This window comes from Homalodisca vitripennis, unplaced genomic scaffold (assembly GCF_021130785.1).
Source record: "Homalodisca vitripennis isolate AUS2020 unplaced genomic scaffold, UT_GWSS_2.1 ScUCBcl_839;HRSCAF=3661, whole genome shotgun sequence".
Lineage (NCBI taxonomy): Eukaryota > Metazoa > Arthropoda > Insecta > Hemiptera > Cicadellidae > Homalodisca > Homalodisca vitripennis.
The window spans coordinates 7,555-79,643 of NW_025776954.1; the positions used below are offsets into that span (position 1 = coordinate 7,555).

At 32.2% G+C, this 72,089-nt stretch overlaps 1 protein-coding gene across 1 annotated transcript; it reads right to left on the reverse strand.

Moving 5' to 3' along the window:
* Window positions 1–15,005: 15,005 nt before the first annotated feature.
* LOC124371024 (radial spoke head protein 3 homolog B-like) lies at window positions 15,006–50,779 on the reverse strand. Its single transcript, XM_046829334.1, is given in 13 exon segments — window positions 15,006–15,138; window positions 16,872–17,009; window positions 18,687–18,773; window positions 19,496–19,658; window positions 20,948–21,026; window positions 22,045–22,169; window positions 23,394–23,417; window positions 23,419–23,523; window positions 26,866–27,036; window positions 34,019–34,106; window positions 50,125–50,438; window positions 50,440–50,460; window positions 50,462–50,779. Coding segments are annotated over 13 exon segments (1,734 nt in total). The 3' UTR covers window positions 15,006–15,037.
* Between the last annotated feature and the right edge of the window lie 21,310 nt (window positions 50,780–72,089).

Consider the following 72,089-nt stretch of genomic DNA (forward strand, 5'->3'; position numbering starts at 1 on the left):
AATAAGAATACCAAAGATGGATTAATACTATTATTGTAAGGATTGTCATAAAAAATATGCAAGAGAATTATACGATAAATTAGAAAAATTAACGTTAGAAGAGAAAAAAATGTTGCGTTTGTAAAAGAAATTTAAGGATATTTTCCAAATTTTACGATTGGCATTATAGTAAAGATAACAAGAAGGCTTTTTTGTAGAGATTGTGCTAGAAGAATTAAACGAGAAAGTCAAAAGAAACCGACTCTTTGCGAGTGTGGACGAATCATTCAATGGTTACCTTATCTTCAAAAAACATTTTACAAACAAAATATCATAATTCGAGAGTTTTAATAAAAATTTATTAACATTTTCATCGTGTAATTTTAGATATTCTATAAATCAGTCGAGATTCAGTCATATTTGTAGTAAAATGATTTCCGTTGTATAAAATATTCAAAGATTCTTTCATTTGGTTGTAGAGATTTATACTATTTTGGATCTCCAATGTCTTAATAAAAATTTCCATTTCTGGGTAATCAATTTCAAGTTCTTTCAATCTTTTCGGTATTTCTCTCTTTTGAGCTCTGATAAACGTAATAAGGATATTCCCACATGTGATTCTTCTTAATTAATACAAAAAACATGGTGTTTTTTCTTAGCCAAAATCTTTACAAACAAGTCTGGTTTCATTAAGTCAATTTTTACACGTTTGTTTTTGCGATTATTTCCGTTTTTATTTCATCTTTAATTTGCAAGTGCTTAACTTTGTCCTCTAAATATTTAATCTTGTTTTCAAGTTTGTACACACCAAATTTACGAATGCTTGGTAAAACATCTCTCGTAACTTATTGTTGAAAGCTTTTTGCTTCTATTTTATGAGATCTTAAAATTAACGAATAAAGTCCTGATTCATTAATGAAAATAGTATCTTTGTGAATATTTGCGAGGTGGCCCTCGAGGGCTACCTTATCTTTTAGATAAAAGTATTGAGATTTGTCACCTTCATCGACATTATTTCTAATCGCTTTTTCTGTAATTGTTATATTCCAATATTTCTGCAACATCTTTTAGCCTTAAACCAAAATTCATTATTTTCGTCAACAATTGTTAAAATTTCTTTATTATTGAATTTTTAGTTGATTATTTCTTAGATCTATGACTGACTCCATTTAGATAGAAAAAAATTTAACAAGCAATTTTTATTTTGAGAGACCTGGTTCATTAATAAAAAACAGTACAGGGATGAAGATTTGTTAAGGGGCCATTCGAATAGACCCTTGTTTTTTAAGTAAAAATATTGAATTTTTGTCATCATCATCAACGTTTAATATGATTGCTTGTCTAGTGTTTTCATATTCTAATATTTCTGCAACATCTTTAGCCTTAAACCAGATCACATTGTTTTCGTCTACAATCGTTAAGATATTCGTGTTATCGAATGTAAGTTGATTATTTCTTAGATCTATGACTGACTCCCTTTACATAGAAAAAAAAATTTAACAAGCAATTATTTTGAGTTTAAAGGTCCAAAAATAGTGTCTGGATGTAATTTTTGTAAGAGTCGCGATTCGATTACCCTTGAAAATGTATATCTTCTAGTCTTTTCTTGAAAGTTTAAAGGTAGTCTATTCAATAGACCCCCTTGATTCATGTCCGTTGCTTCAACAATCTTAAGTAAATTGTAGTTTTACTCTCATTTTTCAATAAATTTCCTTCAGAGTCTTGAACAGTTAAGGACGATTTTTTGAATTCTTTTCATATTTTTTCTAATTGGAATATAATCGATTTCATTCGGTTTTTTCACTGATTTTTGATCCATAAGCAACATTTGGGAAAAATGTTGTACAAAATTTCAGAATTCTTTGTGTAAATGTTCGGTATGATTTTCAAAACTAGGTTCAACGAGATTGCAGTGCACTTCAATTACATCGAACGGTCTAAATTTTGGCGTTTTATTTCCTAAATATACCTGATTTGGCTCAATAGTTTCTTGAACAAACCCTAACAAATCTACAATAATTGCTGAAAACATTATTCTTACTGGTGATTTTATTTGAATTTTATTAGAGAGATAATTTTTTTTGCATTTCAAAACTTGTTTTCGTCAAAGTTTAAAGATTTATCTGATTGTTTGAATGTTTTTAGATAAATTTTTAAGGGAATTTTTTATTTGATCGAAGGTATAATATCCTTTGTTTAAACCATAATATTTTTGTTATGTTCTTCTCACTAAATCCTATACAATAAGGAGAACTTTCACTAATATTTATTACAAAATTGTCAGAATAAAAGCCGCTTAAACCGATAAAAATAATTTGATTCTTCCTCTAAGTGTATAGGATTGTTCCAAGTTTAAAACTAATTTAGAGCTTTCTGAAGTCAACTTGAACAGCTTCATTTTTAGCTATTTAAATGGAGAAATTTTTAAAGCAAAAAGATCAGATAAAACTTCAAACGTTTGAAGAAAAATAAGAAAGATCAACCAATCAGATTGTTAATTGTTGGTTCAAGTGGATGTGGAAAAAAAACAACTTTATTATTGAATTTTATCTACAATAGGTTGATTCCTTATTCCAATTTGTACGTCTTTAGCAAGTCTTTGGAACAAGACGCCTATTAAAAAATTACAAGAAAGATTTGAAAACATTGAGAAGAACTTAAGTAAGAAAATATCACATTTTTATAATGCTTCTGAGGACATAGTTCCGTTAAGCGAATGTAAACCGAATTCTTTAATCGTTTATTGATGATTGTATTTTGGAAAATCAAGACGTTATCAAGGAATATTTTCGTAATGTCTCGTCACAAAAATATCTCTTGTATCTATCTTTCTCAATGCTTTTCAAAGGTTGATAAACAAGTTATAAGAAATAATTTGAATATGTTTGTGTGTTTTTTTAAGCAAGACGATCACTATTCGAGAAAAATTTACAACAATTATGTGGGATCTGATATGAGTTTTAAACCACTTTTAATGAATTATGTGATAAAATTTGGAAAGAAGACTACGGATTTTTAACTATTAATCTAACTTTGAAGCCTAAAAATGGTAAATATTTGAATAAATTTTCCAATATAAACGTGTGATAATCTAGTTTGTTTTCATGTTTTTACGTTCACGTTTACGTTTCGTGTTCTCGTTTTTACGTTCCATCCACGTTCACGTTTCCACGTTCACGTTCATGTTTTCACGTTCATGTTTCACGTTCGTGTTTACGTTTCACGTTCATGTTTTACGTTCGTGTTTTCACGTTCGTGTTTCACGTTCGTGTTTCACGTTCATGTTTCACGTTCATGTTTCACGTTCATGTTTTACGTTCGTGTTTTCACATTCGTGTTTCACGTTCGTGTTTCACGTTCCACGTTCGTGTTTCACGTTCCACGTTCACGTTTTTACGTTCCGTGTTCACGTTTCGTGTTCACGTTTTACGTTCCACGTTTAAAATTTTCCTAAATAAATGGCGAACGTAACTTCAGAAGAAGCAAAAAAACTTGAATCAAATAGAAAAGAAATTAATCAAAGAATTTAAAGAACAGATTCGAATTGATGAAAAAGAACAAGAATTTATTCAAAAAATTAATCAACCTGTAACATCTGCAATAAAAAATGTTGAGGGCAAAATTGAAAATGTTTTTTAAGCGATAATCAAAATTTGATGAATTTGGTTCCAGTTGTACGACAATTTGCTGATATTTCGATACCAGAATCTGAGTTTGAATTGCCAAAATTACCATCTTCAACACCATTTAGACCTCGAATCATTGAAGACTCTACCATAGTTGAACCAATAAGTCCTGGAACAACGGATATAATAATTGGTGAAATTGGTAAAAAATTTCTTCCTAGAGCAAAGGATGATAAATTTGGTTTGTATTGGGACAGAAAAAAGAAAAGTTTTTATGATTGGAAATTTGCCCGTGAATTTTGAGCATAATGATATCATTATTAATGAAAAAAACATATGAAGGAACTCAAGGTTTATGGAGATTATTAACAGGCACTGATGTTCCAAAAGACGGTTTATATTCTGAAGAAGACTTGAAAAAGTATACTGAAATTTTATGGAAATCTGATTCAATTTACAAAAATAATGATCCATCAACTAAGAAACCAAAGTCAAGTAAAGGTAAAAAATATCTCAATTTGATTTAAACCAATTTGGGAAAAAAGAATCGAAGGATCAGGTGTGAGAAAATACAGTGATAATAAGATTGAATACAGATATATCGACGATTTGACAAAACTCGATGGAATTATTAATTATATTTATGCTCAAGAAAAGGCTGGAAACAACAATTTTTTGAACGAAAAGAAAGCGATTAAAGATTTTATTTCGAACAAACTTGATGAAATGATTGAAAAACCTGATGGAATTAAATATTTAAAACGAGTTTTGCCGGCAATAAGTTCATCTATGATTGAGGGTAGCGGACTTTTTGAATGATTTTATCATCAACAATTTACCTTTTGAATTACACGTACCAACTTATCAGTATCTGGGGCCTGGCACAAAACTCGAAAAAAGACTAAAAAGAGGAGATACTGGTATAAATAAATTAGATCAAGCTGCTATGGAACACGATATTTTTTATGCAAAACATAGAGACACAAATTCCAGACATATCGCAGATAAAGTTTTGCAAGATAAGGCAATGGATAGATTTTTTATCAAAAGATGCTAGTTTAGGTGAAAGATTTGTTGCGCTTCCAACAGCTGGAGCAATGTTTTTGAAGAGAAAACTAGGAATGGGAATCGAAGAGAACTTGAAATTTTAACTATATAAATGGAGGTGAACGTAAACTTCAGCAAAAATCAGAAAGAAAAAATAAAATCCGCTTTAAGAAGAAAATACCCGTTAGTATTCAATTTAAAATAGATCAACTAAAAAATGGCGAAGATAAGATATTTTTAACAAATAGACAATACAATAAACTCGAAAAACATAAGAAAAACAATAAAGGAACCAGAATAGAATTTTCTTATAATCAGTTGAAAGAACTCAAAAATGGTGGACTTTTGAAAGATTTATTAGATTTTGGAGAAAATATTCCAGTTGTTAAAAATGTTGTTCCTTATGTTCGTAAAGCTGCTCCAATCGTTAAAAAGGATGTGATTCCTATTGTTCGAAACATTTTAAATTGGTTAGATAAAGAGTTGGAAGATGTTACAGGATCTGGATTAGATGAAAAAACTTTGAATTACGTGAAATCAAACATTGAAAACAAAATTTAAACCTTTAACATTCGGGGAATTGGAAGAAATCTGCAAAAATATTAAACATTTTAGAGGAATCTTCATGAGAGATACATTACCTGAAAAAGTTAAGAAATTTGAATGTGGAATTGTGAATTTAGACTCGATTATGGGAAGTTGGAACGCATTGGATTTGTTATTATAAAAATGATAAGAATGCATGTTATTTTGATTCGTATGGAAGAATTGAGGACAAACCACCTATAGAATTGATTAAATATTTGAAAAAATCAAGCGTCTACTACAATGATTCTCAGAATTCAAGACTATAAAGATCCCCCAATTTGTGGTCATTTATGTGTTTTTGTTTTGAATGAACTGAGTACTGGTAAAGATTTTAAAGAAGTTGTTAACAAATTATTGCTTAATAAATATGGATTCACAAAATATTTTTGATGTATTTGGAACACAAATTATTCAAAATGTAGATAATAGTTTTGAATTTTGATAGTTTGAGAAATGAGTTTGATAACAAGTTAGAAAATGTATTACAAAACCTTCCAGATTCAGATATGTTTGCTGTCGAGATTGAAGATTTTAAAGCAGAATATGATAACAAACTTGCAAATTTCATGAGTTCAAATGAAGTTGCTGATAAAATAAAAACATTGGAAAAAGAAGTTGATGATGGTGTAAAAAAATTATTTACCAATTTAATGTCTCATATCGATAAAGCTGATAAAATTACTGAAGCGATCAAAGTTGAAAAGAATTATGTTAGTTTGGCTAATAAAAAAAGAATTGTCGGTGTTCGACCTGGTATTGACAAACATGATGTTGTTGTTAAAGAACAAATTTTAAAACCTCTAAAATTATCAGAAAACATCGATATTGTTGATTTACATGATCCGAATGTTAAAAATGCCTTAGATTTTAAAGGAAAAAGAATTAGCAATGTTAGTAAAAGGAATTAATCCATTTGATGTTGTTGTAATGATTCAATTAGAAGATCCTATTAAAATGTTTAATGAACTAAAACAAAATTATGAGAATCATAAACAGCATGTTTAAAGATTTTACAACAGAAGTCTATGAAAAACTTGATGAAAGAAGTAAAAGATCAGTAGACGATGTTGGTGAAATTAATGAAAAACTTACTAAATTTAAAGAGTCTTTTGATAAGTTTAGTTTAGATGCTACGAAAACTTTTGAGAATATTGGTCATAAATTTGTTGAATACAATGATTCTTATGCTGTCGAAATTTCAAAAATTAGAAGAAAACTTTAATAAATTTAAAGAAGATGTTGTTATAAGTTTTAGAGCCATCGACATCAGATTTAATGGATTAGGCGGCTATGATGACAAAATTTCTCCTTTATAAATGGCGCTCATATATTGTGTGAGGTGTAAGGCAAAAAACTGAAACAAATGATATAAAATATTACGCAAATATCAATGGAGTTAAAAGAATTTCTGGAAAATGTGCTGAATGTAACGCAAAAAAGAGCCAATTTATAAAAACTTGAAATTTTTTCTTAATAAATAGAGATGGCGGGACATTACAGTGCTTTCGATCTTTTTATAATGCAACACGAAAGAGATTTGAAAAAAGAACATTGGGATGATATTTCTCAAAAATATGAATTATCCGAAGATATGATGAGATTATACGTAAACAAATTGAATTGGTATAACATTGCTAAATATCAAACTTTATCATCAGAGTTCATTCAAGAAAATATACATTATCAATTAAAAGATCATATGTCTGTTCTTTGTCTCTATCAACACTTGAGTATAAAGTTTTTGGATGAAAATAAAGATACAGTTGATTGGAATAATATTATAGATAGCGGTTACTATCCTGTGCAAATTTTATTGAAATATGTGACCGAGATCGCAAAATTTAAGGAAGAGAATCCTGAATATGACGAAGTAGATCATTAAAAATGACTCTAATCTTTTTAATTATTTTACTAAAATTTATATCTTTTCTTATAAAAACGTACATTAGATCGATGAAAAAATGATACACGATGTTTAAAATTTCTAAATTTTCTCTTATTAAATGGCGGACTACAGAAAATATGCTAGTGATATTGAAAGGGCGGAGTTTAAAAATTTCTATCCAATTAGTAAACAACATTTGAATGAACCGAATAAAAGAACTGAGTTTAATATTGATTTTGGAGATAACTTTTGCTCGTCTAACTTCCAGTTTTATATTTCTGGAACTTTAACAAAACAAGATGGTCAAGCATATCTTGGAACTGATAATGTTAGATTAATCGATAATTTTATACCGTTTTTATTTTCTAAGATTGAAGTAAGAAAACACAATAAATTGATAGAAGAAGTCGAAAACTGTGGCCAATTAAGCACAATTAAAGGAACTATTTCGTATTCAAAAAGTGATGTATTTTCAAACAGTTTTGAATCAACTTTTAAATTTGGACAATTTTGAAGCGGTCGGTGATTTAGCACATTTCGGCTTAGGATTTTTTGAAAATGTAAATTTTCCAATCTATAAAGGTGGAATTTTACATTAGTTTCATAAGAGCTGAAGACGATGATGTGATTCTGAAGACTGCAACTGGAAATGTTATGCCTGTTGATGGCAAAATTACAATTAACGAGTTTTTCATTAGAGTTCCGATGATTGATTACAAAACCACGAGTAAAATTCAGTTGATTGATGAAATTATAAAATCTCAAAACATCACGTTTAATTTTCTAGATTGGCAATGTATTGAGCAAAAAGGTATTTCCGGAACAACTTATTCGTTCGATATCACAAATATTTATAGAAATATCTTCAATCCCAAGTTCGTTATCATCGGTTTTTCAAACAGATAGACAGAATAATCAAGAAAAAAAATCCTTCAAAGTTTGATAGTTTGGATGTAAAAAATATCAGAGTAAAATTGAACGGTTCTTATTATCCAGATGAATTACAAAATTTAAACATTTCCGGAGGTCTTTTCAGAATCATGTATCAGATGTATCAAGATTTTAAGAAAGTTTACTACAAAAATATGGAAATGTATTACAACCCCAAAGAATTTATAGCAAATAGACCCATTTATGTCATTGATACAACAAAGAGTTTGACAAATATTTCTAGTTCAAAGAACGATATAATTATCAATATGGATTTTCAAAAAGCTGTTACAAACGCGATTTGTTATGTTGTTGTGGTTTCTGAGAGAAATTTTTAGCCTATGATGTGATTAAGAACGATATTAGAGAAATTCAGTAAAAATCGTCTTATTTTCTGTTGAGCGAATGTTAGCAAATTTCATTATTTCCGTTTATAGATTTTTCATTGAGATTTCTGGATTTTTTCATTAAAACAGCTTATAAATTAGAAGCCTACAATGAACAGTAAAACAGCTATAGATTCGGTTAATTTTTCATTCGTGAGTTACAGATTAGTTTATTGTCCTTTAAACAGTATTTTACGTTGATTTTCTGACTGTCCCAAAAGTGAGCCAGAACCCTCACATTCATATCTACTAATACCAATATATATGTGTAAAATAATCTGGAGGTGTGCTTAACAATTGACCAGTTTCCGTTAAAATCTGGTATATATGTATATGTGATTTTTGTTTTTGTTAAAAAAACACGTTTTCTTAAACAAAGTTTTTACGGTTATATTAAAAAATCAATTTTAAAACCATATTGAAAACGTGTAAAAATGGTGCTAATCGCACATCTGTCTGAAATATGTTGACGCAAAATTTAGAAAATCTTCCCATCTTTAACGAATGTTAAGAGATTTTTAAACTTGATAATAATAGTTTTATTTATTTTCCATAAAAATATATTTTATGTCCTTGAATAGTGCTCACAAAGATGATAATATTAAGTTAATTTCTTTTTACTTTTTATAACATATTTAAATCACTACCCTTTGTAACGATAACACATATTTGACGATTCCAAGAGTATAGCAGGCATGTCAAGTAATAATTAAGGCCATCGTGAAATCGAACACACTGAACAAACGGACCTGGTTGAACGCTATGGTGCAAAATGTTTACGACATTATAAAATATAGTTACATGTTTGTTAATATAAAGATAGTGCCTTAAATAAATTTAATCAAAGATTTTCTTGACTGAAGATGTAAACATTTCTTGTATACTTTCAGTTAAATACTTATTAACAGTTGCTATTGTTTACATGTTTCATTATCCTTGCGTTATATCCATTAAAAGCTAGATGTTAAATTTTTCAATTAGATTTAGCAATGCTATTTTTCTTTTTTTAAACTTTCGTAATATTATTAGTTTTTACGGTGTTTTATAAACCTCAACCATCCGCTATCTTGAAACGTATTATGATCATATAAAACAGATTTTTATCTTGATTTGAGACTACAAGAATAGTAATTATGCCAAATTTGAGTTTTTATCTTTATTGTTTTCTGAAATAAAAAATAAACTCTAAAAACGCATGCATACAGACAGACAGTAAAATAAGCAATTCTGACCTACGTTTTACAAATTTCTCTTGTTTGTCTTTTGTAGGACAAATTCCCAAAATATTTTTTCCGGAGAGTTCGTAAACATTCTGTACATTGGTGATATAGGTCCCTGCTTGGAAGTGATTGTTTTGTTCAGGAAATGTTTCTCATTTTTGTAATAGAATAAGTAGGGTTGCAACCGCCTGTTATACGACGCATGTCGTGTTTTCTAAAGTTAATAATACCTAAGCATCTTTTTCTCAGGAATGGAATAAGATATTTTAGAGCATTGCCTTATTAAGCAGAATTGAAATATAGTTTAATATATTGAACAGATCTTTTCTCAGTGAAATAAAACCAGTTGCTAGTCTTTTAAATACAAATGTTGTAAACCAACCTCAATACAAACATTATTGTATGAACATTTTTTATTACAGTTGTGTCTAAAACTATTATTTAAAAGATGGAAATACATATCAGTGGATTATATTTAGGATTATTATTAAGGATAAATTATCACTTTAGTTAAATATAATTGAAGAAAATTGTATTTTTTCAATCCAATTTAATTTAAGAAAATCAAATTGCATTTCCATCCAATTTCACATAAAAATTGTGAAAACACCGCAACCTTTTCTTAAACAGTTTTTATTTGATCCTGATCTTATGATAATGCTAAATACTACTTCAGATCTCAAAAATTTGTGGAAAAGTCAAAAAAGTGTTGGATTTTTTCCTTTTATAGAAAAGGTAACTTATTTTAAGAATTATTACTTTTAAAACATCCCAACACAACACCGATTACTTCATATTAAGTGGGAATTGACATTTCCAGGTTTCCTAAAATGGTTTACATACAGTATTTTCTGCAGTCAGGATAAAATTATGGTTTGTTGAATTAGCAATATTTATAAATTTGTTTTCATAGGTGTGTGTGTGTGTGTGTGTGTGTGTGTGTGTGTGTGTGTGTGTGTGTGTGTGTGTGTGTGTGTGTGTGTGTGTGTTGTGTGTGTGTGTGTGTGTGTGTGTGTGTGTGTGTGTGTGTGTGTGTGTGTGTGTGTGTGTGTGTGTGTGTGCCATAATTGATGTACCGTATGAGATTAACGCCACTCCACGTGGCTTGCGTGCCTGGATCTATGCTAGTTAGATTTAAAAAGATAGCTTCCTTGCTTATCAAATGAGACCGTCTACACTGCAGGCCACGGCCACGCGATATCGTAAGGACAATTGAGACTTTTTGTAGTGGTGTCTTTTTTTCTTATGTCACTGATTTCTTCATGACCTCGTTAATCTTTCTACGATTAATCCTGAAATAAGTACTGAATCTTCCATTATCAGCACATCAAGGTTACACATCAAGTAATGGTGTTCCATTGCCTGGATGCACCCTCTCGTTTCTTGATGTTTAATTCTACAACGAAACTAGCTCATTATCACTACTGCTGCTGCTGCCATCTAGATTCACACCATTGTCACTGATATCCTGGCTGAGTGAATTAGATTGTAAAGAAATTGCTGTTATAACCATCGCAACAATCCTGGCTAGCGTGGCAGGCATGGCATACATTCATACACTCAGGCCACGTGCAGTGTTGGTAAATCGGTAAACTTCCTACAGGGCCAACACTTGTTTGTCGATGTCCTCCCCCTCCCACCATGCACCCGCCAGTGGCCACAGATGCATGTACCAGGGCTGCGGAGATGGTGTCGCCTGCAAGATGGCGGCCAGGCCGTGTCGGATGGGATTGCCGCGAGGGTAACACGTGCTCTGAGTCATCACCAGCCGGCGCCGGGGTTCCGCAATACGTAATCCTAAATTGATTGTTATTGTGTGTGTTACATCGCCACATATTATGATAAGAACCGGCAGTAGGAAACAACATCGAATTTTTTTTAGTTGTTTTTAATTTTTTAATACAAAACAATGTATTAAATAAGAGTTCAAAATTTTGTTTTATTGAAAAAATGTTGAACCCTATTTGAGTTGACGTTTTAATTTAGTAACATTGTCAAAAAAGTTGAAAGCGTGTGGATACGTATTAGTCATGTTTTAAAAATTAATCTTTGATAATTAAACGACCAATACTTGCTTGAAAGTTTTCTTGTTTAAAAAATGTTCTTAAGGGCTGATAAAATGTAAGTATGGCAACTAATAACAGTAACTTAAAAAAGTACCGAAATAATAAATCTACTTTTCATACTACAGTATTTTGAAATACAAAATTGGATTGGACTAATTTTTGAATATATGTAGTTACTTTATAAAACATCAAATAATATATACATTTTTATTACTAGAAGTAGACTACATGTACCAGTCGTCCCAAAAATCCCACTTCCCCCTTAACTTTCAAACGGGGGAGGATTCTCAAGTATCATCAGGGAATTTATATACTATATATCATCTGAGAATTTTTTAAATGGATTTCAGAATAACTTAGCTTTCTTTGATTTGGTTGAAGTGTAACTCAAAACTGAAATGACACGTTCGGAAATGTCCCAAATTGAAGATTTTGGTGAGATAAAACCCTACGAACTCCCATTTTAGTCTCTTCCACCAAAATACTTAATTTTAAACATTGTTTTTATCATAACTCACTCCATAGTTAAAGAGGCCCACCCTCTTTGGTGGAATCATATTGGTTGTATACTTCATGGACACCTACTTCGAATACTAACCTACTCAATTAACTGTCTTCTTTCAAAATCGGTATTTATCACCAAACAAAGTCAGCAATTAGTAAACAAAAACTAAATAAGTCAGCAAGTGTTTCTTTTACAATTATTTAAGATATTTTTGGAAATCTAATAGTAATACTCGTAAATTAACTATAATAATGATATTATTTTTTAATTGAAAACGGTTCTCTACAACCAGGTCAAAAAATAGTTCAGGAGTTTAATTGTGTGACCGAAGAAGAATTGTTCAACACGTTGTGTACGAGAGACTAATATGTTATAGATGTATTTGTGTCGTAACTGAAACTAGTAACTAGGTTATGTCTTATCAGAATCAGGGTTCTTAAATAATGTATTCTGACCTGTTCACTCTACTACACGCCATAGTAACACCCTTTGACCGCGATGTCCCGGGCGTTTTGCTGGTAACTTTACAAGTAACTAACTAATGCTGGTATTTAAATTTCATAACGATGAGTAGGATACTTAGCTTTTCAAAACTCACTGTTCATTAAAATATTTAAAAAAACAATTGGTCTGGTATTTTGTGAGACAATCTCAAAGACTCAAAAACTGTTATGTTTACAATGTAAGACGAGTGTAGCACACGCTGTACTACTACTCAAGTATTCAACAGTTATTATAACAAAGATTCATAACAGTCTTAATAGTTATTTAATAATACAAGGTAAAAGTACGGTACACAATGTACCGTAACTGGCTTAGTTAAGGTTGCATGCAAAATAAAAAAAATTAACACGTTTCATTTTCGATATGTCCTGCGATAGGTATATACTCGTACATAGTACATACAAACAATGATACAAAAAAAGTTGACACAAAAATGCCACACCGTAAGACTCATTTTTTAAATAAAATGTTATGCAAAATTTAAAGTCAAGATATGAAATCTTTCTCTACATATCCTGCCACATGATACATTCATATTTGTTTTAGTAAATCGGGTTTCTAAAAAGGTCTACACACCAAGTCACTGTAAAATGATCTATGTGTTGAGATAGTTAGGCTACCTGTATGTCAATTTGAATCTCTTGTGGATGTATTGAGTTTGCTTAGAAATGTATGTAATTAGTTATTTTTTCATTACAATCATGATACCCATAAGACGAATCTAAAAACATTCGCTAATCCTTTTGTACCGTTTTACTGGCACATGAGAGGTTAGCTTTGAAATTTAAAATAAACTTTTGTGAAGGTTTAAAAATAAAAGTAAATCTTCTGAAATAAATAAAGTTCAAACTAAAATAAAACTTCTTATTAAAAATAATTACTGGAATAAAAATAAAAATAAAAATAAAAACTTCTTGATGACTTTTAAATTATTCAAACTTGTAATATATTCTTCACTCCCAAAAATGCACAAAGTTCTTACAGCTTGTCTTTTATTCAAATTTCAAAATTCAAACATTCACACTCTAATCTGATCTGGCAATTCTTCACTTTAAATTATCTTCAAAATTAAATTTTTATTTTGTTACTAATTTTTCTTTACTTTACCGTACTTAAAAAAATTATTCTTCAGTGTTAGACACTTAAAAATTCTTCAGTATTAGAGATTTAATAAATCAAAAAATTCTTCAGTGTTAGAGATGTAATAAATCAAAAATTCTTCAGTGTTAGAGATTTAAAAATAAAAAAATTCTACAGTGTTAGAGATTTAATAAATCAAAAAATTGCTGAAAGCATCCGCAGGTTCGATGACGATTAGCAAAAAGATTTACTCTAAGCACTTTCAACTCTACTCGTTACAATCACTTCCGATTAACTGAGACGGGGGTACGGCACGTCTACCTCACCCCACCTCTCAATTTCGTTATCAAACACTGCGCGCCTCGCCGATAGCAGCCTCTTTTGTTATAGTCCAGTCCTTATCATTCATCTGGGCCTACTCCTTCCACCGGTAATCCAGTTACCCCAGAATTATTATTTAATACAATCGGTACACTTTCTCAGCTATACTATGGAATGACATGCACCATCATCGAACTCAGAGTTCCTCATATTAAGATGAAGCTTTAATGCACAATTTTGAAGTCTATAGTTCAGTTCGTATTCCAGATATTGTGCGGACAAACATACAAACAGACAGGCAGGTGATCCAATAAACAAAAGTAAAATTGTTAAAGAAGCCCCACTTGTGATAATAGGCTTTGTTAAAGTTTAGCTAATTACAACCTTGATCTCAAAATATGTAATTATTTATTTATATCCCTAGAGAGTGCGATAATTATTTTTCGCTGGTTATGTATCGTGAATGACAACATAGAAATAAGTTATTTCATGTATTTTTAGTACCCATAAATAAGATCATGTTATTGTTAGGGTTTGCTAATTAATAGGTCATATAACTGATTTTGAATAAGTAGCAGAGTCAAGTAATTTAAGAATAACTATATCGCCCCAACTTGTGCATGCCTAAATATAGAAGTCGTCTTTCCATTTTTTGTTTCAGCATTCTAAGTAGCGAATAGCTTAAGAATAATTACAGAAAAAAATATTTGTTAGACGCAATCACACATGTATGTACAACATTATTAACAAAATTCCATGGAAGGTTACACGTTGCAGGCAGATTCGTAGTTATACAAGGAATAATGAAATATCAATCCTGTTATTTTTGTTTAAAACTATTCAAATATTCGGAAGATAATAACTTTATTTGAACTATACTTCATGCAGAAAACTTACATTTTAGCTTTCAGCTGTCGGTTCGTCGTCTCCTGCAGATTGCCTAACTTCAGTCTCTTCTTTAGGTTTGGTTTCACCTGTTTCATCAGTCTCTTCAGTGTTTTCTAGAACCATCATGAACATTATTAACAAAATATGTACATTATAAATAATATAATATATGCCACTGACAAGTAAAAAAACAACATGCATTTTATAATGCGTTTAAAATAGAATTCAATATAATTGTCGCCGAGAGTTGAGACGAAATAAAATTAATTTGTAACAAATTCCGTTACATAATGAATAACTAACAAAAATCGCATTTAATCTTAGTTCTTATACTTAAGTGACCTTTTTCAGCTATTAGCTAAGTTTTCCGGGTCATATCGTTTTGAAACGTTTAATAAAGTTAAATTCTTGAAAATTTCCAATTCTCTCTATCTGAATTAGCCCAACTGTACAAGTGATAAATCGAAGTCCACTTATAAAAGCAGGGGGGGGGGGCTTAGAGCTGTACTGCGATTGGTTGAGCTATCATTATGAATAATCAGCAATCAAATCAACTTCAACGTTCCCCGTAATGCCAATTGTTTGCCAGGCGACACTTTCGGACAAACTACCAATACTACAGCACCATCATAAGGTTAATGAGAACTGGAAATTAATGATGTTCTACCAATGATTTCTTCGGCTCATCCATGGAAGTCTTTAAAAAGAATTATGCAGTGTTGTCATTGCACTATTAAGTGACTTGTTATAGTAATCTCTGTTTTTTCACTATTGCACGGCATCTTCCCAGTGCAGATTGTTTTTATTATTGTTATATTTATAATATTGTTATATTATTTTCATGTTGTTATATTCATACAGCGTAATTAATAGTTACTTATGCCTGGGCTGTTTCTTTGGTAATATTTTGGTTACCATGTAAGCTTTTTTATTTACGAGTATATTGTTCTTGTTTGAGGTTTATTTGTGTTTTCTTAATATTTTTGTTGTTGTTAGAGTTTTATTTTTGCTTTTTCCTCTTACACACATATGTATGTTGTTTGAAGTGTAACATTATTATTAATTTTGTTTTTTACTGATATTAGAGGAATATATTGTTATTTTCTATCTTGGTTTACTATCAATAACTTGTTATTAATATTTTAACATTTGCATACTGGCATAGTTGTTGCATTTTATAATATATTAATCTATGTTTCATATTATCACAAACAGCTGAGACATGTATTGTTTTTTGTAAAATGGTGCATAGCCGTGTATATAAATAAATCAATATCGTTTCTTTATTTGGATACAAAACAAAAGTGCACTTTCTGAAATTACTTTGTATCATCCGAGAATATAAGAGAATTAGAATTAATCTTCGATTAAGAAAAAAAGGACGTTAACAAAAGAAAACAGCATAAGCTTATGAACGAACTGGCAGGCTTTGATACAGAAGACGTTTGGTTCAAAACTGATTTTCTGATTGTTTGAAATTTTACTGATAAGAAAAATAACTTCGCCCCTTCTCGTTAAGCATCAAACAATTGGAATATAACTCTGTACTCCTCCAACTACCTTTATAGGCAGATTTGTATTAATGGTTCTGCCAGTTTCTGCTTAGCATCTGTAGATTGGAGATGGGTTCATAGCGTATCCAAAATATCTCAAGATTGTGTACTAAAATGTTCGACTCAGTGTGAACGGGGAAATGTTGACGATAAACAAGAGAACAATGATACAAGTAAACATTCACTCTTAAATCAAACAAAACACAATTAATTACAATCGAAAATAAATATTTAATTAGAAATAAATTATTACTAATGAAAATGATGAATGTAAGTAGTTGAAATATGGTTACCATCCTTGTGCAGCACGACGGACGAGACGCCCGGCAGCGGAGTGGAAGTGGGCTCCTCGTCACTGCCAGGACCTGGCTTGTCCGTGGCCATGGCGCGGTACACCTCCGCCCTCGTTTCCAGGATCTCCCGCACTATTTCTGCACAATAACATTGTTTGATTTTATAGTGTTCCTGACGATGATATTTCGAGCAAATGTTGTAGACATACAACGGGAAATAAAACATGCGATATTGGGATAGCATGAAATTCATGATGAATTCTCATCGCCCAAAACAATTACAATGAAAGAGCCCGTCTACGCCACCTTTATACGACCTTTATAGGCGACCACGTGTAGAGTTATCGGCTTCGCTGTTGTATGCAAAAGAGTATACGACAGATTTCAATCTCTATCTGTCCTCTAGACAATTAAACAGACAATCATACAAAAAAAGCAATTTTTACATCCCCAAGCCGATAAAAGAGAAATTGTGTTAGCCTACTGAGCGAAGGACTACACTGACGCTCAACCACATTCCATAGTTGGATATACACCATCATAGACCCCATTCTTGTCAATGTATAAATGAAGTTTCATGCAAATTTTCATGTCTACAGATAAAAAGTTTCTGAAAATTTCTTCGTATATGATACATTCAGATTAAATTTGTGTTAGTGTCTCAATAAGTAAAGCCCCGGTGAACTAGGGAGGGTACTAAAACGCAAGAGTTCGCTAAAATATCACTGACTTTTAATACTGTTTTTTTTCACTCTATTATTTATTTAATTTTACTCTAGGAAAAAGTTTACTCTCATAGTCACCAGAAGTATTAAATGTGTTGGGATAGTGTACTAATATGTGTAATATTTCACAAGTCAAAGTCTTGTATGATTATACTACTCTGTTTACAAATGTACCTGTATTAATTATTTTGTTGTTATCGTTGTCAACATGGTTACCCATAAGACAAAAGTAGAAATATTCTTTAATGCTCCGCCAAATTCTATGTAATGACATACAAAAATGTCCAATCCTCCAAATTATAGCTTCGCTAATGCTCAGCCAATAATATAACGGTAGCTGTAAATGAGATAAATGAAAGTTACTAGGTAAGAAGAATAATCAAAAGTAAACAAGAAATACAGATCTAGTTTCACCATCAAATCAGATTCAATAAAGTATTGAGAAACAAATAGATTAATTATAATTAACTCTATAAACGCGTTTTAATTCCAAAAATACGTGCTGATGATATCTGGTTATCGCCGAATGAGTTACTGCTATAAATAAGCATCTAGTATTGATTTTGGGCTTGAATACTTACATTCAGTTCTTGTTTTAATTCTATTGCTATAAACTTAAACACATGTTGGTAAAATTTAAACACTACGTTCCATTTCCGCAGTAAAAATATAAATGAATATTTCAATAGATCTTGATGTAGGCCTATTATGTAGTAAAAGTAGTTTAGAAGATGTTTTTCAGTGTGATATCTTCAAAAACTGTTGGGGGAAGTTTAAGAAGATTTTACAAGTGTTGGAAAATCACCCGCACCAGTGGGTGCTTCGATGTTTCTAACACTGCCAAAAAAATGTCTGTCCGAATAACCACTGTAAATTACAAAAATCTTCATTGGATGACACTTAGATCGATAGAGTTCTATGGAACGGGTCAAGTTATTTCTCGTCTCACATACATTTGTTACTTTATAAGATTTTTTAAATTTAAAGTGACAATATGGAAAGTTAAAATAATTATTTGCTACATTAGAAGACACAGTATAGACCAACCAATACAGAGACACATAACTACAAACAAGACCTTAGAACGTACCCGAGAGCAGATCCCTGTTGTCGACCATACGCTGCATCTCCTGCCTTACTTCACCCATCAACCACGACATGAAGTTTTCTTCCACGTCTGTAAACATCACAATACATGAAGTTATCTGTCGAAACAAGTAGCTTTTATAAACCAGTCAATAAATAGAGAGCAACAGTTTTATCACTTCAATTACAGATAACGAACTATGACGCTTTTCAAATCTTTAACTGAGGTATTGAACAACTGGACATTGAACTTAATTTAATGATTTTGAGGTGCTTTAAGTTATATTTAATAATTTCATATCTACGGGTCTCTAAAAATACACTCTCTGAGCCAGGGAAATAGCAAAAGATTTCCTAATTTTTAATCAAATTAAAGAATAAACGGCTGGATGTATATATTTAAAAATCCTCGGTATTTTATGAATAATGACAAAAAATAATGTTTATTTAATGGTAGTGCTTTAAGTAAATAATATCTTTTTTATACAAAAACAGTTTCATTCCCTTCGATCGGATTTTATATAAATATCTAAGATCGTTAAATCCTTATCTTCAACGGGTTTTCCAGTAGGCTTCATTTACAAATGGCCACAAATAATAACCATATTTGCAATTAATATTTGTAGGAATGAGTACAATTCTTTGTGGAGAAACAGCAAATATTTAAAATTTTTCCTGACCTTTAAGTGGAGACCAGTTACTTAAAGCGTTCTGATTATAAAAATAATACTATATTGGGGAACAATACAAAAACTAGAATGATTCATTGTTAAATTTAGTTACAAAACAGCTTATACGAAGTTTTCTGCTGACCTTCTCTGATGTCATCGATGAAGTACCCTGCCTCCTTGAGCCCCTCGAGCACAGAAGGCAGCAGGTCTGTGAGGTACCCCTGGGTCAGCACCGCTGCAGACACGCGATCTTCCGTCTCCAACCGGATACGGTTCGTCAGCTCCAACTCCTCCACGCGCTTCGCCTGCAACACATTATTGGTCATTCGTAGAAACTAGAAAAGGTCATTATATCTCTTCGATTATGTAGCCGAAAACGAACATGCAATAACGAACATGGTAGGTCTGAGTGAATAGTCTGTAAGAGGGCTTGATTAGTCGACTACTAAATCTATTATTCGGTTGGGAATGCTCTCAAAAAAATAAATACAACAATTCTTTGTTTAAAGTTTGTTATTGACAATGGAAGGTTAGGGAGGATAACAGGATTTTAGACATTTGCCATTGTTGCAGGTTACAAAAGGTGTAGCACAGCGTTTTGAGGATTGCAATCCATCCTCTTCATCAGTTGGGGAGAGTACCAATACATAAAAAAAGAACAGGAAGGAGAAAAGAAGGGAAAGAAAATGGTTCAAATATACCCATAAACTGATTGGAGTCCAGTCCAGGCGTTTTCTCATGGTTTATCTTTATATACAACTAATCTCTTGAGGATAAAATTACAAACAACAATTATCCTGTTTTTGATTGAGGAATCGTACGAGGTTTAACAGGGCGGAACCTGGCCGGTCCTTAACCTCTGCACTTGTGTGTGAAACTGCCTGTTTCCAGCCGCAGTCCTTATTTGTTAATACCTATAATACTCGGTCACCTGTCCGAGACGGATGTAACTGCGGCCTTCGTATGTTGTTCAACAAAAACAACAATAAACCGCCATAACTATAAAAAGATTCAGTTATAAATTCCAAGGCATTTAAATGCGTTTTAGTCTTGAAATATTTTCCAAAATGTGACGACGAAAAATAAGACGCAAAACGTTTCTATGGTGCAAAAATCAACGCTGTATCAATACAGTTGACTCTCGATCTATTGCAATCTGCCTAGCTGAAATTCTTTTGGCCATTACATGTAAGAGAGTGCTTTATAATCCTAGTTCTACCTTACTACCTAAAACCTCCTTCAGTTGAAGTTACTTTTACATAGGGAGAACATCAAGTGATGAATTGACAAAAAGATGGAGTATAAAATGGTTTTAAAGGAAACAAATGTGTCTTCCTTTCTAGTAGCTAATAATGGAGGAAATCCCATTAAACGCTTTTGTGGTAGAAAGGTCCGCATTTTACAATAAAGCTTTCTCTTCATGAGAACAAAGTAACAATAAACCCATATTAAGGCAGCCATCGTTAAAATTATCACCTGGAGACTGATGCAATAAACCAAAGATCTAAATATATAATAAATTTATACATTTAAATCATGGAACTTGTGAAAAAGTTCACTATAACTTATCTTTAATTATAATTTTAACTCTTACCGCTTCTTCACGCCTTCTTCTTTCCTGTTCTTCCAGTCTTTGTTCCTCAGCCTTTTCTGCAGCTCGGATTTCTTTGTACCTGAAAAGAAACAAAAATAAGGAACCTGTCATAGCTTAGGCTGAACATAAAGCAGTCTAGAACTTAGATAAAAAATAGCTATGAAAAGAAGTAAAAATAATGGAAGAAGAGTGAAATTTCTTCTAACATAGATTTTTATGACCTCTATAATTATGTAGGAATTTCAGAAATGTGAAAAAACATTAGAAGACTATTATTAGAAAATTAGAAAGAGTTTCCAGAAATAAGAAGATATAGTAACAGTGTCTTGCATAGGTTAACAATTGTCACATATCGAAATAATGAGATGAGCTGTGTTTGTTTAGAACGAAATGCGGTTATCTAAAATTTTTGTTACAATTTAAGGTCAAATAGAAAGTTTACATCCTTTTTCTTGGTACGAAGTTTTTGAATTTAATAAACTTTTGATCCACTGGTCCTTTGTTTATTATTATTATTTATCCTTTGAATAATGACATCTTTGTGTTGAATTTTGATCAGCTCTCTCAGACGTCTAAAATGATACGATGATAAAATGACGCTTCAACATTAGATTCCGTGCCTAGGCTTTTGTGACTTTGTTGACATTACTAATTGCAAGACTTATTTTCTTACCAATAGAACTTTTTTAAACTCATGCTCATTCAACTAATTTTACATCTTAAAATGTCTACTTAATTATGCATAATTTTTATTGAGTTTCCGTTAGGTTTTGAGGAAAAAGTGTGGCTTTCATGAGCAGTGTAAAGATATTGTCAGAGCAGAACGTTTGATAGACGGGGCGAGGTAGCGAATAAAACCTCAAGTGAAAAGTAAGGGTTCGTTTAGGGGCTTTCATACTGTATGCGCGCACTCATAATCATGGTAAAAGATACCTTCAATCTGTTGTCGCCAAAATAAAAAAGTCACAAGTGAATAACCTTGTTATTTATGAGGTATGATCTAGTCATACATAATGATCAGAGTTAATAATCAATTTGACCACCCATGAGTACAAAACTACCAAATTTAATATAAAATTAATCCTGTTCCTGCTGACCTTCGCTGTTGCTCGCGGATAGCCGCCAGCTCGTCCTCCTCCATCACCTCCACCAGCGCCTGTTCCACGGTCTTCCCCACCAGCACCTCCAGGATGGGTTGAACTTCGGTGTCGAAGTGGAACAGCTACAACAATATTTTTGGAAAGCATGTTTTAATCTCTCTAGGATTCACAACAAAACTATACCATTTATATTTACCATTACAACACAACCCCGTTTTGAGATATTTTAAAGAATACATAAGTTTGCCATGAGAGTGGTACATTTATTTTAGCAACTAAAAGACCAGTTCGAATTTTTCAAAAGCTTTATAACGCAGGCATTTTTATTCATGAGGAAATGAATAAATGAACATGATGGAACATAAATGTCTGTGCATTTTAAATATTCATAATTTACATAGATTAGGCCTACAGCATTTTATAACTGGAAGTGGCCAGTGGGGTAGAGACCAAAATTTGGACAGGAGATCATATTATCCCAGTCTGCGAACATGCTCAGGTAGTCTGAATATCTGAGAAAATATGTATATATTTTAATTGTTTCTGGACTAGAATATTTGATGAATCTTTTGAAAACTTGAATTATTTTATTTATATGATTTTTATTCTTTATTTTCAGAGACAGGAATGCTTTAGTAATTTGGGAAGGTGTTCAAAATGGTGTGCTTGTGCTAACGCTGATATTGAATAGTGCGCCAGAGTGGCGAACAAGTCGTACATCACAACACAATCGATGTTAAGTAAGAGAGACATCACAAGATACTGCGATATCACAGAGATGTAACGGCGACAGTTGTGTCTTTGTCACGTCTACAGACTTCGTACCGGTACTTCCAGCGCGCAGTCTTTCTATTCTCATCAGTATAGTAGGTCAGCGCATTCCATTGAAAAGTGTAGTAATTAATCCTATTATTTTATTTTACATAAAATAATTATAAACTATATTAGAATACACATTTATTTATAAAGTTGACTACTTTGACTTCTCAAACAAATCGGTGATTTATCAGTGTTTTATTTTATTCTTAACGACTATTATTAACATAATATCATTAACACTATCAGTCATTTATGAAATTACATTGTTGCTTTTTGGACGGCCAAGATATTAATTAGTCATCATCTTCAAAAAGTAATAATTTTCTATATTAATAAAATAAATCCCTATTATTAATAGACTATTATTACAAGTATTTACAAAACATTTATTAATATACTCATTTTAAAATACCCTATTTATAATGTGTTTATATAATAAAACAATTAATTATAGTCTCTATGTAAATAATTCATTTTTACCAACATTTCAGAATGTAAATAAACTATTATTACGCCCGGACGCTCACCTCTCCAGGATAAATCTGGGTCCTCGGCATCTCTGCCAGTCTTGGAGGGCACGTAGATGGGGGTCTCAGGACGGTCCAAGAAGAAGTCGGTCTGACACGACACCGTCGCTCCTGGAGGATGGTCGAACAGCTGGGAAAAATATAAAACGTGAAGCACAAATATTTTATTTTTCACGTTAATCGACATGTTTATTTTGATTCGCTTTTGTACAGACCATAGTTATGGTTTGTTATAAAATTTGATTAAAGAATTATTTTACAGTACGTAAACAATTATATACTATACATTGATCGCCATTGTTTTAATAGATAAGATACAATCTGTTAACCCAATTACACTATGAAAATATTAGTTACTTTTCGATTAATCAGAACATTTTTTTTCCTAATATTTGTCTAAAACTTGTAATAAAAATAATCTCTTATAAAAACTTGTTGAATCAAATTTAAAAAAAAGCAAACTACCGTATATAGGTAGATATATGGTTTTTATTTCGAAAGACACGATTAATTAAGTCAATCATTATTTTTGTCATAGGAAAGTTAAGTGATCACTATGAGATTGTTGTAATGGGCGTTCAGTGGACATTTTTTATTTTTAAAACTGTTATTATTGTTTAAGTAGTATTTAAAAAGATTTTATAAACATACGAGACCGTTAAAGATAAGGATATTAATTTGTTCATCTTAATGTAATGTAATTGGGATGAAGTGTATAGTACAAATAACGTAGATAGGGCTGTGGATGTGTTTTATAAAACAATTTTTACCGTTTTTGATCAATGTGTACCTAAGAAAAACCATTAATCTTTAAAAGTAAATATCCGTGTTGGTTTACAAAGGATATTATTAATTCCATAAAGATAAAGCACAAATGTGCTAAGAGACGGAAATTCTCTAAGTTCCATGAAAGTTTGTTTAGGGATCTCAGGAGAGGTTTTAAATTAAAAATACATTTGGCTTATCAAGAATATATACGAAACATTTAGTATTGCATTAATGTAGACTCTAAGTTTTTCTGGAGTTTTATAAAGTCCAGACGCTCTTCTTCTAATTTAGATTTGGGCTTTTTTGAAATGAAATTTAGAGACAAAGTGGTTCCAGTTGAGCACATTTCCGATTCGTTTGCAGATCTTTTTTTCTTCAGTTTTCTCGGTTAACTCCGGAAGTAAACCTATGAATATAAGTACTGAAAACGTATATAGGGAAAACAGCCAAGGGGTTTTGTTTACAGTTCTAGATGTGTTAGCAGCGATCAAAAAATTGAAATCAAAGAAATCTTCTGGACCTGACTGTATTTCTACATTTATATAGTAAAGGGTTTGTGCTGAGGTAGGCTATTATGAGATCCTTTGTGCTATTTGTTCAATCTGTCTTTAAAAACCCGTATTTTCCTGGAGAAATGGAAGGAAGCTAAGGTGGTTCCCATTTTTAAATCAGGAAACATTGAAAAATTACCGTCCGATTTCATTGTTAAATACATTCGCTAAGATATTTGAATCACTTCTCTATAACTATATTTTTTATAACGTAAAATCTGAAATTTCTCCCCAGCAGCATGGCTTTCTTCCTTGTAAATCAACAGTCTCCAATCTAATGGAACTTTCTTTGACGTAGCATCTGAATTGGATAGTGGTGGCAGGGTTGATGTAGTGTATACAGATTTTTCTAAGGCGTTTGATAAAGTAGATCACGATATTTTGTTAAGTAAATTATCTTGTTTTAACTTATCCCCGTCATTTATTAGTTTTATTGAGACTTATTTAAAGCTTCGCAGTCAGTTTGTTATGGTCTCTAACATTATATCTAAAAAGTAAATTAGCACTTCGGGTGTTCCCCAGAGATCTAACTTAGGCCCATTACTATTTTTGATATATATTAATGATCTTCCTAATTATTTAACACGGTCTAAATGCCTTTTGTATGCCGATGATTTGAAACTATATAGAAAATTCGAGACAGTCACGACGTTGCTGAACTGTAATCAACGCTAAATTTACTTAGCCTTTGGCGCTTAGACAACAACCAACTTTTAAATGTAAAGAAGTGTTTTGCGATGACATATACTAGGAAACATTTTTTAACTCTACCAGAATACTCTATTAATGGCATTAAGCTACTATTAGTGACTCATGTTAAAGATTTTGGCGTAATTTTTTACTCGGCTTTTACGTTTGACAATCACCTTAATTATATCATAAATGGATGCCATATGATTTTGGGTTTTATAATTAGAAACACAATGTTTTTTAATTCAATTAATTTCTATCATTAAACTATATAATGCATTCGTAAGAAGTAGGCTGGAGTATTGTGCAATAATTTGGACCTCTTATTCGTTACATAGCATTGCTTCTCTGGAGCGAATTCAAAACAAGTTTCTAAGGTATTTATATTATTTTAAAAGATTTAATGTTTCTTGTGAACGAAACCTGTCAACAACTGTCTTAAGAAGTATTTGTTCTTTTGAAACTTTGGTAACAAGACGGAACCGATCTATTATTTTATACATTTATAAAATTTTACATAACTTAGTTGATAGTTCTTTTTTAGTTGGTAAGGTTTTTCTGCATGTCCCAAGAACTAATCTGAGACCCTCCTTGGTTTTTTTACAACACGTTGATTACAGTGCAGTTTAACTGTATTAACAGTGCAGTTTTATAACTTTTCATTTTTAAAGGTATTAGGTTGTTAAACATGTATAAAAATGAATTGGATATATTTAATAATAACTTTAATTCATGTGTAAATAAGGTAAATATTATTTTTTTAACTTGAGGTAGTAACCGAGTTTTGTTAAAGTTTTAAATTATTATTATATATTGTATTATATTTCTATTTTTTTCTCGTGCTGTAATAGAAATAGTTAATTTTTACTCAGCCTAATAATGATTTTCTAATTGATTTTCTTCGTATACCTAATTATATATAATTATATATTGTAAATTATTATTATTAACTTGTATTGTCAATATAGCTGTTTTTAGGATGATATTCCTGTAGCTATTTTAAAATAAATAAATAATAAAAAAAATAATTTGAGTAAATTCGATAAGAAGCGATCAACTAACCTAGAATTAATTTCCAATAATAATTGAATGTCGGTTTCTTCGTATACCTACTTATATATAATATTGTAAATTACTATTATTAACTTGTATTGTCAATATAGCTGTTTTAGGATAATATTCCTGTAGCTATTTTAAAATAAATAAATAAATAAATAATAAATAAAATAACTTGAGTAAATTCGATAAGAAGCGATCAACTAACCTAGAATTAATTTTCCAAAAATAATTGAATGTCGGTTTCAAACCATAAAACAATTAGTATTATTTCCAGATTAAGTTATTTAAAAGTGTAGAAATGAATTATTTTCCTCATTATCTAGTCTTAATTTGGCTTTACCTCACATTATTGCTCAATCTCAGGTTTAACAATATAAAAAGCATGTTTGATGTTAGCCACATACCTCCTCCATGAACTGGTCAGTCTGCACGATGACGTGGTTGCGGCCGTCGACCGGTGGCGGGGTACCGATTCGGAGTCGCATAGCTCTGGTCTGCTGGGTCTGGGCCTTGCGCCTGGCCATGGACCGTCTCCTGGCCTCCGCTTGGCGTGCTGCCTGTGACTCGCATCCGGCCTGTACACAGTCAGCTGTTATAGTGCATACAGTCTACTAGGGGCCATCTTCATTTTGTTCCTAATCCTAATTCTTATACCAATGTTCCCTCATATTTTTTATGATATTCTTACATTAAAAAAGTTTTATTTTAAAAATGTAGGCCTACTCACTACGTAAGGCAATTTTTTCATGTTACAATATTATAAGTATAATAACATGTAGTACTTATGTGTATGTCAACATTGTTTCTGTTGACTTACAAGTGTCAAAAAAATTTTGTCCGGAACATCCTGTTTCCTTCATTGTGTTAGGTAATTACAAAAAAATTTTATTTTCATTTCATTTAATTAAATTGTACAAGACTCGTTTTTTTTGTAAGTGATACTGATATAAACCCATAAAACAAAAGTAGAGGAATAAATTATTAAGGTTTAAGGTTATGGTACGGTAACAAAGGTCATTTTATGGGTCTTTAGTACAGCCAAAAACTGTGAGCCCGCTGAAGCCTCTTGTGTGATATCAAAACAAAGAAAAAAAAACTTTACGCTGATAGAATTTTTAACAGAGAACCTTAGTCTTTTTACACGGCAAGGAATGTTATTTATGTACGCATTTTTATTTCACCAGAACCAACAATTCGTATGATTCATTAAGTAACCGGAAGTGTTATAGGCTTGTATAGGTATTATATAAACGGAAGTGCCCTTCCGGTTTTTTTACTAGAGATGAGTATTATTCACAATGGATGGCTTAATGTATTTTGTCACAAGACCAATATATATTTTGATAACCAAATAGGGATGTTACAGGTGACACTTTAACATGTCACTGAAAGTTTATTTAAGGCGTGTGGAGATGTATACTTATATATGTAAATAAAGGTCCGAATGTATCTTACTCTGGGACATTTAATTGAAGTAATTACAATTAAGTGTCAAATATATATCACAGGCGTTTTATTCCCAATTACCACCTACAGCGAATATACGAACATTCGGGTCGATGAATATACTACTAGTATAAAATACTCATGAAGGTTTGTGTCATTATTGTAATGCACTGTGGCATCCTGTCAAGATCCATGAGGAAGGATTTTGGGCATTAATCTCAGGCTTGTCTCCTTGGAAGAAGAGGAGGCCAGCTCTGTACCAGCCTCTCCAGTAAAAGCAGGCAGGGGCTCGTGGCACGCGCTGTGTATTTCATTCCACATTTTAACATCTATTTGATAGTTATGCATCGCGCCGCTGTCTGTGTATTCGTACCATGAGCAGGAGAGTTAGTTCAGTAAAATGTCAGCAGTATTTTAAAAAGTGCAAAGATCATGGACAGAATTTGAACGCGCGCTATCTCTAACTCAGAGCCATCAGTTCTGTTCTCCCAAGACCGCAATGACGTAATCACTTCTCCGTAAATTCGAACACACTTTGTGCTTGGCTATATAACAATATTTCTCGCTACGCAAAGTAAAGAGCTTAATTTCAAGTAATTCCATATTTACGAGGGAATTTTTTGATAACATTCTCATTTGTGTTCGGAAAAGTAGAGAATATTAAGCGGTTCTATCCATGTTGCGTCAATGCGAACTTATAATGTTATAAATGCATCAGTCGAACCAGACTTGTCATCGAGGATGTGCAAACAAACCTAGTACGATTTTTTTAACCAGAGAAGCATCCATCTTCCATCCGCACTTAACCTCACCCCTCCTATAAAAACTCTCGGATCTCTAACTAGTGGCTTATGAAAAATGCCATGCTGATTAGAGATCACCACTAAAAATTGAATACGCATTCTTTAGACACATGTACTAAAGTTATTTAATAGAATAACGCTTATATTTGCATGAGCATTATTATATTCTAGTGCTATTTATTTTGTAATTTATAAAATAGAAATAACACCAAGAGAAAATAATTAAAAGAAACAATAACTATATACATAAGTAAGTTATATATGATGTCCACAATAAAATTGTCACCAATATTTTCCAATGAGCTTTTATGAATTTAAAGTGGTTTATCATACATAATAAATGATGGTATAGGCAACTCATAGAAAAGACTGCTTTATGCTCTTATAAAAGTTCCCTTAAACTAAGTCCACCTTAAAGGGGTTGTAACAGGGCTTGTATTATACACGTTTTTTTATGAAAATTAAGGAACATATGGAATTACTTCTAAAATATATACTTGAAACCTTTAATTACTAGACATACTAAGCAAAGTATGCCACAATTAGTTGTTTTTCTTATAAGAGTGTTAAACATTAATGAACTTAATAAACACTTACCTTATAGTACAATGTAAAAGCTAAATTAGAATAAATGTTTGAAATTTAAAGTGAAAATTAATGAAATACAAAAAAAATGGAACCTTGTGTTATTTCTGAGATAAATATGTGTATTGTAATAAAACACATTTTAAATTTGAGAACTGGAGATGAACCGACAAACCCTACGCCTCAACTTATTTAAACATTGACCTTTTACCAAAATATTAAGACTTCGAGAAAACATCGTTCAACAACACATTAGATCCAAGACTTTTGACAAGTTTTTTAATCTTATTTAAGCAAATTGTATGAATTTAATAAAACGACTAATTGATCGAAAGTACATTTGTGCATTACAGAGTTCGATTTTGAACTTATTTTGAATTTCTTAAAATAAGGCTATAAAGCAGTATATTGTACAATAAAAACTTTTAAAGTTGAACAATATAAGAATAGGAAGAAGTAAGATGGAAATAATAATAAAATGAAATATTTAGGTTCAAGGGTAATACAATAAAATAATTCTAACGGTAGAACGTCCTATAAATTTGTTGTTGAACGATAGTTTTATATCGATTTACAAAGGCAAAATAATATATTTTCTTTGGAAAAAAATATTTTAAGCGTAGAAACAATGTTAAACATGTGAGACTCTATGAATATAAAATCTCCAATTTCTACTGATTAAGATCATAATAACACAATTAAGTCGGACTGAATTTGTAATTAGGAAAATTAGTACCTAGATAAAACATTATACTCATTAATTCTAAGAAAAGTAGAATGTTTTTACATCTTGTGAAAGTAAACAAAGGATAATGAACAAGTGATTTAAAATATGCAACTAAGTATACAGTGAGGGTGCTGCGGCATGTTGTAACGTGTGGTGGCATGCGACATGCACTCATTGTACGTGTACCAGTCCACATACAGTAATTATTATTCTCACCTCGGTCGAAAGAAGTCTAGCTTTACTCGTGTACGGGTTCCACTGAGGCATTGGCTGTTAAATACTTATTAGTGTTAGCAATGCGATTTCCTTAATGTACAAGTATTTAACGTATAATCAAATATTTGGATTTTAATATTCCACAACATAATGGGAAGTCGTTATGCACAACACTATGACGAACAAAAAGTATTACATCTTAGAACTCAAATGAGGACCAAACAACAAGTACAAGAGAATTACATTTTTTATTTAAATTTTTTTTCATGCATTTATGGACAATCAATATTTTGAAGTACCTATGATAAATTACTGACCAAGATTAAAAAATAAATTACATTCTTTTTGAAATAAAATTCTATTTAAAATACATTTTTGAACAATGGACACTAGTTGAATGGGCCTGGAGATTAATTGATTTTGCCAATGAAAATTGGCTTACTTTGATTGAATGCCAATTAAGTACATTTTTCCTCGGTAACGAAAATTACAACTGTAAGTTTTTCTTGCTCTCTGCTATTTTAGTATATTTGCCTAGTCTTGAATATTACACAGATGACATTGATACAGTGCGTTGAAGTGTGCACCCAGGTAATCGCTCGATGAGATATTACATTTCTTACTCTTTGGCGTCTGTGATCTCATTTTTGTACTAACTTAAAATATCTTTTCCAAAAAATATAGATATTTCAATTGTTGGCACAATTTTTGATTATGAAGAAAGCAAATAGAGTTCTATTTTTCAATGTTTGTTGTTCCATCTCCACACAAAGCACCGCTAATTTTGCTTTGGACTTGAACTTAAAAAACATAATGCTAAAGTTTTTAAACAAAACTGAAGGGAAAGCATAAATAGATTGACAATTTTTATGAAACATGGTAATCAAGGAAAATTTGTATCTAGTAACTGATTGTAGTTCTAATAAAAAAAAATATAATAAGTCTGTTCATTTTCAACTTTCTATCTATTTGGAATTTCAAGATAATGGTATCGAAAGGTGACCAATCTTTGCATTGGTTATATGGAGATGCACAAATAAAATTTTCAATACTTTAAGTACGAATTACTTAGTGCTTAGGCTACTACGTAATTTTGTTTATGTGATACAAAATAAAAAAAACCACTATGAACATTTTAATTATTGAATATTTAAAACCTCAAAAGGTCTCTATTTGCTCGGACCAGTATTGTTATCAAATATATCAGCAATTAAAACAACGTTATATTTAATTTGATCTATGAATTTAACATAAGAAATGTATCAGTTATTTATCAGATGAATTTCTTGAGTTTCACGTGAACTACCCAATAAGAATCGTTGTTATACCAATAAAATAGAATTTTTGTTTACACAAATGTTTGCTTGTATAAAACAGCATCACTATTATTAATCTATCCAGTATATCAGTTGTTTAAAGTAGCTAGCATGTTATTTGTATACAAGTCATGTCCGTCCTAGGTAGATGTGTGCTGTACAGGTATATACGACTGTATACTCACCGTGTGAGGTCTCGGCATGGCTGCAGTTGAGGACTCTCTTGGCCTACATGTGGAGTGTGGTTGAATAATTCACTGAGCCATAATCGATTGAGAAAACACGAGTTAATCGTTCGGGTGAGTGTAGCCGGGCCTTTAACGCTGGGACATTATACACTATTGTGTATTCAATTTTTAAACGCTTCCGATTGTTTTTAATTTAAGTCGTAAAACTGTAGTGCAAATTCTATTTCTTACAGATTGACGACATTATTTGTATATTCACTTGCATAACAATTCATAAAGCACTTTATAATAAAGACGCTCTATAATATACAGACGCTCGTGCTACTTGTCAAAGAAAAAAAAAATGTTGGGATTTAAATCAACACATTGTTTGGTAATCAATATTGCAAACTAATTCGTTCAAGGATAGCTGTATTAAAATCAATCAATTTCTTGAAACAGATTTTTAAACCTGTAACTTTTTGGAATATAACGGTTTAGAGCTACTAATTTTTCTTGCAAATAATTCATATTTTTAAATTTTGTAATTAGTAATTGTAGATAGTAAAAGAGTGCTGATAGGGTTTAATAATCCCTCTAAATCCCATCTTAAAAACTTCTAAAACTGAAAAAATAGTAACTACGAAATAAAAGTTTCAGTTTGTTGTATAATAATAATAATAATAAAAAATAAGTAAATAATGCATTTTGATAAGGTTCAAATTTTCCTTGGTTCAGTAATATCACATTATAAGCGTTTCATTTTACAATCACATAAATGTTTCCTTAAAAATTCATAAATTATAAATCGCAAGTTCCGACTTATTTTTCTATTAATTTGGAAAGCAAGGCAAACAGTACATATTACTACTTAATTTATGTGTTATTCAGGATTATAGTATTGTAGACAATACAAAATGACAACAAATTTCACGAAACTAATAAACCCAATTTATTTAGACCCAATAAAATTTTTACGTGTGTTGGTGCTTGATTCCTTTACCAAATTTTTACTTAAATCCCTTAGATTTACATGTTAGTTTTTGTTTTAGATTGCGTACGAAAAGAGAGTAGGCTACATAAAAATCCTACAAAAACGAAACGTTCCAAAATAAGCCATAATTTTGTAAAATATAAAAAACTGTAAGTTAAAAACTCGAGTTCAAATTGGTACCATACCAAACATACAGTTAGATTTTATTAAATTTTTCTCATAAAGGTATTTTAACTACCACGCCCATAAAAACGGGCGCAATTGGAGCTTGATATTGGCGTAAAAATGTAACAAAATCTGTTTAATCTAGGAACAATATATCTACATAAAAGTACAGAGTAACTATTTCGTGGTAGTATATAGTGAGTGTCTGACAGTACCAAGAGTACTAACGGTCAGGATAATGTATCTGAATGGATACATACATACTAATTAAAGGGTAAAACGGCACAATAGCGATAAAATTACGAATACAAGGTACCAACTCATAAATAAACCCATACAATAACATTCAATATTTTTTATTACAATTACTGCAACAATTTCAGAGTGACGTCCGGTATTGAAACTACAGTAAGTACGCCATGGAGTTGCACAGTTTGGCAAACGCAACGTTCTCGCTAAACTTTTCCGCCTTTCACCTTATCAGGTCTGGCGGTGACTGATAAGTGGTCTGTTAGAGGGAAAACCACACTTGTTCTTCAAAAACGTAAAGTGTTTAAATTATAATAATACAAAAATTATCGTCCGGAAAAAAAAATTTTCCTGGTGCACTCACTTCAGGATATGCAAAGGGGAGTCTAAAAGTACACAAACCGATGCTCTTTATGTCTTGTAATGTTGCCGATTCTATTCTCACAACTAACGCCAGATATTCCAATTTACAAGTAAAGGGTACGAATACGCACACAGTGACGCGACACAAAACTATCAAATACATTTTAACATATGGAATAAATCACACAGAGTGCGACGTATTCTTTGTTCTTTATTCCATGCAAACTGTACTTGATAGCTTCGCGATACACCGCATCTCGTCCCGTTGCTGTCTGTGTATGTGTACCCCAGGGCGCGCGCTTTATGGCAGAGTTTACACACAATAAGACTATTAAGCTATCTTGATTTCAAAATTTTTGTACTACCTAGGTCAAAATATTATTATTCCATTCAATTCCGGAATGAATTTTCATCAAACACACACAGAGTTACGGGGTGCTGCCAAACTCTAATGAATACATGTTTACAGTTACAAACCATAACACTACGCAACCTTCACGCAAACAACAGCTAACTTTGAACTTACCGCGGGTACGGGATGCTGAGCGAAAGTGCTGCCACGCACCACTCGCCGGTCGTACATGATGTTTCCGTAGGGTAAAGGAGTTCCATCTCTGAAAATAAAAATATTAATAGTTTTCTGCCTTGTATTAAGTTAAATGATAAAAAAAAACATTTTAGCTAGTAGGCGACCTTGTAGGACACCATGCTTCAAACGACGCTTTGTGAGATTAAATATTCACAGTTCCTGTAACACCCACCATCAATCCCGTTCCCTCCCCCTTCCACCCCTCACTATCTATTGTGTTGGTCAAGAGGACACTCAATCAGTGGCGGCCATGTCAATATTGACAGACGACGTTAAACATGTATGCCGGCGCGGCGCGGACTTCTCGCATGTGACAGCGCTTCCCTACCCTTCCTGGATCGATCTGTAATGGTGTAGGGTGGTCGTCTACGTAACGCTCGTAAAAGTCGAAGAAACCAAGTTCCGTCTTGTCCCTGCCGGCTCGTTAAATGTGCAAGCCCGAGAGCACCACGCAGTGTTGTTGTGGCAACACTGGAACGTTGCGTCATCAAATGTAAGCTTTCAGTTCTATCTTCTGCTAAATACTAATATAAACAAGTTATCATATACTGTTTTTGGAAGTTATTTTAAGCTTGATTAAAATATACTGTCATATGAAGTCGATTGGCTTTGACATACAAACGGATGGAAAATGGAACCGGCAATAGCGTGATAATACGCAGGGGTAATAATATCCTACAACACTGACCTATTTTAATTTGTTCGGCTCCCATGCATAGCATATATAAAAAACCTAGACCCAGCAGATCTGGTGGCAAATTTGTATAACTTATGGTGATTCAAAAAACTATTTTGAACCCAGGACTGAATTTACATATGGGCTATAGCCAGGGCGGCAGAATGCATGGTGCGGCAAATTGTTTAAAAAAGAAATTATTTCGAAGGTTTAACATATTACGTGAAATAAAGTACTTGCAATAAATTTATCAATAACAATTTGTAAATGTTGGCCGCCCTCGCTGCTGCCGATGTCGCGTCGACCCACTGCGGTACCAAGGTTAGCCTACATGGTTGGTGATGGAGGGAGGGAGGGTTGTAGATAGCCCAGGGGCGGCAAATCTTCAAATCCGCCTCTGTCTGAACCCTACTTGTAATTCGTATGAACAGCTGAACACCGGTGTTCCGATACTGTGCAACGTTTATTCCACATTAAATTGATCTTCACCATTGATCTTTCTCAAATATTGATTTTCAGTAACGGAGATACTCTACACCACAGACTATCTTAATAGGTCGATAAGTTTGATTCATTTTGTTTTGAGCATTTTCTGCTTAATCATATCTTTAAATCCAACTAATCTGTTATCCCAGGAACTATTATATCTCTATGCTTGTTTAAAATTAATAGTCATTAAAGTAGTAAACTGGACAAATCAAAATCTGCAGCCAATGATGATGGAGATGCCATATTAATCGCTGATATTGATATGATCTACGTCATGAACACTGGTGTTTTAATGATATTTGTAAATCAGGAAACTGTAGCAGTCTTTCATCATCGGGAAATAATCACCAAAAGCAATAAGTAATATGCCCCCATGAAAATTCATTAGAAAACTGTTGCTACGATGATTATAGTACCCATTCACTTGAAATAGTTACAACAATCTGAATTATAAAGAATACAAAATATACACGTTTGAAACATCACCAGAGGTGACTATTGAAGACGATGAGAACTCAGGGATAATGCTGTTTTGTCATGTCAAGACTCGCAAAAACAGTTTTACAGCATTTTTTGAGTAATACTGTGCTTTATGTTAGAAGGTTTGTTAACAAATATACCAGTCACTATTGAGGTACAGATAATCTACATAGGTTGATTACCTTTAACCCTTGTAAAAAAAGTATATGATAAACCCATTGTGTGGTGTGCCACAGAAACCCAAGAGAGAAATTTATTTTTCTGGTCTGTGGATGCGGAATGTTCTATTATCACGTACTTCTCAACACTTTAATGTTGAACGATACTTGGAATTGTAAAATAACCAAATGTGACTAGTGCGGTAATACAGAAGATATTTTTCAACTTTCGTTTAATTCTTTGTTTAAAGTTCGTCATTGACGATGGAAGGTTTGCCATGATAACAGGAGTTCGGGTATTTACCATCGTTATATGTTACATAAGGTATAACACAATGTTTCGAGGATTGGAATATATCCTCTTTTTTACGTGGGTGAGATAGTAGTACATACAAAAATAAAGAACAGAAAGAAGAAAAGAAGGGAAAGGGATTCAAACATACCCAAATCTGCTTGGAGTCTCGTCCAGATGTTTTCACTGAAGAGAAGTCCCGGGCACAAGTCACAAGTACGAGAAACACAATCACACATCACACCAGCAAAAATAAAAGTGGGATACTGCAAGTTTCGTTCGAATGCAAAATAAATTCCTCCAAATTGTGTTCACAATATCAAGAAGCAGCTTCAAGAGCATTTTCATTGAAGGGAGTATTTGGACAATGTTATGTATTGTCCAACCGACAGCTCATATTTTGACATTTTACTCCTTATAATTTATTTTTGTTAAGATGTTTATTAAACGTGGTTTACAAAACAAAGCCCCACAACACTGACGTAGTGGAACAAAAGAGCTAGAAAGTTATGCGACGCACCAGCTCGTATGCTGCTGGCATAATTATTGGCTTTAAAAGGTGTGTGCAAAATACAGGAGCCTATTTTGAATGTTAGCGTATCACTCATATAATAAATGAGGACACAGACCCAAAAATATTTTAACCATTGTTGAGTTTTTCCTCTTTATATTTACTGTTTCTTCGTTTTCGGTATTACAAAGTAACTTGCCCGTATGGTAAACAACCTTTAAAAATATGATTAAATCGTACATATATTACAGCTGTGGTTGGAGGTAAACAAAACTATGCTTTGGGGTAGTGTTTAAAACATCGTAGTTCGCAAAATTGTGACCTGATGAGACAATAAGAACATCTCTTTATCACACTGGATGGCTGCTGGGTATACCAGAGAGAACTTCTTCGTAGCCTCAGTGTATCTAATGTCGAAAGCAAAAATAAAACAGCTAAAACTCGAGTTGTTGACAGTACGTTTTGAGCGTCTTCGTTTCCGACTGGCTAGGCTGATCGTAAACCATTGGTTGGCCAAGTTCAAGGATACCGAATTCATGATAAGTATAAGTCATGATTCCCAAGGTACTCTACTGTCTTTCTTTATCCCTTCAGACGAACGTGGACTTCTTATTCTAGGGACCAAGTCTGTGAAATATTTAGATCAAATATGATTCACTAAGTGAAAGGTGAAATGGAGTTTTATATTTGAATATTTAGAGTTTAATATTTAACAGAGATAGATCATTTTAAAAAACGGTACGATCAGGAATAACAATTTAACAATGCATTTTAGGGTATGTATCTGTACAGGTTATCAGTTTAAACAGAAAGAAGAAACCAGTGTAAATGTAGATTCAGTATTAAAGGTGCTTATTATTCCGCGTAATAGTAAAGATTACTAATGTGAAAATAACCAAAAAATTATATCGAGACTAGCACATTAGGTCTAATTTGTTTTTGAGAAAATAATTCTATTATATTTGTATACATAATTATAAAACGTTGATCGCATCTCCATAGCCATTAGAAACAATCGTAGTTATCAGTAATTACATGTAAAACACTATGAGGAATAAGCAAAAAAAACTTACATATAGCCTACAAGTCCAAGTAGACACACATTTAAAGTTGTATGAAACAAGGCTACTGTAGCCAAGGTGAAATACTTATTATTACTTATTAAGTTTTTATTTGACCAAGCATAATTCATTATTATAAATATTTCATTTTCTGCAATAATGTAAAAAAGGAAAAGTAAAAGATAAGAGGTATAACACGTTCTCTATACGATTTTTCCGGGTTTGGTGATTTCTATTCGACCGAAAAATATTAACTTATGTTTTAATACACATAGTACCTACATAACCAACTGCAAAAACGATTTTTAACAGTTTAGACTAAATCACAAATAATGAAAAAATCCACATTTGGCCTAATGAGCTTTAAAGAAATTTTTCAAGTTCTAAAATTGTTTTCTTACAATAAAGTCAAAATATACGGAAACAATATTTTACAAAGGTACAGTGTGTAAGCGAATGATAACTGTTAGTGAAAATGGTGTGCCATGGTTACGACGATAAAGGAACGTTTATGTCGAATATAACCTGTGTGTGTTTCTCCCGCCCAAATATTAGTGCCGCGGCATTGCAACAGACCTGTGGCGGATACGCTGCACGCCATCACGTTATCTGATGTCCGGCTGAGCGCGTCGACCTTGGTACATTGTGCAGAATTGAATTTTCATAATAGTTTTAAGCTTAAGAACTAACTTTTCTCCTTTAATAATGTAAAGCTTCAATATTTTTCTATAAAAGATTATTTGGTTTTCTAAAACGTAGCAAAATATTGGCTATAACTGTGATACAATATTAAAATATATTTGATAAAACTAGGTATTATTAAATTATTTTCAACGCTATATTCAAATATGTAGCTGAATATTTTATAACACGTTAGGTTTTTTTTTAAAATCACGTTTTTAAATATCACATATGCTATGTTTCTTTTGTTTGTTGACCGGTGATTAAACTGTAATATCCATTTTAAAAACCTTAATGTTTGATATATATTAATGCTTTCGGACTTCAAAAACGACTTCGATCAAAAAAAACTTTAAATATATTGTTAATATAACTAAAATAAATCACGGAAATTAAAAACTGATGACGTTTTTACACGTTACAAACATTGTCTCAGAACTTTTATCAATGTCGCTTGTGAAAAGGTGCTCAGAGCATTGAATACGACATTAACCTATTTAGTTAACCAATCTTTTCGGTCAGGAGTTTTTTCCCATGCTCCTTAGAATATTTAATTAAAGTAACGCCAATTAAAAAAAAAAAAAAAAAAAAAAAAAGGGCCGTTAGACATCAATAACTATAATAGGCTAGTGAATATTCTACCGGTTCTTGGTCAAATGTTTGAACAAATAATGCTACAAATTGAATTTTCACGGGATTCGAGGACTGCTACTTCAATAGCTCCTTTTTTAGTGGCAATCTCAAATTGCACAGATATCAAACGAGTTGTTACAACCGACCAAGCTGCAATACGAGGTTCCATAGGTATTCATACTCAGACCAAATTTGTTTTTAGTGTATGGCAACGACATTGGTTCGTCGCTTAATATTGAGAAACTCGGGGAGCAAACGACACGCCCCTCTGTGTCAGTGAAAAACAAACTTTACTGGTACATCGTATTTTTGAAGATTCGGTTAGTTGTGTTTAATAATTAAATCAGATGAATAAAAAAAAAACCAACACTGCATACACAAACTTTATCAAAATTTCTCTGCGCTCTGTTGACCTTAAATGTGGCGCAACTATCGTGTTGGATACCGTGTTGAGTACGGTATGACCTTGGATGTTCATATAAGTTCTGTGTATTCAAAAATTATCCTTAAGAATTTGTCTTGAGAAAGTTGGTCTTTTATGGAACCTTAGTACTCTACTCAGATACTGATGACGGCGTATTTATGGCCTGATTTACCTATATTTGTCCTAAGGAGTGACACTGTGGGGAGTCGGCGCCGGAACCTACATTCTTAGAACATCCTGGCTAACAAAAAAAGTTTGAGTAATCCCTAATTTGAGAAACAGAGAGTCATGCAAACCAACTTTCAAAAAGCTGTTTTCCTTCATGTTTAGTATAAAACAATTTTCTGAATCAGGGGCAACCTAATGAACACCTGCCGAAGAAGGCAGGAAGGAGTTCATTTCGTTAACAGTTTGCTTAAAGCCGTACACATTTCTCCATCACTCAAAGTAGTAACAACTCGGCTGAAATGCTTTTTAGCATCTCAACATTTTACAGTGCTGACAAGTTTTTGGCACTTTGGACCGCAGGATCACTGGAGTGGGATAGTAAATGCGGACAGACATACGAATATGGTGTGGACAAACATAGGCTACATATGGACAGACAGACAGACCGGAATGAAGATGTTTCCGCCTCTCGAGTGATGTCGCAAATTCACGCCGTCGTTGGAGGCTTCGAAATGCAATTTTATGTAACTTCAACCGAGAACTTTTTATCACGCGTAGTAATTGGCTGAGCGTTAGCGAAGCCTATAACTCGAGGGGCCGATAAAATTTCATTTCTGCCTGTCCCCACGATAGCTTGAAAACAAAGAGACCTATAGACTTAACTTTTGCATGAAGCTTCATTTCTATATGAACAACGCTGAGTTAGATAATGGTGCATGTCATTCTATAGGATTTGGCTGGTGTTAGGTAATATTTTTACATTTGTCTTATGCGTAATAATAGCGAGAAAATCGCAGAATAAATAAATTTGGAAACTAAATAAGTACAGTCATATGACATTTTAATATGTGGACACTAATACATGTACCTTATTCTAACAGAATAAGAAGAAAAAAATAATAGAGTTGAAAGTAAATATCAAAAGTCAAGACTTTATTTCAGGCTACTGTTATGTTGTAATACCCTACCTAGCCACCTGAACATTATTATTTAAACACTGTTTATGAAACTTAAGTCAATGAACTATGATTTTGCTTTCAACCTAATGTCTATCTAGACAAGAATGATTCCTAAGGTAGTGCATTTGCTACCATGGAACTTGGCTGACTGAACCATTATGAAGCCTATTACTTAGCAGGTTGACACAATTACTCTTTTGCATGCCGGAGGAATGTAAAGATTTCTCTTCTGTAAGACTATGTCTGTAAATCTGGCAATTAAATGAGCCATATACTTTTGAATGTAAGTCAGCGGAGCCTGTTACACGAGAAGTAGTGTGACGTACTCCTACCTTGTCAATTAGTTAAATGTGTTACAGAATTTTATAAAAATATTGCCTTGAAAATGAGTTGAACAAACAGATTTTTATGAAATCCTCCAATATATGACTATTGCATTAAAAGAGAATGCCTGCAACGTTTTGCATCGGCAAGATCCGCAGCACAGTGCTGTACCTAAATCACTTTCTGTGCCGTTGTAAATGATTGATGGGGTGAATACTAAATAAATTTAAACCAGAGATCAACTTAATTTTGTCCTCCTAATACTTGAACATATCGAATTTTTAAAGAATAAACAACTGTAGCAATTTTTAAGTAGCACTCAAAGGCATTTTCAAGACAATGGCACTAAGAGTTGAAATTGAAGTAATATATATGTTTAAAAATATTCATCATTTTACCACGTCTTACAAGCAAAAACGTCTCAGTAAAAATGGATTGAAATTAGCAGCTCACAATTTACTAGCACATTTACTTTCTTAGTTTTTCCTTTTTTTTTTCCTACTGTTACAAAAAATCGTCTAATTAATTAGTATTTTTTTTAAATAATAACACCCGTATGTACTGTTGACCTTTAAGATATCTTGGCGAAACATTATAGTGATTCATATTTAGAGCTGAAAATAAACAAGACTGATAAACCGTTCTCAGTAATGTACGTACATTACAAACACGAAATATTGAACAATCAAGTAATTTTTATAACACCTTGAGTGTCTAGTGACTCGCTCCTTAGTTAGTCTCCTTGCCTCAGTAATGGCCACTTGGCGTGCCCAAGGAACCGTTCCTCAAGATCGTATCTCGCGCTCAAGAGCTAATCTTTATGTCCCAACACGTTCTTTTAGAGGTCTTCAAGAAAACTGTTTCATAAAATTCGTGGGTTTCCAAGTTCTGTTGCAATAGTTCTGCTTACTTTCTATCCGATCTTGGAAAATTAAACTTTGAGCGATAACATTTGACACTGACTTTAATTAAATTACTTCGAACACATAATCCATTCTAATTTATAAAAAGCCACACATTAAAGTAAATAAAGTTTCACAAAAATGTATGTTGGTTTATTTTACACGAATTTGAAGCACTTTGGTTACTCCTTTACAAAATATTTAAAATTTACTTCTACGTGAATAAATGTGTAACACAATATTTTCACTCTTGTATTATATAATAAAACCATTGTCTAACATTAACAGCCAATACTTTATAATGAATATTTATCTCAGCTTATTGAAATTGGGTTCCAAAATGTTATCTAGTGTAGTAAGAAACACTTATAGAAACACTGAACTTATACAGAATATGTTTGTGGTGCGATTGTTGGAGTAAAGTGTAACAAATCAAGTTTGATATTGTTTTTAGTTTCCCAGGATCTATCAATACGCGAAGGTATGTTTAGTATTGGAGTTTTTAAATAGGTGTTAAATAACAATACAACGGAGTATCGAAAGAGTTGTCACGCAGGCGGACAGATAGACGGACGGACTACCCTTTTACCATTTGACCCTTCAACTAATAGAGCTCTTCCTTGGATGAATAGAAATCTATTTACCAAGTTTGAAGTCAATGGTACCTTTTGTAATCAAGAGTTATCACACAAATGGACAGACGATCAGACGGACAGACGGACTGTCCTTTTACCAATTGACCCCACAACCAATAGAGTTCTTCATTGGATAAAGAAGAACGTATTTGCTAAGTTTTAAGTCTATGGAACCTTTGTATCAAGAGTTATCACACAGACGGACAGATTGACGGACGGACGGCCCTTCTACCATTTGACCCCCCAATCAATAGAGTTCTTCATTATATAAAGAAGAACCTGATTATTAAGTATGAAGTCTATGGAACCATTTTATCAAGAGTTATCACACAGACGGACAGACGGACGGACTGCCCTTTTAAGATTTGACCCCCCAATAAATAGAGTTCTTCATTAGATAAAGAAGAACGTATTTGCTAAGTATGAAGTCTATGGAACCATTTTATCAAGAGTTATCACACAGACGGACAGACGGACGGACTGCCCTTTTAAGATTTGACCCCCCAATAAATAGAGTTCTTCATTAGATAAAGAAGAACGTATTTGCTAAGTTTGAAGTCTATGGAACCTTTGTATGAAGAGTTATCTAACAGACGGACAGACAGACGGACGGACTGCCCTTCTACCATTTGGCCCCCCCGTAAATAGAGTTCTTCATTAGATCAAGAAGAACTTATTTGCTAAGTTTGAAGTCTATGGAACCTTTGTATCAAGAGTTATCACACAGACGGACAGATGGACGAACGGACTGTCCTTTTACTATTTGACCCCACAACGAATAAAGTTCTTCATTAGATAAAGAAGAACGTATTTGCTAAGTTTGAAGTCTATGGAACCTTTGTATCAAGAGTTATCACACGGACGGACAGATGGACGACCGGACTGTCCTTTTACTATTTGACCCCACAACCAATAGAGTTCTTCATTAGATAAAGAAGAACGTATTTGCTAAATTTTAAGTCTATGGAACCTTTGTATCAAGAGTTATCACACAGACGGACAGATGGACGGACGGACGGCCCTTCTCCATTTGACCCCCCAATCAATAGAGTTCTTCATTAGATAAAGAAGAACCTGTTTATTAAGTTTGAAGTCTATGGAACCATTTTATCAAGAGTTATCACACAGACGGACAGACGGACGGACTGCCCTTTTACGATTTGACCCTCCAATAAATAGAGTTCTTCATTAGATAAAGAAGAACGTATTTGCTAAGTTTGAAGTCTGTGGAACCTTTGTATCAAGAGTTATCACACAAACGGGCAGGCAGACGGACGGACTGCCCTTCTACCATTTAACCCCCCAATCAATAGAGTTCTTCATTAGATAAAGAAGAATGTATTTGCTAAGTTTGAAGTCTATGGAACCTTTGTATGAAGAGTTATCTAACAAACGGACAGACAGACGGACGGACTGCCCTTCTACCATTTAGCCCCCCAATAAATAGAGTTCTTCATTAGATCAAGAAGAACGTATTTGATAAGTTTGAAGTCTATGGAACCTTTGTATGAAGAGTTATCTCACAGACGGACGGACTGCCCTTCTACTATTTGACCCCCCAATAAATAGAGTTCTTCATTAGATCAAGAAGAACCTATTTGCTAAGTTTGAATTCTATGGAACTTTTGTATCATGTGTTATCACACAGAGGACAGATGGACGAACGGATTGTTCTTTTGACCATTTGAACGGATTGACCATTTGCCCCCCAGTCAATAGAATTATTCCTAGGATGAATAGAAATCTACTTATCAAATTTGAACTCTATAGAACCTTTGTATCAAGAGTTATCACACAGGCGGATAGACATGTTCTTAGTAATGTTATACATTAATGTTAGTGTAACCCGATTTAGTAATATGTAATATTTTGAATTTTCAAGCGGTTTGTTGTGTAATATACTAAAATCTCTTCTAACATGAAGTGTTTGATGTAGTTAAACTCTTAGTAAATAGTAAGAGACGAGAGTTACATTGGTGCCGAAATCCCTGAACCTGTAATGTACGCCAAGTAGCGTGTTGGGGAGGGGCGCGGAATCGACGCTTGATCTTATCTTTGCCTGGGGTTGTAGAAGTCTTTGTATAGACCCGTTCGTGCTTTCACTTCTGTGTCGAGGAGTTTGTGGCAAATTGAAATAGGAATAAGCCTTTTGTAAAAAATAGTGCAAATATCTGACACAAATTATGTGCAGCATTTCATTTATTCATAAAATAAAATAAATTGTTTACATCTCAAAGGTGTAAATTTATATAGCTGTGGTTTCCTTCATTCTCAACCCTTCAAAAGGTCACTGAAAATTGACAACGTTTAATAAAAACAATTGCATATTAGGGGTAATAAATACATACGTGTCTTATAATATATGCTTAAAAATGCTAAATAAATATGTTAATAATAAAATACACACATGACGAATTTAATGGTTGTAAATACAGGTGTATAGAAAAAGCTCAGTTTTGTTGTTAAAATTAGATTATAAATATTTTACTTTCCGACGACGTATTAAATTATTGAAATAGCGAAACGTCAGGGTGGTGCTATTGATTTTAGTTTGATTTTCTTAATATTGAAAAGAAAGTTTTGGTTACAACCCTTTGATATACCATTTCTGAAGACAGAAATAATATAACGATTTTCCTTATTTTACAAGGATTGGTAAGGATTTAAAGCAGTCATATTTTATTATGGAAAATTTAATTTAATTAAGAAAAATATTTTGAAAATATTGTTACTTCCTGAAGTTACAACTTCTGTCAATTTTGTAAATACTTCACCTTTTTATATTTAGCATTATTGATTCAACATGATTGCCAACATTTTTTTACTTTAAATACCAGTTACTTGTCATGGAACTATTAAAAATGTTTTCTACTGTTTTTGTCTTCAGGGAAGTTATAAACTAACCATAAATTTAAGAATAAACACATATATATATATTTTTCTGAACAAAAATCGATTGCACGGCTTTTGAGAATATCAAATGTCCTTTTTTATATCCCACTCAGTAAACTGTAAATATCAGTTAATTTTTAATATTCTGTGAAAATCAAATCATAGAAAGGATTTTTATATGCAAGATTTACATGCAATTCTTGGCATGTACACATAAAAAATTACGATAATCCAGCATTATGTCGAAGGTTGGAAATATCTTTGTCGTCCATAGTACATGATTAATAATTAAAAATTCACTTTTTACTTCTAAGAAAGGAAATGTACATTGTGTAATTAGACAACACACTTTCATATAATAACTGAGTTATAATAAACTATGTTTTAAAAACAACATTTTAGTGAACTTAATGAATTCTAAATAATTAAATTAATTTTACTTTAGCATAGCAAAATAACTGAGTTATACAAACACAGAAAATGCAATTGATGACATAATGTTTGTGGTACAACAAATACTACTCTTGTATCGTAACAACTTCAGATTAAATATTCTATGATGGTTCTAATGTAATACGGGTTTTAATTGTAGCCGCTCGATAATGTCTAAGGCTACACTAACGATTACGCCCCATCACTCCCCCAACTCTTCCTGACCACCTCAATGTAAATTATTAAAATAGTAAGCAGGCGGACAGCCAGACAGACAGACAGACAGCCAAGAGGGGTGAGTGTCCGCAAGGCACATCGATTCCGGACTGATGGTGTTTGTCCACTGTCATTTAGCGTTTGTTGCTACCCCTAGCGATGACGTCACACTGACCTGCATTTCTTTACCGAACACGTCTCTTTGGAACCGCTCACAAATAGAATGATGTTAGTCTTGTCCAGGCCGCTGTGTGCAGACTCGGAGTTTTAACCTAATTGACTCTAGGTGGGGTTTCCTTGGCACCAAAACTTGTGCCTGTGTGTGATGACAGAAATGTATTGACGTTGTCTATTAACAAGCACAAGATAGGTGTGCGCCACACCGGGTGTCGTGTAACAAGCACAAGATAGGTGTGCGCCACACCAGGTGTCGTGTAATAAGCACACTGAGATTGTTGAATGTAACGTTTCAAGTTAATGGCACGTTCCATTAGGCTGCATGTTACTATGTCACATGTTTAAAATGCCATAAGGTTGTACACAGTTTATTTAAAATTTTAGTTATCTGCAACTTTTTCATTGTCATCATGGTTACTCATACAATCTTTTTTTTTATTAAAAAAGTATTTTTAAATGTTCGTCAAGGCTCACCCAAACCCCACGGAGTGACTTGCACCATCATTGAACTCGTTGTTGGTTATATAGAAAATAAAGCTTCATGCAGATTTTCAAGTCTACAGACCAGTTTGTTATCAAAATATTGTGCGGACAAACTTTGCCAATAGCACGCACAGTATACACAGGGTACAGCGGTTTATCGCAATATAACCGAATCAAGCAATGTCGAGCGTGGCTACTGCTTGGATGGGTAACCACTGAGCTATCTAATCCTTGCGAGCGTTCCGCCTCCCCACACGGACATTGGTAGTATTTGGGAAACTCACTTCTAAGCCGATGACCCCCAGGTTAGATGTTACAGAGGGCTTCTTAGCTCTAACTTCACCTGGTAAAATAATAGATTCTTAGACTTTGGCTTATGACAAACGGAAATAAAATTTCTCTAGCCCCTCGAGTTCGCTAAAGGTTAGCCAAACACGTCAGTGAGTTTTTATATAACTTCAGTCGAATTTTATATCAGTGCATCGCTCATAATAACGAGTAGAAATTGTAGGTTGATTACTTAACATTTTGATTACATATATGTTATCGATTGAGGATCAAATTACTCATATCATTTGATTTTGTGTGTGTTTTTTATACGACAAGAAGCTTAGGATCCTCTAATGCACTTGGTAGGTTTCCTGCGCGGTTTCCGGAGTGACAGCACATTCAAGAGGTGTAAGAGCGGTGGATAGGGCTCATTTAAGAATAATGATTCTCATGAGCCTACTTTGACCCAACCCTGTGATTGGAACGAAAAACATCTACGATAATAACGACGTATGAATTAACGGTGGTGTGTGTGCGTCTGTGTTTTTTTCCTGTATCAGGATGATTATAGATTATATACGTAAACTTAACTATTAGAACACCTTTTCTTTTTATTATAGATGCGTTATTCAGCATTTTATACGAAAATGTTGCAATGCATTGAATTTTCATTTGAACCATTTACATTAATTTGTTTTCAATTACTATCTGGTCCCCAAGAACCAGAGATTATAAGTTATTTCCTAAATAAGATATCAACTCTGACCGCAATTCTAATACAGAGTAACGCCAACTATCGAGCGGGCGTTCTGTAAGTTCATAGCGAGGCCTATTCGACAGAGAAGTTCAGTTAATTTAGTCGTAGACATTTCGTGACCATGACGTGACGTAACGTCGACGAAACATCTTTGCAGTTTTTACAATAAATTAAAACAATACACGAAATATAACACACAGACAATTAATATACAGTTAGAGACAGTCAATATAAACCACTGTATGCTAAGTTATATCTGTTCAGGGGAAAATAACCAGAAAGAGTAAACGTAATTTTCTGATTCATTGCGTACGAGTATATACATTACTTGGAAGATCTTTAGGAGCATTGTGATATTTCCTGACTATTCCTTTGATAGCAATCTTTTTATATGACTTAAATTTCTAAGGAATACACATTTAGAAAAAGAAACAACCACACATAAAAAGATAAATCCACATGTGTTTGTGACTGAAATTAAATATGATCCACAGTTAAAACAGCTGATTTGAAGGATGAACAGCTGATATGTAACACAAAAGAAAATATACATGTTTTTTGTGAACATTTCGTTCCTCTACCGCTAAGTTTTTAAGGGCTCATTGGTATATTTATCGTAAAATAAATTGTGAAATAAAAAATAACTACTCATTTAAGTTAGATAATGAAACAATAATTTTCGGTACAGTATGGAAGTTTATCTAAATTGTAAATAAACATGATATGATTAAATGTGTTTCACAACAACCACGTGACACGTTTCATGGTTTAATTGAAGTAAATTTTGCTTTAATTTAGATTTGAAAGATCTTAACCATCATCATCTTAATAAATGTGTAATTTTTGTTTTGTATTTGTTTCTTCTCTCCTTTCAGTTTCTAACAGTTTTATGTTTTCTTAAAGATTTTCGTGGTTATGCTCAGTTTTCTAATGACAATTTGCTATGGATTACCAGCAAAACGTTATTTTATTGCAGAAAATTCTTTTGTTTATAGGTGTTCATAAGTAAGTGATCTTATAATCGCATTCTAGGATTTATACCGATTTATACACGTAGTAGCTATCGCAGTCACTACATTTTATTTTTCTTAACTCCACACCTCTCGCATATTTCTTTTTGATATACTCTTTGGTTCAATTTGTTTTCAATAAAATTAAATTTTACACTTTCTTATTTTTAAGTGAAAAATAATTTTTAATGATATTTTCATCAGCTTCGTTTAATTTAGTCTTTAATGGCACAAACATATATTTCTAAACTTTTTTTAGAGGTTAGGTTTGCTCAGATCGATGCAATTAATATTTCTTTATTTCCTATTAATAATGTTGTAAATATTGTAGGTTTTATATCAATTCTAATACATAATAACAGTTCATGTGAAGTATGATACGTCTTGCTTTAGAAAGCACGTCACAGATATTTTTTAACTCTGTTTGGCGATTTTTAATTAATAAAGTACCGTTGGTTGAAACATGAAAATTCCATACAAGAAAAGTTATTATTCTTGTAAACTGTTTATACCAGGTGAGGAATTAACGGAAAGATAAGACCGGTTTCACCATTTTGAGCCACATTGTTTGCTATTTCAGTGATAGGTTAATAAGTTCTGCATATATTCAATTATTTCATCTTAGAAATTACTTAGAAAAATTCTGTAATGTAAAAAAATACACAAACACAAAGAAATTAGGACAAAAATGATTTTAGGACAATTCATTTATGGTAATTAATAAGTTTTATCGTGTTAAACTGTTTCGTATAGTTGAACACGAAACAGTTTAACATGTTATAACACAGCCTACTTTAAAATCAACTTGTGCATTTGTCAAAAAATATCCAGAAGTTGTATTGGTTTTAATCTCTTTTAAACACAGTGAAGTAATTGACATGTCTCTTCACGTTAATATTAATATGCATAAAAAACTGTATAACAAATCGATCGGTTATATAATTAGAACATAACACAAAATTAAATTTCTGTAATGCCTTGCCAGTATAAAGAGAACAAATTTATGGTTTTAGGAAAATTTTTATACCGCAAGCATCTGCTCTAGTTTTAAAGTTGTTGAAGTACAGTTTCCATCTTAATTTGAAAACTAAATTTTCATTGACAACTGAAATACTTTCTTGAATTTCCAAGTGATCAAAACATTTTTTGTTATTACTGAAATTATGTTAAACTGTTATCAATAAAAAACGATCCTTTTAACAGATTCAAAATCAAGTCAGCACGATGTACATGTAAAGTACCGTACTTTGGGGTCTGCTAGGAAACCTCAGTAGCAACTAGGTGCTGTATGTAAGTACCACTTAGTTGCAATGTTTTAATTTTAAATTCTGGTTGTTTTGAATTGAAATTGCTAAATTATTTGTTAAAATTGTAAAAATATTAAATAAGTAAAAATCAAATTTGAATGCTTACAATTTCTTGGGTGGCGTTGTGTTGAGCTCTCTTTTGGTGCGGATCTTGTTGATGTTATTATTGTTGTTACCGTTGGGGACCGTAGTCTTGTTCTTGTTATCTTGGGGCCGCGTGGGGGCTGCTTTAGGCACCCGATACTTCTGGTTGACCACGCGGGGCTGGCTCGCGAAGCTGTACACAAGGACCTCCTCGCCGATGTTGGACGGATGCAGGGAACCCGACGAGCCTGAAGAGCCGTTGACCGAGGAGGTATAGCTGTTGAGCCCCAAGATGGCCGCGAGCTCTGGTGGTGGCTCCAGGAATATTCCGGTCTTCCACGGTGGTCACGAACATCGGTCCTGTTATCTAAGGATTTGCCGGGATTGGACCTCTTCTGCCTCGGCGCCGGCGGGGGAGCGTTCAAAGTCCTCAGTTTGGAATCCAGGCTGTTGAAGAACTCCTTGGACATGTTGTTCTCCTTGCGCACATTGGGCGAGAGCTTGCGGTTGAAGCTGTCCAAGTCGTTCACGGACGAAAAGCAGTTCTTGTGGTAATAATGATGGTTTCTTGTTGATGTTGTCTGTAGAGGAAGCCAGATTGTTGAAGCGATCCTCTGTCTTTCTCGGAGTCCTGAGCTTCTTGATGTCGTCGAAAACCTTGAACGCGACGCCACCATCGGTAAACCTGGTCTTCCTGTCGGGCGAAGCGTTCTCGGAGTCCAAGCTCATATGAATTGTCTCAGCAACACTCATTCTGTCACATCACAAACTGCTTCTTTTTACGCTTGAGATTGTAGTGGAAAAACGGTTTTGAATTATATTCGGTTCACATCAATTTGCAAGATTTGAGATGAAAATAGGATTGATGACTAACGATGAGAGCTGTCATCTACTTCTCTCGCAACCAGGTATTCCTCTAATTTTAAGACACTAAGCAATTATAAAAGTCACAATTGAAGCAATCAAGTTAAACTAGTTAGTATGAGCTAACGCTACAGCGTTTTTCAAATCACAACCACAGTTATACAATGAAAGGATTGAATCTCAACCGTTTTATAGTTGTCCATGAAGAACGGGAAAACAAAGCCCAGCGTAGCTAGGCGCTACATGGCTGCGACGCACATACACTGGCTCTGATGACCGCTGTCCACTCGGTCTGACCGGGGCGCACGCGTCGCTGACCGCCGACCGATTCTAGCCCTCACGCGAGTCTGTAAATAGCGGCCACGATCCATACCACCAACATCACTACCACCATTACCACCACTACCACCACCCAGTACTTACAAGTTAAGTCTTTGATAAGTAAAATGTTTCCTCCACACAATACAAGAAGAGGATGTACCGACCTTGCTTTGCAAGTGCATATGATAATTTCAAGCACATTTAAAAATAATATAATTCCAGCCACTGTCCTCCTAAAGCTATCTATTTTACAGGGAAAGCACAAGATGGAGCGACGGGGAAATAACATTATACAATGTACGAGTACGCCTCACCACGTGTGTCGTATACAGGCTTCGCTGTGGTTGCATACTAAATTTCAAATATAGAATGCATTTAATTCTTGATGTGTCTCTCGGGCACTTAAACAAACAATCATACGGAAAAGAAATGGTACTTTGGGATTATACCGACCACACTAGTATGAAGAACACAAAAATAGAAATTTATAGAAACAAACATGATAGAACGAAAAAAAAACAACTCTTTCAATTACAAAATTACAAACTTACAAGCATTTCCAGGTATTGTGATCGTTATTGTTGTCGCTGTTATCTTATCTTTCTCGAGAATCCTGATTACGGCAGACCGCGCGGCATCACGTGATTTGCACGGTACATAATTGCCTTTCCATTACAATTCAATCTGATTAGCCCCTCTAGAATTTGATATTTTACTGATAGGTACTATCTCGAGGGATGTTTTTCTTTCGTCGACATCAGCGCGGGCTTTGGCAGCACCGAAGGTGCTGCCAAAGCCCGCGCTGATGGCCGGAGGCACTCGCATTTTGGGTGGCGGAATGTGATCAAGAATAAAAAACAAGTTTTTAGTGTTTTTTTTAATAAAGAGTTTAGTTTGGTAAATGTTTGTTTTTGTTGAATTTTTGTGTTTGGAGAAATGTAGAGGTAAAACACGGAAGTACAACAAAGCGATGCACCAGCTGAACGGGCGGCGAGACTCTGCAATCACGTTATCTACTAGACGCTCGACTTTGACCTCTGTCTGAGGATGGGGAGGGGTTTGCGATAAGACAATTCCTGTTTTATATTGACGAAATATTGTTCTACGCTAATCTAGTAATCAGTAGAAACGAAATGTGAAATAACGATTCATGTCTGGGTGTGGTCGGTATAATCCCAAAGTACCAAAGAAATTGACACAACAGTTACGCTCAGCCAAATCCCATGGTTGAACATTCACCATCATAGAACTTATTCATGCAAAAGTTTAGTCTACGAATAAAGTCTTACCACATTCACATTTTTGTTTATTAAATTAAGTTTCATAGCAGTGCTCACATAATAAAAGATCCGGTGAGTCTAGGAAGGGTACTATAATGAAATAAATTGCCTGAAATTAAATCTTGTCACCAAATTTTAACTTTCCCACTCAAATTATTTTTTCCTTTTTACTCTATGAATAAATATATCACATTTGTAAATATCATATGATTGTACTCAGTTTGTTCACAAAATTTATTTATTTGTATTAATTTATTCTGATATTTTCTCGTTGCCATTACGGTTTACCCATAAGTACCAATGTAAATATATTCGTCAAACGATCAATCAAATCCTATGGAGTGGCATGCACCCTAATCGAAGATAGTGTTGCCTACATAGAAATAAAGCTTTATAAACATTTTCAAGTCTATAAGTCAGCTTGTTTTCGAGATGTCGACAAAATGGATATGGAGTTTTTTCCCAGCCTCTCGATTAATAGTCTTCGGCAAAACGCTCAGCCAGTGAGTCTGAATAAAAATATTTTTCCATCATTTATTTATATATTTACTGACAACAATTCTTTAAACAGTTTGCAATACAAATCTATTGATTGTCTTTTATGCAATGAAGAAAATTATTGTTATTCAGTATCATTCCTATATTATCCTATCTACTAATCACGGACACCCCGCACTGATGGCGGTGAAAGAACACAATTCCTGAAAATAGTGCCTATCACGGAACATAACAATATTCTTCAGGGCCCGATCATGAATCCTGAGAGAGCAATCCCATATTAGAATATACATTATACAAAACCTTATAACAGTTTGTGTGATAGGGGTAGGGGGTTAATAAGATAGGGCAACGCTACACCACGTACCGCGTACAGGCTTCAGGCTGGCTCAGTTTAAAGGTAAAAGTTTTCAAGTCTATAACTCATTTCATTAAGTAACATATATAGCGACAGACAATCAAACGGAAAAGAATTTTTTTACATCCTCCGACAAAAAAGAGAAATTTGTGTCAGCCTATTGAGCGATAAGTGTCAATGACGTACAGCCCAATTCCATGGTTAAAAATGCAACATCAGAGAACCTCATTCTTGTCTTTGTAGAAATGAAGTTTCACGCAAAATTTTGATTTTACAGATGTAATTTTTTTCGGGATGTCTTGCCTCATGATAAATTCACATTTTTGTTAATTAAATTAAGTTTCATGGCAGTGTTTAAAAAATAAAAATTCCGGTAAGCTAGGCAGGGTACTGCAGCTAAAGAAAGCACTAAAATTAAATTACAATAACGCTCAAGCACAAGAAGAATATTCAACCTTCTCCAAACCCTCAAGCCTCATCACACACTTATTTCCTTTAAAAGTTGTAAACAACAGTACATTTGATTTGACTCCTAGAATCTTGCAATTTGCTCAAGAAAAATGAAACAAGTCATTAGTGTGTGTCATAAAAATTAGCAAATAATAAATTTTTTATGATTTTATTGATATTCTCTGCTTTCTTCCAACCTATATTTATGTTTCTACAACATTTGATGCTCAGGATACGGATTAGATGCATTGCTAGCCACCTAAAATATTTATTGGCACCAGTTTACACTATTCTAGAAAAACTTTCTCGCCTCCACACTTGAGTACACATTCAAACAAAGTGTAATGTATTGTACTGTATACATTTTTAATATATTATTTTATTTCTCAATATTACATTCCTAACCAAGCAGAGGCGTTTAAAATAAACATACAAATAAAATTTAAGAATTTCTATTATATCCATAGTGGGTAGCTAATTTTAATATTTGGCGCGTATATCTTATTTCTAATTCCCTACTGAAATTATTGCTTAGATTACAAGACACTAATTGGATTATGAAAACCAATTTCAGTGCTATTATTGATTTACGCCAAATTTATTTCTAATAACCTGAAAAAGAATTACTTTTAAATTAAAGACAGCCATTAAAGTCACCACTACATATTAACTCTCATATTTCATAACAGAATCTTCCACTAATCAGTCTGCCATGTCCTATGTTCAATATTGTGAATCAAACAAATCTATGATTTACAACTTGATCACTGTCAAAGTTCATAACAATTGATAGAGAAGGAATTGCTTTAATCAAGTTAGTGCTTCTGATCCGCGGGTAAATAATAAATAGTGCATATTTTTTATTTTGACCATTGCGTGCTATATATATTTAGTTTATAAATAAATTATTAGCCTTTTCTCTTTATTAATTACTGTTTGATGTAGCTTCAAAAACTCATAAAAAAGTTCTTAACACGACAGTTTTATATATCTATAAATATATATATAATAGTTTTGGGCATGCTAACAAAGCCGTTTCGATGGAATTCGAGAAAATATGCTTACAGTCAAAGAAAACTGAGCTTTTATACTATATCTTATAAATAAAAATGAATCGTTAAATGTGTTGGTAAGCGCTAATCTCAAGAACGGCTGGACCAATTCGGTTAATTCTTTTTGTAAAATGTCCATTGAAATCCGAGGAAGGTTTTTGTGAAGCAAAATATAAGAAAAGTTACCTGAAATATTTTGAAATTCAGAAAAAATATAGTTTTTTACGTTTCATAATCCAAGTTAAACTAGAACTAAACAGCCGTTCACACCTTCAGTTTATGTCGACAATATTGGCTGAAACATCTGTTTTATATATATATTTGATCAAATATTAAGTAAAAATTGCTTTGATCAGTAATGTAATGTAGATAGTAAATAAAAATTTAATATATAAATTTTACTCAGTTTGCGCCAGACGAATTAAAATCATCTAATGCATTAAATACTGTTATAAAACTAACCTTAATGAACAAAGTTATGAATGTTTTCACATAAGTTTACTTTAGATTGGTGGGCTTCCTTGGACATTATGTTATTACATTTTTAACAATGGCTTATGGAAAAAACAGAGAAATGAATACTAACATGCCTCAACGATTCATTCTTTCCCTGGCTACAGTACAAAAAAACAAGACTGGTATAACGCAAAACTTTAATAACGATCGTTTTGGAATGTTGCATAACCTTAATAAGGATTTCCCCCTTATACCGAAAGTGCATAAAAAGTAGGTAGGACTTCCCCCTAGGTCGTAATAGGCTTTTCAGTCATACTTATGTGTGTATATTTTCTTCATCAGGACAAGGTAAACTCAACTATGTCAAACCGAGTTTGACTAAAAATAGATGTCCGAGAACTAGATAATCGAATGTATATAGTATTTTGATCGAGGCAATATGGAAAGCTAAACTGTGACATAGTAGGTAAGTGAGTTTAAACGGTCTTAAGTAGGCCACTTTTTAAACCGAAGTATTTACGCATCTCGGTCCTGCGTAAGTATATATTTTTCTTCGTCAGAACAACAAGGCAAACTCTACTATGGTCCTGGAAATATCTTAAAACCTGAAATATATGACAAGGACTGAAAAATATATGCTTTTTGACCGAAGTAAGTTTCCGAGACCTGTGTGATCCGAGATTTGTGTTTTCTTGATCTGGATGACAAGGCAGATTCAGCTGTGACGTTATGTATATAATTAATAAGAACCAGAACTGCTTATACACGTGCTAAACATGATATAATAACAATTAAGTTAAACTCTGATACTAAATTACCATGAACTTAAATAATATTCTACCTGTGTATGCCTACTTACGTTTTTAAATTTTTTATAGAACTCCCATCATATTACATCATAATTACTTTTACTAAGTAACATAAAGGACTTCGGTTCTAAAGATTGCGTGCGGAGAGCCGCGGGTAACAGCTAGTACATAAATAAAAAATTACATTTAAAAATATATGTTGAAGATCTTTAAAATTATTGTTAAATAGTACTTTAAAATAAGAAAATAAAATAACAGTTTTGCAATAAAATGGTGTGTTATTTTGTTCAGGATACGGACCCGTAAATGAACTCTTAAGAATGTATTGCACATTAAAAATGCTTTATAGATTATCCAACTCATTTTATCTACATGTCGTTGCAGGTAGTGGTGAGGGGGTGGTGGTTAAGCAGTTGTGGTTGTTTGTGAGAGTCAACCTTTTACACCCGATTACGTTCCAACAGCCAAAAAATTCTTTAACCCTTAAAAATTCATCCCCCAAAAAATTTTTTTACTTTTTGGGTTTAAAAAAAACTTTTTAAAAAAAACTGTTTTCACCCTTCTTAAAAAAAAATTCCCCTTATAAAAAATTTTTAATTTTTTTAAAACAAAAACAATTTTTTAATAAAAACCAAACACAATTTTCCTACAAATTTTTTGACCTTTATTAATGAAGGAAATTTTTCCTCACCCAAAAATTAAATAAACTTTTATAAAAAAACACTTTTAACCAATTCCTCCATATATAATGTTATTTATAAATTTAAAAAAAAACATAAAAAACCCATTCAAAAAAACACCCCAAACCCAAATTGGCCAAAAAATTTAAAAATTGCTCCAAATCAAAATTTTAAAAAATTTTTTTTCCCAAAAGGGGCCCAAATTTAAACCCCACCCTTTTCCAAAAAAAAAAATTTTTTTTTTAAAAACCCCAAAATTTTTTTTTTTCCTTCCCTTTTTTAAATATAAAAAATTTTTTATTTTTTCTAATGGGTTTTTTTTTATAACATTTTTCCCAAAATTTTAAACAACTTTTTAAAAAAATAAAAACCTAAAAACAATTTCCCCCCCCCCGGGGGACCCTTGTTATAGGGAAAATTTTTTTTCCGACAATACTTGGCAAAAACCGTAAAGATTCGGGCCCCAAAAATCTCGTTATTTTTTTAAAGTAATATTAAAAGTATCATCAAAAATTAAACCCTTTTCTTTTAAAACCTTTCCCCCTGCCATTTTTGGGGCACGTATCATCATCCCCTTTTGGGACTTTACACCATAAAATTTTAAACCCCATCTAATTTGGTTTTTACTGAAATAAAAGTCCCAAATATGTAAATGATTGGGGGGGATATTTTATTAACCACTTTAAAATTTTTTAAACCCCTGTTTTAAAAAACCCACTAAGTTTAAAAAAATTTAAAATACCCCACTCAATCATTTTCCCCCAATGGGCTTTTTCCCCTCAACAGGCCCACCCTAAATTCCCTCCCCTAAAATTTTTCTGTGTACAAATTAAGCCTAAAAACTTAAAAGGCCCAACCCCCCCAAAAAAATTCCTAAAACCCCCAAAAAAATAAAATTAAAATTTTTGCAAATTTTTTTAAAATTCGAAATTCTAAAATGAAACTCCCCCATTATTTCCATTTAAAATTCAACCGGAATCCAATTTTTTAAAAAAAATTTTATTACCCTTTAAAATTTTTTGAAAAAAAAGGGAAAAAATTTTTTCCCCCCCAAAACCTTTTTAATAGAAATTTTTTAACCCCTTTTTTGATAACGCCCAAACCCCCCAAATTTCCCAACCCTAAAATCCCATTTTAATACAAAATTTCCCCAAATCCCATTGTCCAACTTTTTCCTTCGATCCTTTTCATCTCCCCAAAAAAACCCAAAATTTTACAAATTTTTTCTTTAAATGGGATCCCCTGCCCAAAAAACATTTTATTTCTTAATCTCAAAAACCCCCTAAGTTTTTCAAACCCCAAAAAGTAATTTTTTTTTTTTTTAAAAAAAACCCCCCCCTTTTTGAAACCTTTTTTTTCCCAAAGTGTTTTTTAAATCCAGGCCCAATTTCCATTTTTATTTTCAAAAAAAATTTTTTTGACCTAAAACCTACCCCACGTTCTGCAAAACCGGGGGATTGTTTTTTTCATTTGCTTTTTTTCCCCCCCTTTTTTGAACCCCCCCTTTTTTCTAAACCCTTTTAAATTTAAAATCAGGATAAATTTTTTTTCCCCGAAATTTTTTCCCCCCCCCCAGGAAGGGGGGGCTTTTTAAAAATTTACCCCCGTTTTTAAAGGGATTTAGGGGATTTTCCCCCGGTTTTTTAACCCCCGAAAAATCAAAAAACCCAATTAAAATTTTCCACCCTTTTTCAAAAACTTTTTAAAAGTTTAAAATTTCAAAAAATAAACCTATTAAAAACCATTTTCCCGGTTTTGGGGTTTTTCAAAACCCAAAACAAACAAATTAAATTAAGTATCTAGGAAAAAAATCAAAATATATTTTGGAACATCAAAAAAAAAAAATCAATTTTTTAAAAAAAAACCTTCAAACCCTATAAATTTTATTGACCTAAACTTTCCACTTTTAAGGGTTTTTCTTTTTTATTTTCCAATAAAATAAATAATCCCCCACCCCCATACACAACCCTTCCCCCCTAATTTAAATATCAATAAAAAACGGGAAAATTTCCCAATACCCCCCTCCCTTTTTGGGGCAAAATTATTCCCCTTACATCTAGCCTTTTTAATTTTTCCCCTTCAAAAATTTAACCTTTTTTTACCCCGGCTTCAAGGAATAATAATTTTTATTGCTAAAATTTTTTTAAATAAACCTTTAAATGTTTAAAAAGTTTATTCATCCACTTTCGGCTTTAAAATTTTTACTTTTTTTTAAAACCGCCCACAAACGTTAAAAAAATTAAAACCCCTTAAGAAAATTTAAAAAAATCCTTTTTCCAAAAAAAGTTTTTATAAAAATTAATTTTTTTTGTACAAAAAAAAAAAAAAATTGTTGTTTCCATGAAAAACCCCCCAATTCCTTTTAAAACAAAACCCAGGGTTTTATGCAAAGGGAACTGAAATTAAAAAAATGAAAAAAAAGGGGGGGTAAAAAAAACATTCCCAAATTAAAACTAATAAAAAAATGAAAAATTTTAAAAAAATCCATTGTTTAAAAAGGGACCTAAAATTTAAAATCCAAAAGGAAAATCGCCTTTTATTAAATTTCCATTTAAAAAATGCAATTTACAAAATTAAAAAATTTAACAGACTTTTCAAAAAAAAAATTTTAAAATTTCAGGTCTAAGGAAAAACCCGTTAGTAAAAAATTTTTTTTTTTTGAAATCAAATTTTTTTAAAGTAAAAAACAAAAAAAACCCTTTTTTTTTTGAAAAATTTTTTTTAAAAAAAAATGGGGGGCCTTATGCAGGTATTTTTTCCCCCTTTTTTCCCCCGAACAATACCCCGAACTGTTTTTTTACCATGGAACATCCCTTTTCCAAAGTTTTTCCCCCATTTTTAACTTTTTTTAAAAAAGGTTTTTTGGAAACCAAAAAAAAAAAATCCAAAAACGGGTTTTTTTTAGAAAGTAAAACAACCTTAAATTTTTTTTTTTAAACCCGCCCCCCCTTTCCCCCCCCCCCCCCTTTCATTTTTTTCCTATAACAAAAATTTTATATTTGGGGTTTTAAAAAAAAATAATTACTTAAAAATCTTTAAGTGGATAAAAAAAGTTTCCCTTCCCGATAACATTTAACTATAAGGGGAAATGGTAAGGGTTTGGGGTTTTTAAAAGGGAGGTTGGAAAAGACCAAAACCGGGGTCTATTCTAAATATTAACCTTAATTTTGATCCAAATTTCCCCACCAGATTATTGGGGGTTTAAAGACCTTGTTTGAAATTTTTTTTGAGTCCGGGTTTTTTTTAAAAAACCTTTTTAAAACCATTTTTTGCCACAACAAACTGATTCGTCCTTTTAAAATACAATAAGGGGGTTTTTATTTTTTTGGGGGTTTAACTTCCGTTAAACCCCCGCAGCAAAAACCAAACCCCCAAACCATGCCCTTTTCCCCAACCCCCCACACCAAACCCAAATTCCCCGGGGGGCCCAAATTTTTTTATTTGGGGGATATGTTAAGGGGGGTAAACTCCCCAGTTTTTTTTACTAAATTAGGCATAAGGGCGTTCCCCCCCCTGCCTTTTTCGGGGGCCCCCCAAAACGGCTTCCCCCCTTTCCGGGGGGAAATTTGAAAAGTCCCAAAATTCCCCAAGGTTCTCGCGGGGGCCCCCAATTTTCCCCCAGGGTTCCTTTACCCGGAAGAGCCAAGGCCCCAAGAATAATCAATTTAGCCTTTTTCCTAAAAAAAAAGGACTTTTCATTTACATTACCCCCAAATTTTAACGTTGAAGGAAAATAGTTTGTTAAAAAAAAAGTAGTGAAAAAAAAATTTCAAAAATTTAAAATTCAACCCTTTTAAACCCCCAGAAGATTTGTTTTTCCCATTGGGGGCCCCCAGGACCACAAAAGATGGAGTCCGGTTTTCCCCGGTCTGGCAAAAGTAACCAAAACCCCGGCCACCGGGATTTGGAAAAAAAAAAATCCCCCGAATAGTATTTAAAAAAAACTCGCACAAACGCTCAAGATTTTTTTTAAATTTTAACCAGTAAATTTTTTTTTAAAAACCAAGATTTCCCGGGGGCCCTTTTAATACCTCTGTTTTCGAAGACAAACCCAATCCCATGGATTAAAATTTAAAAGGTTCCCCCTAAAGGAACCAATTTTCATTACTTAAAAAAAAGTTTGGGGAACGGTTTTAAAAAATTTAAAAAAAAGTCGATTCAACCACCCCAAAAATTGTTGCCTATAAAAAAAACAAAAAATTTTTGAAAAAAAAAAATTTTTTGCTAAAAGACACTTTTTTTTTCAAAAACGTTAGTAACAATAATCAACTAAAAAAACTCTTTAAAAAAAAACTTTTTTTTTTTTAATAAAAAATTTTTAAAATTGTTACAAAATAAAAATAAATCAAAAATTAAAAGTTATTTATACAAAAAATCTCAACTAAAAATTTTTTTACTCATTTATTTTTCAAAATTGCTTTGATCCTACCCAAAAACCCCAAAATGGTTTAGGAAAACCTAAAAAATTTTTTAAAAATTTTTCCCAAAAAAAAGATTTTTCAAAAACGGAATTCATCTTCCCCCAAATTTTTTAATTTTAAATTACTTTTTTTAAACGGTTTTTTTTTAAAAAATTTTTATGCGGGGGGCCCCTAAAAAATGTTCTAAAAAAACAAAAGAACTTTTTAAACCAAAAGGGGTTACCTTTTTCCCCTTGGAAAAAATTATTTTTTATCCACCAAATTTTTACCTTTTTTTTCCTTAATATAAAAGGTAATAAAAAAGGGAAAAATTTTTCCTTAATTACTTATGTTTTATCATTGTTTTTTGTGAAGGGGCTTTTTTTTTTCCAAATTACAAAAAAGCAAAAAAATGTTAATAAAAAAAATTAAAGAATTGTTCAAAAACCTAATTTCATAAAAGTTTTTTAACAAATGTGCCCTTTAAAAAATATGGTTCTTTTTAATTTACAAATTTGGGCCCCTTTTTAAAAAATGACCTTTATTTTTAAATTATTTTATAATTCTCCCCCAAAGAAATTTAATTTAAAAACCCCCCCCAATCTAATTTCCCCAAATAAAATGGTTTTTTAATAAAAGTGATTCCAAAATTCCTAAAACAAATTTTTTTATCCACCCCCCCAAAAAACCCCCCTCCACCCCAACGTTTTTTTGCGTCCGGGCAAAAAATGGGGGGGACACTTTAAAGCATTGGGAAAAAGTTCTTATGAAAATAATTTGGAAGAAATTTATTTGGGGAAACCCCTTTTTTTACTTAAAAATTTAGGAGGGCCATTTAATTTTTGCGTTAAAATCCACAACAATTTTAAAAAAACCCAAAAAAGAAATAAACCGGTTTTTAATAAAGTTTCCCCCAAATCCACCCCCTTTAATTTTTCCAAAATTTTTGAGCGCAAATTTTAAATTTCCCCCAAACTTGTATTCCCTTTAAAAAAATGGGTTTTAAAAATAATTTCTTTTTTTTGAAGATTAAATTTTTTGGGGAGATTTCCAAAGGTACTTCAAGAAACTTTTTTTTGGACCTTTGTTTTTTTTTAAGGGGTTAAAAATTGAAATTTTAAAAAGTTAATTTCCCAAAGTTTAAATTTTTAGAAAGGTTAAAATATATAATTCCTTAAAAAAATTTTAGAAAAATTTTTCCGAGTTCCCCCCCCTTTAGGGGTGGAAAGAAAGATTTAGATTTTGTATAGTTTTAATTGTAATGGAATTAACCTTGGGAAAAAAAAATGTGTTTTGTAACCTTCCCCTTTTTAGAAGTTCGATGGGATTTTGTGTTTTTTCCCCCAAAATTTTTTTTAATTTTTTATGAAAATTTCTTTTAACTAATAACTTGGAAATTTACCCAGCGGGGAAAATTGCTTCAACACATTATTAAAAAAATTTCTCAAAAAGGATTTTTTTTTAAAAAAACAAAAGTTGCCACCAAAATTGCCCCATGTTCCATCCTTTCCCAAACCCCTTCCCCTCCCAAAAAAGTCCTTTTGAAAAAATAAACCCCAAAATTAAAAAAAATTTTTTTTTAAATAAAAAATCCAAACCCTCCTTTGGGGAAATTTGGGGGTTTCCAAAAAAATTTAGTCCTATTAAAAGGGTTTTTTAAAAAAAAGGCCCACCCAATTTCCCAATTTTCTATCCGGAGGCCAAAGGTCACTAAGAAACAGCCCAATCTACTGTTTTAAAAAACCCATTTTGGGGGTTTTTAAAAAAACCCAAATAAAAAATTTTTTTTGTCCCTAAATTAAATAAAATTAGGAAAAGTATTTTAAAAATTTAAAACTTTTCTACGGAATCCATTTAAAAGGGGTAATTAATTTTAAAAAGTTTCTTTGAAAAATTTTTTGGGAAATTTTAAGTTTTTCCTTTTCCTCAAAAATTTTAAATTGTGAAATTTTACCCAAAAAAAATTTTAAACCTCTCAAAAAAAAAAATTAAAAATTCCCCTTTAAATAAGTAAATCCCACAAAAGGGAAAGTTTAAATTTGAAAAAATTAAAAAATTAAATTTTCAAATTCCCGGGGGAAAAAAGGGGACCCCTTTCGGGTAATTTATAACATTATCCAAAAACATGGATAAAAATCAAAATTAGATTAAATTACCGAATTTCAACAATTTTTAAAACTTTTTTTTTTTTTAAGTTGGAAAATTTAAAATTTGGCCCGAAATTTCCCTTTTTTGTAATTTTTAAAATCCAAAAATTTTAAAATTTTTAAACCAAATTTTTTAAAAGTAAAAAAAAGGGGGCAAAAAGAATCCCTTTTGGGTTTTTTAAAAACTTTGGCCCCCTTTTTTCATATTTAAATTCAACTCCTAAAAAATTTTTCCTCAATGAAAATGGAAAAAGGTGTGTTTTCAAAATTACAATTTAAATTGGTGGGGAAAAAATGAAGTTTAAAATTTTTTTTTTTAAATTTTGGACCGGAATTTTCCCCCTTGCAAATGTGGTTTGGAAGAGGGTTTTTCTTTGTATTATATGCCAAATAAAAAAAGGTCCCCTTTTTAAGGTATTTTTTGGGTTGGAAAAATTTCATTTTAATTTATTTTTTTAAAAGGGGGCAAAAAAAAACCTTTATTTTTTAAACTTCCCTTGGGGGGCAAAAAAAATACAGTTTAAAAGGAAAATCGCTTATTTTTAAAGAAAAAAGAAATTTTTCCTTCAAAAATTGCGGGATTTCACCCATCAAAAAACTTTTTTTAAAATAAAATAAAGTTTTTTTACCCAAATTAAAAAAAAAATTTTTTAAAAAAAAGGAACCCTTTTAAAAAAGAAAAAAAATAAAAAAGAGGTTTACCCGTTTTCAAAAAATTTTTAAGTTTTCCCAATGTTAACGAAACCCCAAAGAAAACCTTTTAAATAAAATTTTAAAATTTCAAACCCTTTTAAAAACTTCCATAAGAAATAAAAAAAAGTTTTTATTTCCGGGTAAAAATTTTTAATTAAAATTTACGTGATTCTAATAAAGTTTTTCTTGCTCCTGGCCTTAAAACCCCCCTAAAATTTTTTCAATTTATGGTTAAATCCATATTGGTTTTTCTTTTAAAAAAAATTTTTAAAATTTCTTTAAAAAAATTTCATAGAAGGAAATTTAATTCCCAAAAAAATTTTTTAATTTTTGTAACAGGAACATTTTGAAAATTTGGGAAAAATAAAATTAAGTTATTTGGGTTTAAAAATTTTTATTAAATTTTAAATTTAAAAGAAAAATTTGGGTTTTGGGAAAAATGGTTTACTTTTTAAGGTATGCAAACCCCCTTAATTTTTTTTTTAAAAATTGCTTCGGGATTTTAATAAAAAATTTTTTATTTTGGGAAATTTTTAAATGGGTTTTAAGAACCCCCAAAAAATCTTAATTTGTTTTCCATTTTTTTTTTAAATTAATGAAAAATTGTTTTTTATTTGAAATGAATTGTTTTCAGTTCCTTTTTAAAAATTTAAAAAGGAAGAATTTTTAAAACCCTGGATTTTAAGATTTTTTAAAAAAAAATTTTTTTCCTAAATTTTTTGGTTTAAACTTAAAATGTAAAGGGGAATTAAAAAAAAAAGTTTCAAGGATCATCAGGGGGGGAATTCTTCGGGAAAACCCCGGGGGGCCCAAGGGAAACCCCGGGTCCCCCCCCGGTGGGGGGTTGGCGGTATTGGTGTCCTTATTTCCCAAGAATTTTCCCTTCCTTTTTTTAAAACCTTTCAAAATAAAACGTCCCGCCTCCCTGTTTAAAAACTTTTTCCGAAACCCCCCTTTCAATCTATACTTTAGGCCCGTAAATTAGTTAATGAGTTAAACTGAAAATTCCGGGGTTGGGTTTTAAAAAAATTTTTTAAATTCAAATTTTTAAAAACCCAAAATTTAAGAAAAAAAAACTTAAAAAAAATTTTTTTGATCCCGTTTTTTAAGCGTAAAGTTCTTTTCCACCAAGTCTACAGTACAAAAAAATTACATAAAAAAGTTCCCTTTATCCTTAAACCCCATGCAAAAAGTTCGAAAAAATCAATTAAATTTTGTCCCGAATTTTAAAAATTTGTAAAAGGCATTTGTTAACAATTTAGTCCGCACAAGGGGGGGAAAAATTTAAAATGAAAAAAAGGTAAATTGTTTAAACCAACCAACCTTAGGGTTTTAAAAAAAGGGGGTTTTTAAAAGGAATTTTAAAAATTTTTGTTTTTAAAAAAAATTAAAAAATTTTAAAAAAAAAACCTTTAATTTTAAAATAGAAACAAAAAATAAATATTTAAAAAAAACCAAAAAAAAAAAAAAAAAATTCATGGTTTAAATTTTTGGGCATCCCAAAAGGGAAAAAAATTAAAAAGGGGGAAAAATTTCCCCTTTTTTAAAAAAAACCTTAAATTTTTCTTTTAAAAAAAATTTAAAAATTTTTTATTAAAAAGGTTTTTTTTTTAAATTTTAAAAAGTTTTATTTAAAAAAATTTGGGAAAAAAACATCCCCCAATTTTTTGGGAATAAACCAAATTTTAAAACACGTATTTTTTAGTTTTTTTATGGACCATGTAGGGGTTTGGGAAGATTTCATTCAAAACCCATTTCCCAGGGAAATATTCCCTGTGAAGTGGTGTATTAGTTAAAAATACGTTCAAGGAAGTGGAAGAAGTTCTAAGTAACCTACAAAGCGTTGAAATTGCTACGAAATTTCAGAGACCATTCCTGCTCCATTGGGTTGCATGTTTTAACCCCGTGAGTAAACATAATACTAAATGGTATTTCAGTGCTGTCACGTGGCCTCAGGAGTGCAGTGAAACTATCGTACAACAAAAACCTGTACTGTTCTTTTAACAAACAACTACAAAGCTCAAAAAAGTAAGTAGACTTATTTCACATTTCTTGGAGTAAAGCGGGTCAGAGATCCGCACAACTAATTGCTAGGCTTAGGCCTACCTAACAACAAGTAAATCTCAAAGCTTTTTCGGCTCATTACGTGGTTCCTGTGGGCTAATGGAAGTAATATCACCAGTCTGCAAAATCATTTTTTGCATTAATCTAAATTAAATCAGACAGGGATAGGCAATTTTGTTAAGGAAACTTCTTTAGGCAAGGACTTTGTCTGATAAACCGAGGTGGGTGATCCGAGCAAGGTGTAAGTGTTATTCTAAAAGAAAAATTCTGTTAGAGCACTTCTATTAGGTAATTTTAAAAGGTTCAGAGAGTCATTACAGCAGGAAATAAAAACCAAAAAAGAGTTACTCAGTAGAGGGGACCTCGTCAATTCAAAAGGTGTGGAACTATTTATGATAGCTCTCTACAATTTCCAAAATGATTTTAACGTCACAAAATCTATGTTTCGAGTATTATTCTGCAATGAGTTCAATATGGATTCAAATCCCAGGCATGGGACATCTGCTAGTTTTTGTGCAATGATGGATAATAAAATAAAAAGGGCACAACACATCATGCGGACAGCTAGGACTTTTTGTCCAAAAGGACTTATCACAAGACAATCGGGCTAAAGCATTTTATGAACTCTTGAAAGAAGCCTTAAAGGCAATGAAGTAACATTTATGTTTTTGACATGCAAGACAGGGGTTTCAGAGCTCTTTCACGAAACCTGTACAACAAGCATTCTTTGCAACGGCAGCTTGGCCTTTTAATATGATTGTATTACGGCATGTGAATATAAAGAAGCCTGAATTTTTATTGTGGTCTGAAGAGCTGGCGGGACGTGGTATCTACAGAAGTTGGGTCTGCTCTGATAATTTTTTGAGCTCCTTACAATTCGATGATTCTATCAACCATTCTAGACTTTTCTGTGATGGGTGCAGGGCCAAAATCAGAATTCACAGATTATTTTGCATTGTTTGATGTACTTTTTCGGCACTAAAACGGAAGGGAACTTGGAGACTATTTCATAATTAACTTTTTCCTGTCCGTGGGACATTTCTTTTTTACCAGCAGACAGAGTGTTTGCAGCAGAAGTAGAAAGAATATTGAAGAAATAACCCAACAATAATAAATAAAGAGGAATATTTGGAAGTAGCATAGGAAAGTGGGTCCTGTCAATAGTTCTAGGCACTGGACTGGAATCTTAAAAAGGATTTGAAGAGGGTTTTGGGGAGGGAAGAAGGTTTTCTCAAACCATTAGCTATGATCAGTGAAACAAAGTGGAATATTTATGACAAAGAAAGTATCCTCTAAAGGCACCCATTCTGTGAGGGTAAAGCCCAACGAACTATTTTAGGTTATCGAGGGATTGAATGAAAACTCTTTAACCAGTCTAACCCCTCTAAACAAGGGAATGAATTGGGCAACTATTTTTAAAGGCTCCGCTTCGGAGAAGGGTTGCCTTTGATTTCACCCTATTACCCAATGCACAGAAAAAGGTATGTTGATGGCCTAATGAAAATCCTGTTTGGTGAACCATTGGGGTAGGGATTGAAAGCATCTCCTGGTACAAATATATCAATCCACGGAGAAAATTCACTCAACCATTGAGGAAGAGATCGAGGTGCCCCAGTAGTGACTGCCATAGAAGCCGAATGTGCGCTTTTACATTTAGTGTAAAGAATTATTAAATACACAATGAGAGATTTTCATTTCACTTCTATACATGTTTTTTTAATTCCGAGAAATATAAATTCAACTCTTTAATATTCTTTCAAGTAATTTATCTTTTTGGTATTTTAACATTGTGGTTGTTAACATATTATAATATTGTAATCTGAATAATTAATGATCTTGATTAACCTTTACCGTGAACTCAAATTTAGTGCTTATTAAGTTTAATTTATCTATTCAATTACTGCAAATGAATACAGTCAGAAAAACTAAAATGAACCTCCAGTTCTGAACAAAAAGCTACAATGTCCCAAAGATTCAAACACTAAAACCTCACATGTCTCAAAATTTAAACCTAAATATTTAGTGAAACCTCAGCACATTTTAGGCTCGAATAGCTTTAGAAAATGTTGATCTTGGGGTACAAGGATAAGGTAGTAGGGGCAGCTTATTTCTTGTTTACACTATTAACAAGGTTGCTGGAAAGAGCGTTTTTTCTTTTCGTGTAAAATTTTGCTTTGTGATGGAATGTGAGCGTTTGAATGTTAACTCTACCTCAACGATGAGATTTGGTGGAGAGGGGGGTGAAAGAATTGATTTCTTAGTTCATAAGAATTAAGTAATTCAACTGTCGTCTGTTTAGTTACAGTTTGTTACCTCTTCATAGCTAAAATGCTTGCTATGTCATAATATAGGCGATATACAAAATGTCATATAAGGACTTATTTATATAATTTGAGAATATTATTTACTACTTATATATATATATATATTCTACTAAACAGCTCATATTTCCTACTAATACTCTTCCATGTTTAAATAAATCTTACTGACAGAAAAGTGACTGGGAACCTCCACCATTAGCCCTGATCATCCCTTTGAACAGTTCATCAGACGTGCTTATTGTCAAACCTATCTTATCCTTATATCACAAGATTCTTTCAAAGGTAAGAAGAAATTAACGCCTATTGAAAATAAAGTCTTATAATAATTCACTCCAAAATAACAAGGACAATTATAATAACAACGGCTGACAATAGGAGATAAAGTAGTTATTCAAAAACATGCAAGATTACATCACTGAAGCAGAAAAGGGACAATTGTCTGACTCAAATACCATACCAATCACTTGACAAAGGATGTCTTCGAATGAATTTAATAAAATTATTAAAAAGTTTTATAAACAAAATGGGAAAATGAAGAACTATTCTTTCAAACAAATAAATTTATTAACTCCCAAAAGTCCAAGCAACTCCAATTTTTTATCTTCTTCCAAAAATTCATAAAGATATTAGACCACCTCCAGGACGTCCTAATCGTAACCATCTGCGGTTGCCCAACTGAGAGAATTTCTGATTTTATCGATGACAGCTGCAAACATTTGTCAACAAACTTACCCTCCTACGTAAAGAACACTGAAGACTTCTTTCAAAAGTATAAAGTTAATTCCAACTGTTTCCGAAAAACTGCAATTTTCTAGTTAATGTTGATGTAATATCTGTTACACAACATCCCCATGATGATGGTATAAATGCTGCTAAACTATTTTCTAACAGAGACACTTGACTCTAAACCTTCGACAAATTTTTACGCTCAAAAACTTATACAATTTTTTTTAACAAATGGGAAATGTTTTAGATTTCACACTAAATATTCTCTACACGTCAAAGGGCCAGCCATGGGACAACAAGGCTGGTCCTCCCTTTTGCCACTTTCTTAATGGGATTATTGGAAGATATATCTTAAATTTCAGAAAACTCTTCCCTTCTAGTATTGGTGTCGTTTTACTGATGATGTATTTTTTCTGTGGGATCCTGGTGAAAGAATTTCAAAGAATTTCTACAAGCAGTGAACACGTTTTCAACCCTCAAATTTACTTGCAAATTTTCTCATGAAAATTCTTACTTTTCTTGGATCCGTAGATGGTTTCTATCTAGAGTCTGGTTTGTTAAAAACTAAAATATGTAAAAGGACACAAATACTATGCCATGGATATTTGACTTTACAATCGTTCGTCACCCTCACTTACGTCGAAAAAAGTATTCCGAAAGAGTCTTTCAATTCGTGCCGAAAATCACTTTGCAGTAATGAGGACGATTTTTATTAATTTATATCAGTAATCTTAAACTTGTGGTTTTAGGAAATTAGGATCTCCCGATAAAGTTATCAAGAACAATTTGAATAATCATCAAAAAAAATACTAATCCTTTTCCCCAAAATAGATCCGAAATTCATAACATAATTTTCTCCTGGTTCACACACTCAAGCAATCATGAAGACAGCCTTTAATCTTACTTCCAATTCCTCCGACAAACATAAAAAGACTTATTTTCCAAAATCTCCAAGAGTTGTATTCAAATAGCCGTCCTAAATTAAACAGCTCGGTTCTTATGGTCTGTACAGATCCTCTAAAAAAGGAAACTAAGCGAATCAAAGTCATATTGGTTGTAAAATTGCCCAAAAAACCCTTTGTTTGTGAAACCTGTAAGATCATGTCATACAAGTCAAAATTTCAAAAGTAATGTAACCATATCCTGTATTATCCTATCCAAAGGATATAATCAAATCTGATGACCACAAAAAACCCTTCATTTACCAATTTGACTGTAAAATTTTGTGAAAAACAATACGTCGGCCAGAAATCGAAATTCTTTAAGAGGATACGGACGTTATTTTAGCCATCGTATTTGAACATTGTCTCATAGCGATATAGAAAAACCATTCAGAGTCATACTATACCAATGTCCAATAAACAAAATACAGCTAGAAAATAGCTACGAGCCATCAAAGGCATAAATAAGATCCCTGAAGATTCAAACGAATGCCTTTAATTAATAGATTTAAATTGAAAAAAAGTTGAAGAAAACTGCACACCAATTGGCTGCTTCATGACAAGACCTCATGGGGTCTTTAATTTTTAAAAGATGAAATTTAGTTTTCGTAACTTATTCCCACTACGACATGCAATGGCCCATAGATGCTAGATCTACCTGTCATATATTTATAATGTTTTGTTTTTACTTGTTTGACAGTCATCACCTAATGTTTTTTCACATTTATGTAAATTATTTATACATGTCATATTTATTGAAGATGTGATACCTAGATACCACGAATAATTTATATACTTTATTATATATAACGTAATTTATGTTTTTATTGGTTATATTTAACTGTATATCACGATCTAATACGATTAAAGGTTTACAGACATTATTTTTCAGGTATCATCCAACTCGTTGTTCATTCAAAATTGTGAAGAACACAACCACTTATGATTGTTGGTTCCAATCAAAACTTTTGATGATCAAACATTCCCCTTGCATAATACTCATTACCGTATATTCCCGGCAACGTATAGATTCTCGATTCCATGCACACATTGGATTCGGGAAAAAAAGCCTAGGGAAAAAATACTATAGTGTTTTACTTCTCTCTTGTATTGTAGTTGCAATGTTTCCAAGTTTCGTATTTGGAACGTTAAAAAGCTGTGACGCCATGTTGTCGATGCGTCTGAGTTGTTGATGTGGACGAGTCGTGTTTATTCTGTAAGTTTTTAGTAGGTTTTATTTGTGTTGTAGTGTTGTGTTTAGTTGTTGCTGTGCGTGAATTGTTAAATATTGCTCAGTAGTGCAAAATAAATTTAATTTTATAGAAATAAAGACATTTTTCGATAATTTTTCGCAAATGTTTATTGAGTGTTATGAAAAAATGAAACTTTTTTCGTCTTTCAAAAAAAAAAGTTAATGTAATTTATTTTACTACTGCTGATATTAGGTTTTACTTATTTGAGTAATAAACTATGAAATACTAAAATGTATTGAAGTATAAACTGCTATTTAGTAAAACTTCTTACTTAGCAAAACTTTCTTACATATAACCCTATTTTCACAATTTATGCGCTTACGCTGCTTTTTGTTATATCATTGTTTTTTATTAGTTTCATAAATTTGTAAAATGTTAGTGTTTTGACAAACATACGAATAAATTTGACAATAAAATGGCTATCTCACTTTTATAGTTCTTGTTACTATAATGGGGTTTGCTTAGGTATGGTCCCCCCCAAATAAAAACAAAACCAAATGTAAATTTTTTAAATTTTAACTTGGAAAAAAAATTTAGGTCAACATTTTTTTAAGGCCATATTTAAATACTAATATTATTATATGTTCTAATTTGAACACAAACATATATACTTTATATATATTCTTTTTAATTTACTCATTTTTAAATAATTTTTTAACAAACCTTGCACAGAG